We start from the raw sequence: 72,089 nt of genomic DNA, 5'->3' as shown, positions 1-72,089 counted from the left end.
TTCCTTGATATCCATGAAGTCCTTCCTCCTAACCAGCATAGGTTCCGAGCACATTTTAGCACGGTTACCCAGCTGATTGAGTATATAGAACAGGTTATTGAGGGACTGGAGAGCCATGAATCAGTCGATGTAGTTTATCTCGACTTTGCCAAGGCCTTTGACAAGGTAGATCATGGCCTTTAAGTTAACAGGCTCCATGAGATTGGGATCCAAGCCAAGGTTCTCAATTGGCTAAGAAGTTTCAATTGTGGTAGGAAGCAATTGGTTAAGGTTGAGGGATCCCTTAGTGACATGCATGATGTCAAGTCGGGTGTCCCTCAGGGCTTCATTTTGGGTCCTCTCCTTTTCATTATCTTCATTGCTCCGCTTCAGAAGCTTGGTAGTAGTAATGTCAGTATCTCTTCTTATGCTGATGATACAAAATAGGTAGTTGGTAGGAATGGTCAGGATTCCGGTTGTCTGGCAAAGGTCCTAAACCAAATCTACTCCTGGGTTGCTGCGAGTAACATGGCACTGAATGGAATGAAATTCCGCTCAATGACCTTTGGGCCGACGCCATTAGACACTCCACTATTAGATGATGAAGGTAAGGACATTGAGCAGGTCTCATCCATGAAGGATTTAGGTGTAGTCCTCCAAGATAATGGAAAGTTTGATGAGCATATCCAGTTGAAAGTTGGTAAGGCTATACAAACATGTGGGTGGATATATCGCACATTTAAGTCCAAAGATAGTGTCATGATGCTAACTCTGTACAAGTCGATTGTTCAGCCGCATCTTGAATATGCCTCTCCCATTTGGGCTCCAATTAGTTCAGCAGGTTTGCAAAAGCTCAAGCAGGTCCAAAAATTTTAACTAAGAACATTGAGGATAGGAGAGAGCTCTCGTATTGGGAGAGGTTAGAAAGGTTGGGATTGTGCAGTACTCAGAGAAGGTACGAAAGGTATCTAATATTGAACGTTTTCAAAAGCATTCATAAGCTTTGCCTCAACCCAGGATTTAGGGTCAATTGTAGTGACCGTAGAGGCTTAACGTGCGTTTTGCACCTTCAAGCCCTCAAGAATCCAGGCTAGTTTAAACAAGTCCAACTCTCTTCTTTCTCGGGCTCCTTCATTGTTCAATTTGCTGCCCTCAAATATTCGTACGGTTTATGTAGGCGTTGATCCAGTCACAGGATTTAAGTCAGACTTGGACAAGATTTTGGCTAAAATTCCGGATCAACCTTATATTCAAGCATTAGCCAGATCAGCCAACTCCAATTCGTCTGGCGATCAAATAATATACATAAATAAAAGTAAAAAAATGAATAATCTTCTCGTCTTGAACTGCTGGGATTCCAATCCCGGTAGCGGTAAGGAAGTCCGCAAAAAACCAGTGTCTCGACAAAAAAAACTCGCAATTAATAATTGTCAAACATGACCAGTAGGCATCTTATGTCTGACGTGAAACTCTTAAACACAATGTTGACATTTTAGCTCCCAAATGGGTTCTGTCAAAGTAGAGGGCCAAGAAGTATTTTTCATACTAGGTCCGTTGAAGTAGTCCCCGAGCAAAGTCGGTCTCTTCCACTTCAGACAAGGCTTGCTTTTCTCACAAGAGTGAGTACTTCGATGGTGGAACACGCTTGAGGAGAAAAAGATGTTTGGCCAAAACTGCTTGAAATCGAGATATTCACGTGTGTTTCTTACCTTCTACAGAAATAACATTGCTTCTTCATGGTCTTTTCAAACAATGACATGTATTTGATTACTGATATGTGAGCAATGCAGTCCACACCAACTGGCCTCAAGAACAAGTAAAAGATAGGTCATTGAGGAGCATATGTCGGGGGAAACATATAATATTCCATGCTATCAATGGACCTCAATGTTCATCTTCAACACTGCGGCAATATCAACGAACACTTCAACTTTTTGAGGCCCTCCGCACGATATGTTCAACCTGATGGAAAGTGCCATTAAAAGAAAATTTCACTTTGATTTCATACGCATAACAGGTAGAAGTATGACTTACCGATTTGTAACTTCTATTGATTTATCATTCAGAAGGGTTTGAGCACGCTGCCTGCGTTTTAAGGTCAGAGAATGTAAAGACCGGATGGTGCCCCAGGTTTTCAAATCTGTCTTGTTCAAAATTGTTCCATGAAAACAGCTGCCGTCACTGAGGAAACAACGCAATATTCCTTGAAACGCAAATCCTTGAAGTCAAACTGAACATTGAATTCCCAAGGACACATTTGAAAATCTCCAGCCCCTGCTTCTTGATTGATTTGCTCAAGGGACAGGATCTTGACCCTAAGCTCCACTCCCTGGATCAATGCTCGCATTCAGTACAAAGGGACCCATGACATATTGTTTGAATTTGACTTTTGTTTGGATTTTGCCTATGTTATTTGTTCCAAAATTAGGTTAGGTTAGGTTAGGTTAGGTTAGGTTGGGTTAGGCTAACCTAACCTAACCTAACCTAACCTAACCTCCCATCGAGTAGTCCCATTTTTAGAACAATTTACATAGGTAAAATACTAACCGAAGTCAAATTCGCACCATATGTCATAAAGAACTAAGTACTGAGTGCAAGCATTGATGCAGCAAATTTCGTTAATTTTTCTCGACCCTTTCTTTTTAGGTTACAGGCCTCATCTGTGAATACAGACTTGTCAAGACATTAAAATTAATGGTTCCATCGAGTAATCCCATTTTTGGAACAAATAACAAAGGCAAAATACGAACCAAAGTAAAATTCGGACAATATGTCATGGGGCCCTTTGAACTGAGTGCGAGCATTGATGCAGCAGTTTTCGTAAATTGTTCTCGACCCTTTCTTATTAGGTTAGAGGCCTCATCTGCGAATACAGACTTGTCAAGACATTGAAATTAATTTTTCCGGGTAACCTTCTACGTTCGGTTCTTCGCTCTCGGACGGGGAATTTGACGAATCATCTTATACTTCTTTTTTGAGGTTGGCTATCTGCCGTGCTTGGCTGCGGGTGATAGCGTTGACCTGCACCTTGCGAAAGGCGCCAGTAGTGGGAGGTCTGACTCCTAATTCTTGGTACATTTGGCGATCCTCTGGGGTGATCTCGATCTCGAATGCTGGGTTTTCCTCTGACGTGAGTCGGCGAGAAAGGGCGTCAACATTCCCATGCGCGGCTCCTGGGCGATATTCAATTTCAAAATCATAATCTTGGAGTTCTTCTCTCCATCTGAGGAGTTGTCCTCTTAATGACATCGAAGTCACTAACCATTTCAATGCCATGTGATCTGTGCGTATCAGGAACTTTCTTCCCAATAGAAAGTATCTGAAATGTTTGACAGCTTGTAGAATAGCTAATCATTCTTTTCGGGTGACGCTGTAATTCTTTTCAGCGTGTGTGAGAGATTTGGATGTATAAGCAACTGGTCTTACAGTACCGTCATCATGCTTCTGAGAGAGTACCGCGCCTGTAGCGAATCCGGAAGCATCAGTGTCAACAATGAACGGTTTGGAGCTGTGGAAGTCTGGATGGGCGAGGACTGGTTTCTCGCACAACTTCTGTTTCAGGGCCTCGAAAGCTCGTTGCTGAGTTCCGGTCCATACGAATTCAGTGTCCTTGCTTAATAGCTTCTTCATAGGTTCTGCAATATGACTGAATTTCGGAATGAACTTACGATAGTACGAACATTTTCCTAAGAACGTTCGCAACTCGCTGAGATTCGTCGGTACGGGCCATTCGCGTACGGCTTCTGTGAGGCGTTCGGCCGGGGTGAGACCACCAGGCTTGACCAGGTGTCCGAGCCATACGGCTTCCTCAGTGAATAGCTCCGTCTTGGATGGACCCACTCTTAGGTTGGCTCTCTCTACTGCGTGAAGGAATTCTGCAAATCTGAACAGAGCTTGTAGAAACGTCTTGGCAGGGATTAGGTGATCGTCGAAGTATGAGAGACATTTGTTTTGCCCGACTAATTCTCCTACGACAATCTTCATTAATCTGGCATATGTGTTGCCTGAATTCATAGCTCCGAAGGGCATTCTATTGAACTCGAATAATCCTTCAGGTGTGGCCATGGCTAACTTCTCTTTGTCTTCCTGTCTGACGGGCATGGCCAAATATGCTCCAGCTAGATCGACACTTATAAACATGCTGGCTTTAGATAAGTGCTCGTTAGCTAATTGTTCGAGATTGTGAGCTACCGGGAAACAGTCTCGTTTGGTGACTTTGTTGAGTGACCGGTAGTCGACGGCGTATCTCCATGATCCATCTTTCTTCTTAACTGGGACCAGTGCGGAGGACCATGCTGACATGCTGGGCGATATGATTCCATTGTTGAGCCATTCATCCAAAGTTTTTCGAAGATCGGCTCTCATCAGTGGGTTGAGCGGTCGGACTAAATCCTTGACTGGTTTGGCTTCTCCAGTGTCAACCTGGAACTCAATGAGATCGGTTTTACCGACAACATATTTGGATTGAGAAAGTACATGATAGAACCGATAGAGCAGATCCTCTGTCAGCCTTTTTTGCGTTGCTGTGAGCTTGGGGTGTTGGCGTATCTGGTCTTTGAACAACTTGTGAGTGTTCTCTCTCTTTTGGGCCTCGTTCTTGTCAGCTTCAGGTGGCGCTCCAATGAAGTCCCACAACATCTGGCGGATGGTGGCTTCGTCTTTCTCGGTATCCAAGTGTTCATACTTGGGCTCGGGACCTTTGGTGGGAGAACAAAGTTTCGATTGTTCATTGGAGTGGATAGTATATACTGTACCGAGTCGGGTGCCGGCTTTAACTGTGACTGGCCGTTCGGTAGGATTCAATACGGGTATCTCTGTGGTTCCTTCCTTGGTAGATACTATGACCACGAAGGCATTGGCTTGTTTTCGATCGAGCTTGGTTTGAGCATGTGGAATGAAAATTCCATCAGTATCGATTGCTTCTTGGACTCTCTGAGTGTTTAGTTCAGCGTTCTTGGCGTTTCTAGTGGCGGGTTTGGTCTGGACCGCTTTCATTGCAAAAGGGAGACAAATCGTGTCCCTGATCAGACAAACGTCAATAGCGTTGCAGCTGGCATCTTCATTGTGTTGATTGGCAAATTGGGTTACTTCGTAGCGGCTATACAGCGGGATACGTTGGCCTTTAGGCCCAATATAAGCAACAGCTCGCTGTAGATCCGCCATCAGTGGCATCTTCTTCATTGTAGGGGCTCCTAAGATGGCATTAGTACCCTATTGCTTCACAATCAGACATCGTGCAATCCATTCGTCTCAAACGGATTCAATCTTGAGGGGAATGTTGGACATTCCCACTACTTGCAGTGGCTGGAGTCCGGCGGCAGTGACCGGGGCGGTTTGCGGCTTGATACTAGGGCGCTTAGCGGGATCTGGGTATGCTCGCTGGAACAATTCGTGATCAATTTAATTGTATGTCAGTTTACCAGTATCCACTAGCATATGTGTGATACTCTTCCCAATCTTCACTTTGATGAAGGCGGGTACTTGGTTCGCTGGGTTCCGATTGACGAGATTGACATGGGAATCGACAAAGAAATTGTGTGGTTCCGAAGCTTCTTGTTCGTTCCATTGTTCAAAGGAGGGTGCGGGCGGCTGCTCATCCTCTCCTTGCTTGGTCATGTGCCCGTGACTCTGGAGTTGAGAAAAGTGTTTAGTTTTGGGGATTTCTTCCTTAATCGGTAGTTTACTGGGGCATTGACGAGCCCAGTGTCCCTTACCGTCACAACGTTTACAAGTGTTACCGTACTTAGCCGTGTCAGGTTTGTCTTTGGCTTCTCTCTTGGGTGTATACTTGCCTTTGGGTGGCCGTCGCTGCTGGGCGAGGGACTCTTCGTCGTTGTGAGACTTCCTCTTGTGGTAGCGACACCATTTTGGGGCGGCTGAAGACTGAGTTTGGATAATCCCTACTTCCATTGGTTCCGTTCGATCACGGGGTTGGAAGTACTCTGGTTTGCGCTGTGTGAATGATGGACCATGATCAGCCATTAATCGTCTTTTTTCCATGCGAGTTTGTTCCTTATTAGCGGAAAATTCAAGTGCTCGCGTGAGGGCGTCTGGGTATGTAGTGATACTGTGCCCAAGGCTGGCTGCATCCTTGATGCTCTTGCGGACCTCGTCGTCCGTCAAGCCTGTGAGAAACTGATTAATAAGCTTAACTGATCGGTACCCTGTTGGGTCGGCTCGTGCTCCTGTGTAAGGTTCTGGCATCTGTAAGTTAGATCTCCAAGGCTCATCTCCTTCTAAATAGGCATCTTCCCATAGTTGATGGAGTTGAGTGTGGAAGGTACTGATGTCCTCCCGTGGTCTCTGATGTCTCCTTTGATACTCTGTGCGGGCTATCTGTTGATGGGCAGGAGAGACAAATTGCTTACGAACACGATTCCAAAAGTCGTTGATGGTTCTAAAGACCGATGGATCACGGATTGCAGGTCGAAGCAAATCTAGTGCTTCCTCTCTCACGCTGACAATCACGGCTTTGATCGTTTGATGATCAGTCCATCCATTGGCTGAAGCAACGGCTTTGGCTGTGGTTTCAAAGCGGTAATAGTCTCTGTCTGTAGTTTTGTTTAGAATGGGTAGGCTAATTCGCAATTGGTCATTAGGTTGGGCATGGCCTCTGGCCTGACCAAGTTGGACATTCTCAAATTCGTGTTTCAGATTACGGTTCTGTTGTCTGAGTGCGTTAATTTCGCCTTCCATTTCTCGTATTTTCTGAATAACTACGTCCTGCTCGTCTACGTGTGCCATGTTGATGATTGAAGTGAACCTGTACTTGTAGTCGGGTGGCTGGGGCTAGGATCGACGAACTATTTCGTGGACGATACACAATTTTGGAATGTGTGTACTACCTGGGCATGATGATGTCCGTTCGGTGGGGTCAATTCTTCGATTTCCACAAACTCGGGGTCTTGAGAAATGGCTGAGTCGGTATCCTACCAACTGCGCCAATTTTGTGATGAAACGGGATAACGACTCCGAATTGACCGATGACGAAAGTAATCAAGGCTGGAGTGTTCCAAAAGCAGAGGTTAATATATTTACGATAATGGACCTTACTGTACAGTGGAGGCTTATTGATTGAGCCGGAGTTGATGACAAGGCGGGTTGTAGATATCAACTTGACTGGTTACAAATATCAACTGAACTCTTCCTTTGTTCCGAGCTTTCCTCGTTACTACTTTCTCTCGTATTTTAGGTGGAGGGGGAATTCTTAACATAGGTTACATGACTTTGGGTTAGTAGGGGCGCCACTTTGTTAAGGGGGTACATCTCTTAAACAACAACTCTATTGCTGTTATATATTTGGGAATCCTGATTGCAGGTGTCTGATTCTTGGCTTGCACACAACACTCTTTTCAGGCCTTTAAATCTAGGCTTGGCCATTTGTTGATTTTGCGTCTTGGGACTCATTGGCGCCTTTGTCTGTCGCCATCATTGTTCTGTCTGTCAATGTTCTGTCTGTCGCCATGGTCATTCGATGATAACTTCATCAAAGGGTGTTTCACTATAGCAGTTTTAGCTATGCTAACACCATTTTTGAACAGAAGGTCATGAATCACCTATTCTAGTAGATTGATTGCACTACAACCTGGTCTCAAAAGGTAGAAGTAACAAAACCAAATACTTTCCTTGCCAGAGAATGCAGTTAATGATGATGCTGTGTCTGTTTCATTTCTTTTTATCAGTACAAAATTTGCAAAAACTAACTACTAATCAAAACATACAAATTTATTGAAATATTTCAATTTATTTGATACATGACATGTATAATAATTCTGGAATGAAAAAAATCATGAGAAATGCAGACATCTTCATCGACGCCTTTGTCGTTGCCCAGCCATGTAGTTTTTTATTGTGGCACTAGGTGCTTCTTGTTTAATGACTTTTAGGGAAAGAAGGATATTGAGTACGAGACACACCAGTCCTCGAAGAATCTCGAGCCTTGAAGAATCTCAATTTCTTCTGACAAACCAAAATTTCGAACAATAAGATTGAGCCTCCTGGACTTTATGGCTTCAGAGAGAAGGTGCTTGGGGGTGCGGGAATTGTTCTTGTGGCCCAAATCGTCGTGATTTGCGCTCTTAATAGTCTTCAGGTCCGCCTCAAGCTCAGCAATCATCCATCGCATTGGCCTTTTCTGATCCACAATGATCTTGGCCTTGACTTTGTCTAACAAGGCCACAGTCCTTCTCACGTTTTGGCCACCTCTGTCAAGACATTTGGAGGTCCTACTCAAGTCTTTGGTTGGTTATCTTACATTATAACGGACCCAAAATTGAGCTCCCACAGCTACGTCCACTTGGCATGTATATTTCTCAGACGTTTTAGTTCCTTTCCCCCGATCGTAGCTTGAGATAAGCCATTTGAGAGGAGAGTATCATGGGTTCGTTGCTTTGTTTTCACTGGGTTTTGATTAATTAAAAGATAGGCCTGTCATTGTGAATTGGAATAGATTCCAAATTTAGGTTACCCAATTTGTATATTTATTAGAAAGACAGTAGTAAGGCACTCTTATTATCCCCATGAAAAAATAGTTGGCCATAACACATACCTGACTCCTGAATACAATTTCCCCACATACAAGGAATGTGAACTTCACCAAATGATTATTAGTTCCGTGTTTGTAGAAATGAAGCTAACTTTATAAGCCAAGAAAGTTTTATGACAACCAAAGTTCCATTTTAAGTACGATCAAACGATGGATTTAGGCTTTATGATTATAGCTCACAAATTCAAATTCATGAGGTCGCCGAACAATTTGTGATTGACGCTACAAAATAACGAATTCAATGTCACCAATCATTGCCTAGTACACATTGAATCATTGAATGGTTTTGTCAAGACTATTCTTCCCCCTAAAAATAATAGGCCGTCAAAGCTGGGTACCCTGAGAATAAGGTTTCGTTTATTTTTGGGAAAAAGTCTCATTTATGAATTATTACCCAATATGCTCTCCTCAGATCCTAGAGTTCCTTCTGACACTCGAGCAATCCCTAAAACCACATTTCGATTATAATTTTATGGTGCTAAAATTAATGGCTACCCAGACGTGTTCAGCAAACACCAGTTGTCTGGGCGTATTGATGAATTGGAAAGACGACGCGACGATACCTTGCACTATGTGGATGCCGCAATTAGGCAACTGAGCGCCAACAGCCAGAAGCTCGCCCATCTGAACGCCGCCCTAGCCCAGTTGGACACGTATGACGTGTGGTTCCATCAACAAGTCGACGAGCAACAGCAGGAACTGAGATTCATCCTCCAAAAAGAGGCTCTGATTTCTTTAGCCCAATATGCCGTCACATAAGCCACTCATAGCATTTACTCTGTTCTAGATACTTGGACCCAAGCCCTACACGATCAAGTCACAGTGGACCTTTTTCACCCCGATATGGTCCAGGACGCCCTAAACCGCATATCCAGTCAAGCCAACGGACCTCTCAGGCTCGTGTTTGAACCTACCGACTTGGAAACATTCTATAAGTTGCCCTGTCACACCGACATTAACAATGGGACCATACGTGTAGTGGTCCCCGTCCCAGTAAATACTCGTATCATCAAAGAAACATTCACTACAAACCGTCATCTGTCAATGCCAATCATGACTAACCAAGGCCGTGAACTGAGGATCATCCATTCAAACCAATACCTAATGATGAATGAGCAATGCCCCCTCTACCAAGAGAGTGCTCAATCAGCCCGACCTAAATGCGTGCGTCAAGTTGAGACAGCTCCATTTATGTCCCCACGTGAGAGTGCTAACCAAAACCTTAACTACCAACTGTCTATACGCTCTGTACCAAGGCGATACGGATCAAATACAACGACATTATCCTTTTAAACTCCAACTCAAGAGTCAACAAATGAAACTCCGTCAAATCGGTTATGGTTATGATTGGTGAAGTATCAAAATTATTGTCAAAATCAAAAGATTGAAAAACTAAATGATCAAGTTCGCAGCTCAACAAGCTGATACCCAGTTGTTGTTGACGGTCCGGACATCTTTAACTTCCTTAAAATTCAAGGAGATAGAAGTGCAACCCGGCCTGAGTCTACTGTGCGACGTGTCCCAAAATAGCCCTCATCCTTGGGTGCCCCAATCCCTTTGCCAGACTGTTTTCCAGTCCATACAATTGTGAGCGAGCCAGTGGTGAACACGCCAGCTGTTTCCTTGTGATTTTGCCTACCCGTTTTCCTTGTGTGTTGGATACCCTTTTCTCTACCAAAAAGTTGCGTTGAAGGCAAAAGGGCGCCAAGATCAAGTTGAGGTCATCTAACGTCCCAAGGGGTCCTTGGGACCACTGGGACAACTATCATGGATTTGCCGACGCCGGTGTTGAATGACGGCGAAACAAGTAACGGAAGAGTGACCAGGTTACCTGAACAATCCTACGCCAAAGTCTTGAAAAAGACTTATCCAAACATCATATTGGATTTTGAGTCCTTCAGAAACGATGAGGAGGCTTTATCTCAATCTATCCTCGCCGATTTTCTGTTCCAAGACCTGAGATTTCTCAAGACTGAGATAAAAGGACTAGTGATATTTAACAAGGGGAACAGGACAGTCAAGATAGAAACCAAGGAATCTGTGAATGTGCCCGAGCGGTTTGGTAATCAATTCGAGTTTGTGAGAAGTTATGGTGAGAAATCTTGGCGCTGTGTTGTCCGAGGAGCACAAAAGTCTTCAGTACTTCGAATTCTCGGAGTTCCTTGCGAAACTTCAAACGAGGATTTGATTGCGCAGGTCGAACAATTTGCCAAAACTACATCTAAAGTGGACGCGGAAAGGTTTGGCGAAAGAGACGATCCGAGGTTGAGAGGATGGACGAATGGAAATCGTCGAGTGATGATTGTGGCTGACAAAGAGATACCTGACTTTATAACTGTTGAATCGAAAAGGTTCCGCGTTTTACATCGGGACCAAATAAGACGTTGCTACAGTTGTCGGGAAGAAGGCCATTTCAAGGCTGAATGCCCTTCGAGGGGCCTTGTGGATGGTTCTGCCAAGCTTGATGCACGAACGAAGGATGTCCTCAGACATGCTGACTCAAATGTCCAGTCAGTTGGGGAAAAGTCTCAAGAAACCGTAACTCTGGAGGAGACATCACGTGAAACCTCTAATCAAGGCTTTAATGTGGATAGCTCGATTGTGAGTTCTCCAACGGAAGAGGGACTTGTACCGGAAAAAGAAGATATTTCAAAAACACATGTTAAAGGGGGTTCTAAAGGGGACGCTGGATCTGTGAAATCCGATTTCGACGCTTCCAAGAGGAAACTGATTGAAACTGACATTACTCCAACTCATGGAAAAATCCCATCCAAACGTAACAAGGCCGTGAACATGGAGAAGGCTAGCATACCTATTCAAACAAGAAGTAGGAGTGCGTCAGACTGTTCGATACAACACAGTTAATAAGAACTAAGCCTGATTTTGCACTTTGCCACCGGAACGTTTGGATCAACATTTTCCATTACCATGTCAGAATTAAGAGCCCTTTATCTTAACGCGAGAAGTTTGGTCAACAAGTTTACTGATCTACAGGCTCTACTTGGAATGGATCTATATGACATCATTTTTATCACAGAGACTTGGCTGCATCCGGAGATCTCCTCTTCAGAAGTGGAATTTTGCGACTACCTTGTGATTAGTCGACATGACCGAGGTGACACTTTGCGGGGGCGTGGAGGAGGCACCATCATTATGGCTCGGGACCATATTCGATGCAGGGATATTCCAGTTCAATTACCAAACACCTGTGCTGCCAATATTGAGGGTTTAGATGTATATTGCACATATCTGTCACCAAATGCCGACATCGATGCTCGGAATGATCTGAATACGTTTATTGCCGCTTTAACGTCAAAGTGCCTCCTTGTAGGAGATTTCAACTATCCGGGAGTGAACTGGGGAAATCTCTCTGGTTTATCCTCCACAGATTCTCAATTTCTGGACCACGTCGTGCTAAGTGGGTTCTCTCAATTAGTCCAAGAGCCTACGCATGAAAAAGGAAGCATTTTGGATCTGGTTCTTGAGAATGAACCTGGAATGTGTTACAATGTCACGGCAAGGCCAGACTTGACATTAAGTGATCATATCCCGCTGACTTTTGGCATCCCCACTCTTGCTATCCCAAAGAAAATGGAAACCCTGTTAGACTTTTCGAAAGGAAATTATGAAGCCTTCCGACGAATTATGGATCAAAGTGACTGGTTGTCTATATTGGAAAACAGATCAGTAAATGAAGCATGGAATATCATGAAGGATACAATATTGTTTGGAATCAGCCTTTTTGTACCAAGGAAAATCCATCGCAAAGAAAACAGACCTTTGTGGATGACGAGTGCGCTTTTGCGAATGATCAGAAAAAAGGAGAGGATTTGGCGACGTAAAAAAGTGTACCCCAACGATAAAAACTTGAAGGTTTTCAAGGAGCACAAGATCAAGGTAAAGAGGGCGATTGCTTTGGCGAAAGAGTCCTTTGAGGGGGGTCTTCTCCGAAGTAAAAATCAGAAAGCATTCTACAGTTACCTTCAATCAAGCCAAAAAACCAGACGGATTGGACCACTTATTGGCCAAGATGCCAAGGAGGTGTCTGATGTTGCCCTCATTGGCGAGCTCCTAGGCGAGCAGTTTCAATCAGTATATCACCCTGCCAGTGCCCCGCCATCTAAGCCTTCATCTACCAGGAGATGCGAAATTGCTACAATCAGTTTTACAACGAGCATGGTAATTCAGGCAATCCAGAGACTGAAAACTTTCTCCGCGCCGGGCCATGACGGTATACCGCCCAAATTATATAAGGAACTCGGTCTCAGCATAGCCCGCCCTTTGACGATTGTCTTCAACTTATCCATGCAACACGGGAAAATTCCCTTTGACTGGGGCTTGGCCAATATATTCCCTCTGTTCAAAGGAGGAAAGAGAAACAATGCTTGTAACTATAGACCGATATCATTGACGTGTGTGGCCTCCAAAATGATGGAGTCAATTATAAAAGAGGTGATTGTGAGATCTTTGGAAAGCCGTGGGTGGCTTGGTGAATCCCAACACGGTTTCCGAGCCCAAAGATCTTGCACCACGAACCATCTGGTCTTCCAGAATTATCTGGTTGAGGCTCTTGACGCAGGTTTCTCGGTTGATACAATTTTCCTTGACCTGTCGAGGGCCTTTGATAAGGTTGACCATGCGATTCTGCTGAGGAAGGTGGAGACTGCCGGAATTGGGGGAAACCTTCGTCTCTGGATTCAGTCATGGCTCTTTGGGCGTCAACAGAGAGTGACTCTGGAAGGGACCTCTTCCTCTTGGCGAGCAATCGGATCGGGAGTGCCCCAAGGAAGTGTGTTGGGACCCATTCTTTTCGTAATATTCATTAACGATGTGTTCGTGTTCGGACTCACCTGTGCTGCACTTTGCCGACGACACAAAGATCTATCGATTGATTCGAACTAAACAGGACGAGATGGCTCTTCAAAAGGACCTCGATCGCGTTATGCAGTGGGCCGAAGTGAACATGATGGAATTCAATGTGGGAAAGTGCACTGTAATGCGTTTTGGGAAGAAAATAGGTGAACCCACGTATTCGATGGGCACCAAAAAACTGGCGACCGTGGCCGTTTTTAAGGATCTGGGTGTACATTTAGATACCTCACTCCGCTTCGGGACGCATTGTGCTAAGATATCTAGTCAAGCAGGACAAGTGGCTGGTATGATTCGTCGTAAATTCTCATCTCGTGATCCTAGGCTCCTCACTCGAGCGTTTGTCATGTATGTGCGACCTGCACTGGAGTATGCTTCTCAAGTGTGGAATCCTGGTCTTAAGAAGAGTATCGAGTTGGTTGAACGAGTCCAACGTCGTTTTTCAAAGGGCCTGAAAGGCTTGTGGAATTGTCCTTACCATGAAAGGCTCCAACTCATGGGCATCGATACCCATCAGATCCGACGCGACCGAGCAGATCTCCGCATTTTTCACAAAAGTTTCCACCTGGGGAACTTACCAAAATCAATCTTGGACTTACGGTGTGAGAGAGCGGGATCTCAAGCCATCATCCAAACTAGAGGGGCCAAGAATGATCTTCTCAGAAGTGTGATGGCAAAGACCTTAGCCAAGGCAAATTCATTTCACGCTCGTACAATTCCTATTTGGAACTCTATTCCTCTGAATAAACGAAATTCCCCCAGTCCAACAACTTTTCACCGCTTTTTAATTTCCGACCGCTTCTCTGCTTTTTTAAAATTGTACTTTTATGAGTTTATTGCCGGGGCGACAGGCAACGTGACGCTATGATTTACTCCATGTTTTGATCTATTTTGTTTACCCATTTCCTTCCCTTTTCTTCTTCTACTTTACATTTGATTTCCTTAGGCCATTACTCTTACATACATGAGGCAACCGTGTTCAGAGTGGCAACAAACAATAAACAATAAACAAGTTAATGCGTTAATTTACGCCCTTCTAGTGCCGCCGAGCGAGCCCAGTGCTGTGCGAAGTTAGCAAGCCAAATAGTGGGGTGATAAAGGTTTATGATATAGGGAGGCAAGTATCTTTCTTGCACGCCGAATATCCGCTAGATGTCAGGAATGTGACAAAAGGCATAGAAAACTAGATACATCTATAGACCACATGTGGCACATAAAACTTGTCTTATGTTATTGATAATCTACTAAGAGAAGAACATGTCAAATTTGGGTGTGATCTACCCACCCAAGTGGCTGAAAAAGTAATAACAAAGTTGACACATTCGCAGGCATTTCTCATTTTGTTTATATTTCATCACTTTTGTCACCTTCACACTTCCTGGTGGCGATTCATGAACTAAAATACTCGCTTCCCTATTGAATAAAATTAGTTCTGTTTTGGAGTTCCAACAGTGTGGCCAGATTAATTTCTTCTAAATGCGCCGCAACAAAAAAATGCAGTTTAATTGGGGTGTTGCCACTTTTTATTGCATTTTTATGTGACAATATTTTTTGGATATTGGAAAAATGAAAATATCCGATGTTTTACTTATAACCGGTCCTAAATCTTCCTCAAGTTCGTTCTGTCTTCGCGTACCGCGACCAGAGACATGCTATTAAAGCTAGATTGGCAACTGCAGGCCGAATTCCTGCCAACCTGCCCTGTTTGCCTTGTTTTGGGAGAGCCAAACTGCAGGTTTGGCAGTTTTAGCTATGCTAACACCATTTTTGAACATAAGGTCATGAATCACCTACTGATTGCACTACAACCTGGTCTCAAAAGGTAGAAGTAACAAAACCAAATACTTTCCTTGCCAGAGAATGCAGTTAATGATGATGCTGTGTCTGTTCCATTTCTTTTTATCAGTACAAAATTTGCAAAAACTAACTACTAATCAAAACATACAAATTTATTGAAATATTTCAATTTATTTGATACATGACATGTATAATAATTCTGGAATGAAAAAAATCATGAGAAATGCAGACATCTTCATCGACGCCTTTGTCGTTGCCCAGCCATGTAGTTTTTTATTGTGGCACTAGGTGCTTCTTGTTTAATGACTTTTAGGGAAAGAAGGATATTGAGTACGAGACACACCTGTCCTCGAAGAATCTCGAGCCTTGAAGAATCTCAATTTCTTCTGACAAACCAAAATTTCGAACAATAAGATTGAGCCTCCTGGACTTTATGGCTTCAGAGAGAAGGTGCTTGGGGGTGCGGGAATTGTTCTTGTGGCCCAAATCGTCGTGATTTGCGCTCTCAATAGTCTTCAGGTCCGCCTCAAGCTCAGCAGTCATCCAACGCATTGGCTTTTTCTAACAAGGCCACAGTCCTTCTCACGTTGTGGCCACGTCTGTCAAGACATCTGGAGGTCCTATTCGAGTCCTTGGTGGGTTATCTTACAATATCACGGACCCAAAATTGCGCTCCCACAGCTACGTCCACTTGGCACGTATATTTATCAGACGTTTTAGTTCCTTTGGCCGACGGTTTGGCCAAACATAGTCCAGCTTTTTAATCAAGCGCATTCATACGTGAATTGCAGATTTCTTTGAGTTTCTGCTCGACAAAAAAGTCAAATGAAAACTTCAGCCACAATGATCGCAATTCAAAAAATTGGAGTACATATTTCACTGGGATTCACACCACGTCCTGCATCACCAGGTACTAAACAGGTGGCTTTTACAACTATCAACTTATTCCATAGTCGCATATTTTTCAAACTTGTTCGTTAATGAGATCAGATGTATGATATCTTCCTAAGAAGTCTACTCAAGATTGGCACCACCAGAGTTTGCAAGTGATTTGAAGTGCTTTCTTATTGTTTTTCTTTTATATTGAGTATACATTCAGTACATATTTTATCAAATATAAAGGGCTAGAATCGGATACATTTGCAATAGACTTGCCATCAAGAATCTTCCCCTTCCAATAGTTCTTCAACTCTTCCGAATCTACATCACTCCAATTTTCCTCTACGGCCTTCACCTTTGGCTCCCAAACTCCACCCAATCCGCCCTCAAATCTGTCGATGCCACCTTCACCAAGTTCTTCAAACGACACCTGTGCCCGCCCCAATATGCCAACAATGCATGGACGCATTTTCTATGAGAAACCGAGCCCGTGTCCAACAGTGTTGGGAACATGACCTTTCCGGAGGAGATGTCAGGACACAAATTGTCCTTCCTGGCCAAGGACTTGCTAACGCCTTATTGTCCTTGGATGTCTGGCTCCCGGCCAAATGCCATCAACGACATGAGCTGACAAAAGATATGTTCAATCTGGCCCACCCACTTGACTGCCATAACCAAGAATTTCATCACTTGCCTTTGCGTAACTGTGTCTGAACGGTATTCTATCACCCTCTTCACTTTTTTCGTGAGCTCTGAAACAATTCTAGTCAAATTCACTGTGGTATCTCTCTCCAGTCAACTTATTTATTGCCTTTACCATTTTTGACGTGTTTCCTTTATACTTATTACAGTCTGTATAATGTTGATACACCTTCTTTCCTTTATAATTCTACGCCATGACATGACTAAGAGTCGCAAGAAAGATATTATGACTATTATTCACATTGTTTTCATGCTTCAGATTAAACAAGTTATGACATTTCCTAGATTTCTTTTGTTTGAAAAAGAATAGCATGTGCTAGACCACGGATTTAAAATATCGATTTTCTCCACTGAGATGAGAGATTCCGTTGTGGAACTCATCTTATTCCGTACTTTTCTGTTGTCCTGCAAACGTACCCATACTGCGAATAAACTTGGTTGCGAAATGCCAAATCAGCCTATACAACCAAATTCGTGCAGCCTAAGAAGCTGATATGAGGATGCTCTAGTTTCCGGCATTATTCGTTAACTATACCAAGGAGTAGGACGTGCCTTTGCGAAATGGAGAAGCAAGTTTCCTTGCCCAGTGATTCCCTTCCAAACGTCTCCAACGACCCTCCATTCTCCCCTCCCCCTGGGTCCCTGGCTGTTCCTCCCACATCGTTGGAACTCTCCAAACGGTCATTGGTCAGACTCTCAGCCAAAAAAGGCAAAACCCCGGCCACGTTTAAAGGGAAACTCCTGCCAAGAAAAAGGTTCGGCTTGAGTTTTTCCGCTCTTCCGATAATGAGAGTGCCAACGAAAACAGCGATGAGGACGATGCTGGTGACCAATTGACCCCGTCTCAACTCCGTGCCATTGGAGCGATGGTGGCCTGCCATGGAAATAAGTGTGGTGGTCCTGGCACTTTGCAGAACAACCCGGTTGATTCTCACTTTGTCTCCTCTGCCCAACGAAGGGCGATTGAGAAAATCATTGCGGCCAATAATCCGCCATTGCCCGTCTTGAAGTTCCGGAACCCCGCACTTCCGGTGGGAACCCACTCGCCAAAATTTAGAAGGGGCTGGCTGCCCTCCGAGCTATCATCCGCCGTCGGTTCATACTTGAATGAGATTGATGATCAGGTCTGGTCAATTAAGGAATCCGCAGACTCAGATGAAGAAGAAATGAATTGGTCCAAGAAAGACAAATCTAAAGAAACACCCCCACCATCAGGTTTCTGGATTGGAAACGGTCGGATACCTTCAAAAGCAGGCAAGATTGCGGGGTTGCGACAAAAATTCGCTGGTGAGTTAAATGTGATTCTTCCATTCCAATAACACTATCTTATAGGGGGATTGTCATCGGCACTTGCGGCCATTTTCACCACTTTTCCCTCATTTTGACTAAGCTCAATCTCAAAACTCGGTAAGAGCTGATGCTCAATTTAGAGTTAGTTGGAGAGGGGAGTCAAGTTAATACCAAGCTCAGGGCACCCACGGGGTCGCCGGAGAGGTTGAGTTGGAGCCAAGGCTGCTTTCTGGTGGAATAACGGGATTCGTCATTAATACCTCTGGCAAATGTCCCCTTGTTTTTTCTTCTAATTCACAGTTGGCTGGGAAAGAAAATCTAGTTCATACCCACTTCAGGGCACCCACGGAGTCGCCGGAGGGGTTCAATAGACTAAGGAATTTGGATATTCCTCACCGTTGAGGTGATGGTCCGATTAACGTGTGTCATTATTGTTCTTTTTGGATGGATTCTCCAACCACCAGAGAGGTAGTTGGGATTGCTCGTGAAATTTCGGTTCCAAGATTGAACAATTAGGAAAGAGTTCTGAACCAATAATCTTTGTTGGACTCGTTGATATCTTCCTTTTGGCAAACCATCAGGATCGGGCACCCTTTGGGTTGCTAATGTAATGATTCGGACCTCGACTCCACTTGTCAAGACAAACCAAATTTCGGTACGTGGGAAGTTCCTGGGTATGTAGTGTGCACTAAAACACTGGAACACTGAAGCACTGGTTTCGAAAGAGCAATCTATTCAAGTTAAGGAGGAGTATTGTACACTATGAAGTCTGAATTAGAACTTAAACTTTGGGGGTATGGAAATAGGGTTTATATACAAGTTATAGGGTCACATATGGTGAGACGCCAGGCTAGTGCCACCAACGCACTTTTCCAAAAAAGCCGGTGGTCGGACATCAATCTTAATGGCCCTTACAGCTTTGCTGATTGGCCATTTTTGCAAGCTGGATCTCCCACCGTATGTATAATCACATGCTCTGTTTCTTTGTTGTTTGTTATTGTCAGTTGTCATTGCGAAGTCGAGAATTTTATTCTAGGATATTTTCGGGAACTGATATCCGGGACTTTCAGACATGGCCGTTTTACTACAGTTGCCCCATAGGAGTGGTCATAGCTAGTTTCTCTTTGTCTTCCTCTCGTACCGGAATAGTGAGATAAGCTCTTGCCAATTCAATGCTGATGAACATTTTGGCTCTGATCAGCTGGTCGTTGGCCAATTGCTCTAAATTGTGGGCTACAGGAAAACAGTCGCAATTACTATCCTTGTTCTATTGTTGGTAGTCGATTGCGTATCTCCATGACCCGTCCTTCTTCTTGACTAGGACTAAGTCTGATGCCAAAGCGGACATGCTAGGGGATATGATTCCGTGAGCCTGCCATTCTTCGAGTGTTTTCCTCAAGTCGGCTTTCATTTGGGGGTTGAGTGGTCTCATGGGGTCCTTAACAGGTGTTGCGTTGCCTGTGTTGACCTGGAATTCAATGAGAAGATCTTCAGTGAGTTTCTTCTGTGCTACTGAGAGCTTAGGATGTTGCTTCATTTTGTCCTTAAATAAAACGTGTATTGTTGCTCTTTTCTGGGATTCTTTGGGATTGTTCTTAGGCGGGGCGCCGATGAATTGCCAAATGAGCTGACGGATGGTCTGCTTTCGATGGATGAACTTGCTTTGGTGTTGGTTGTCCTTCATGTATGGCGTACTATTTTCGTGCCTGCTTTGAGGTTAATAGGTTGGTTAGTGGTATTGACCACGGGTACTTGCGAGGTCCCATCAGTCGTGGTGACTATGGCAATGAGTGCTACGGCTTTCTTGCGATCTGGCTTGCTCCGGGCATTTGGGATGAATATTTCACTTCCCTTCAACTGAGGGCTTGGTTGAGGGATGGTGGCTGGCTCGGTCCTTGGCTCAGCTTGCTGCACTGTCTGGGTTGGAACAGCTTGGACTGTTTGCGGAGGGCATTTGGTGTCCCTAATGAGATAAACATCGATGGCCTGGCATTGGGCATCTCCATCATGTTTGTTTGTGAGCTTGGTCAATTCACTGCGGCTGTAGACCAATATGTGCTACTGCTTGTTGCACGTTGGGTACCAAAGGCATTCTCTTCATGGTGGGGGCTGCCAGTATGGCACTGGTGCCTAGCTTCTTGATGATTAAACATCGTGCAATCCATGCGTTATGGATGGTTTCAATCTTGATAGGGATGTTGGCTAATCCGACTACCTGTATTGGTTGGAAACCAGCGGCTGTGACCGGATTTGCTCGAGGTATGACCTTGGGTTGCTTAGATGTGTTTGGATAGGCTCGTAGAAATTTCTCATGGTCAATAAGGTTATAAGTGACATTACCCGAATCAACTAACATGAACGTGGGGTGTGTACCGATTTCTACCTTGATGAATGCCTCTACCTGATTTGTAGTGGTTTGCCTGATGGAGTTTATGTATGAGTCAACTAAGAATGTGGAGGACTTCGTTTCTTCTGGCTCGTCCCATTGCTCTTGGGAGGAGGAATGATTCGACTGGGAGTCTTCGTGCTCTTCTTGGGTCATGTGCGTATGACTCCTGGCAGTCATGTGATGATGACTCTTTGGATTTTTCGTCTCGGGATAAGCGCTTGGATGGGCATTGTTGGGCTCAATGTCCCTTGCCGTTGCACTGTTTGCATGTGTTGCCATATTTGACTGTGACCGATTTCTTGCGGAGTTGTGGAGTCGGCGTTAACTTGTCTCTAGGCTGCGTGGCTCTCCTCTGCTGCACAATACAATCTTTGTCATCGTGGCTGCTCGTCTGGTGTAACTGGCACCATTTGCGAGTGGAGGATGTGTGTGCCTGGATGGACCATCGGCTCCGTACATTCTTGTTACTTGAAATACTCTGGCTTTCTGCGCTGTCTGCAGGATCCGTGATTCGCTTGTAGCCTTCTCCTCTCGGTCCGGGTTCTCTCCTTGTTAGCGTAAAATTTCAATGCTCTAGTAAGGACCTCAGGATACGTGTTGATGTTAATTCCCATGCTTACAGCGTCCTTAATTTTCATGTGAATTTCATCACCTAACAAACCGGCGAGAAAGTGGTTAATCAGTTTAACTGATGTGAACCCTGGTGGATCGGTGCGGGCTGCTTGATATGGCTTGGGTAATTGTGGGTTTGATCTCCATGGTTCGTCTTCTTCGAGATAAGCATCCTCCCATACCTGATACAGCGTGTTGTGGAAACTACGGATCTCTTCTTTGGGATGCTGATGTCTTCTCTCATAGTCAGCGCGAGCAATTTGTCCATGGGCTGGTGAGACGAATTATTGCCTAATTCGCATCCAAAAGTCGTCGTCCATAGTGCGAAATGCGGCGGGGTCTCTGACGACAGGCATAAGGACGTCCATTGCTCTTTCGCGAACGTTGGCTATGACGGCTCTGACCAATTGGGTTACGCTCCACCCATTGGCGGCTGCTAATGCCCTGACTGAGGCCTCAAAGCGATAGAAGCCCCTATCCGTGGTCTTGGCCAAGGTGGGCATGCTGAGTCGCATGGTATCGTTCTGTGGGCCTGGGTTCTGTGCTTGCATTTGAAGAAGGTTTTTGTTCTGGTCTTGGAGGGCGTTAATACGGCTTTCCATCTCTCTCATTTGTTGGATCATTCTTTCTTGTACCTCTTGATGAGCCATAGTGAACAGGAGATGTGGTTGGGTTGGGTGGTAATACAAGGATTGGGGTTGGAATTGCTACGTCTAGCTGTGAGTGTTTTAGTCTAAGGTGTGCATACCTTGGTTGGTCGTTTGCCATTGCGAGATGAAGATTCGTCTTGATCAGTTCCTTTTGATGGGCGTGATTGATTCGGTATCTTACCGACTGTGCCAATTTTGTAATGATTCCGATCTTGAATCCACTTGTCAAGAGAAACCAAATGGCGATACTTGGGAAGTTCCTAGGTATGTGGTGTGCACTAAAACACTGGAACACTGAAGCATTGGCTTCGAAAGAGTAATTTATTCAAGTTAAGGAGGAGTACTGTACACTATGAAGTCTGAATTAGAACTTAAACGTAAGGGGTATGGATTTAGGGTTTAGGAATGATGTCAACCGAGAGATGTTAAAAATTGGATTAATTTCATTAGTGGAGGAGAGGTCCTGGTCCGACCAATAACCAAAGTCAAATGACTTCCAGAAAACATTTGGGGAACATATGAGTTGGCATGATGGACAAAGAAGTGTACGGGAAATATTATCAGAAGCTGTATGAAACCTTTTATTTGAAATCACTCCAACTCCTCCTTTGGAAACTTTCAAAATACTGTCGGGTATTGAAAGTCAATATAAATGAAATTTGAGAGAATAGGGAAAAGTAGCATCACAATTAGCTTCAAAGGTAGATTTTGGCACCTCATGTCACTTCTCGGACAACTTGTTGATAACGCCAATATTTTTGACCCTCTCGAGATTTCAGAAGGACCCTACCGGGAAAGCATTTCAGAATTACCGCCTCCCTATCCCAACACTCAGTTTGCGGGTCCTGATGAACAACAAACATTCCATTTGATAGCACGTGTTCGTTTCTTGTCAACGTCGTGCGGTGGACGGATTCCTTGACAAGACATAATGGTGACGAATGAACTTCAAGACCAAAAACGCGTCTAACTGGTGGAATTTCTTGCACTGAAACATCCGCACTAGGATTCAATCCCTTCTTAGCTACAAGTCAAGAAGAATGGATCAAACCAATCCACCAATGATGACGAAACGAACCAACCAACTGTAGATAATAATGCAAAGTAGCTCGAATCCACAAAGGCAAGGAAAAGGTTGATAGCTCCACTATGAACCAAACTGGCTATCCTCGGGCAAAAGAGCAAGCTCAAACCAAGAGAACAAATGCCGATGACCACCAATTGGGAAATCCGGACAGTATTCCACGATATCCCAATGCAAATTGGTTGCTCATCCACAGAACCTTGGGCAACCGACTGCGCCATGGAGTGATGTCAACCAAGAGATATGAAGACTTGGATGTATTTCAGTAGTGGAGGAGGGGTCTTGGTCCGACCAATAACCAAAGTTGAATGACTTCCAGAAAAGATTTTGGGAACATATGAGTTCTGTACAATTTATAGGGTCACATATGGTGAAACGCCAGGCTAATGCCGCCAACGCACTTTTCTAAAAAGGCCAGTGGTCGGATGTCCATCTTAATGGCCCTTCCGGCTTCGCTGATTGGCCAATTTTGCAAGCTGGATCTCCCACCGTATGTTTATTTGCATATTCTGTTTCTTTGTTGTTCGTTACTGTCAGTTGTCATTGCAAATTCGAGAATGTTATTCTAGGATATTCTCGGGAAATGATTTCCGGAACTTCCAGACACGGTCGTTTCACTACACTAGGTTTGTGTTGTCTCATGTTTTACCAAAGTATCTTCGTACATTTGGATACTCCTTACAGATCTTTGCACAAAGGCGCAGGACGAGGCCTCAAAGATTGATCGGCTTTGCCTCGTGAAGTTGCCAACGGCCCGTTAAGCTAAAGTGCGCCGGTTGTGGCGTATATTGGGAAGCCTCTTAGAAGATATGAATACGGATCGCCCGTCCACTTGTGAGAAGAGCTTCTTGCAGAAAGGGCGAGTCTGTTGCATTGGGACCTGGGCATGGTGTTGCAAATAGGTATCGACTCAACCCGGCACGAGATCACTATGGCTCAACTTTATGACGAACTGGGGGCTGTTGTAGTTGAAGGCGTTGAGGGTCGAACTTATCGGGATTCAAGATGTGCTGGCCGCACCGATTTTGTTCTTAAATAAATGCGCAAGGCCAAAGTAGAGGAGGCATTTGTGAAATCCAGAGTCCCCTCACCTTTGTCTGTGCCAGCTGATTCGAATAAAGTGAAGTGTTTCAAACCAAAAAATCACAGTTTCATAGAGGGAATAGGGGGCAAACGAAAAAAACATATTTGTCTGCAACCATTTGGAGAGATCCTCCTCGAAGTTTTATTTGTAATACACCAATGTTGCATTTAGTAAACAATTGTTCGAGAATGAAAGAGGACAAAAAATAAATGAAAAGTATTTTATTGTTTTGTGAGTAGTTTTGATTCCTCAATCACAACCTTTGCTTAGAGGAACATTTGTTTCCCCTTTTAGGTACCAAGAGCGACATAGGCAATCAAGGTTGTGAATTGCCCAATGTACCGAGCCACATTCATGGGAAACAATACGTTTGGTTTTGAAAGGAGACATTTTCGCCGCCACGTAAAATCGTTCAAATTTTGGATAACGGCTACGCGCCCTCAGCTTGGCCCCCGCCAAGTGAATTGCCTGCTAACAAAAGTGCCAGAAATCTCGAATTCAGGGAAGTGATTAAACTTCAATTACAAGAACTCGACACGAAGGTGCTATCCCAATGGCTTTTGCCAAGCCCTGGTGTGTCCTGCCGCTTCAATTGGTCCATCGTGAGGGTAAATAACCTCGTTTGGTTGTCGATGCCAGTAAGCAAATCAATCCGTATATTGCATGCCGGAAAATTCGCCTTAGCACACTTACAGAAGTGAACACTGGTGTGGCTCGTGACTCATGGTGAAGTAATCTGGTTTCTAAATCGGGATATTACAATATCATGATCAATGAAAAGTTTCGCCAATTATTTGGCATCAAATAGATTGCTTTGGACGGCTCAGTGGCTTACTTTGTCTGGCACGTGTGTTTCCTAGGAATCAATGATATGATGAGGGCCTATACAAAAATAATGAGACCTCTGATGGCTTATTTTCATGATCAAGGAATTAGAGCCGATATTTATATCGACGAATTGCAGTGCACAGCCGATTCTGAAGAAACTTGCGCCCGCCATATGCGTTTCATTCGAGCCACATTGAGACGTGCAGGTTTCGTCGAATCTGTCCAGAAAGCGGTTCCCCCAACCCAGCGTGGTATCTTTTCGGGTTTAATTAATGATACCAAGCTCCTCTGATACTCGTTCCCTGAAGCTAAACTGAGTCTAATCGAAAACCTTCAGGGGCTCCACCTTTCGCCGTACCCGTGACATTGCCTCCTTATACGGGAAATAAGCCTCCTGCCGTTTGGCAACTGGCCCAATTATTCGTTTGTTGACGCGCGATGGACATCATCTTGTTTCAAAAGTGGCCTGCGGTAACGATGGCTGGAATGGTTGGATGGATGTGTTACCATTGCATGACGAATTGCTTTTATTGTTGAAACAGTTGCGGGAAATTGATGGTTTTCCCTTCCCCGGTCAAGACCAAACACTGCCTGTGGATTTTTTGTTAGCTTCTGATGCTTTGAGCGTAGGTTTTGGTGTGATATAAGTTCGATGTGGTATGGGACCCACACATCTATCCTACACCTCATCATGCGAGAAAGAACTCATTTTGAGACGTAAATTCCTCCCAGATGAGGCCTCAATGTCTTCTACCGCTCGAGAACTTAAGTACTTTTTGGCCAGATTCAAAGGATGCAGGATCGGCCATCTCACGGACAGATCAGCTGCTGCGGCCAGTTTGAAACGCGGTTGTCCAATTGAAAGCCCTTAAACTCTCGCTTTTGGCGTGCACTCGGCATGCCTTGATTACAATATTGACTTGAAAGTGCATTTGTGGTCCAGAGAGGATATGCGTTTGATGCAAGCTGATGCCCGCCCTCGTCATTTCGATAATGACGATTGGTCAATTGAGAATTCGGCTTTTCAGCTTTGAGTGCAGAAGTTTGCGGGCAGATTATTTGATATTGATCTCTTTGCTACCGCGAAGAACACAAAATGTGCTAAGTATGCATCCAAATTTGGGGCGGAAAAACATACAGTGGTGGCAGTCAATACTTTTTCCTTCAACTGGAATGCGATCGGATATTTTTATGCCTGTCCGCCACCCCGACTAGTTGTACCGATTCTAACGCAAGTAGCTTCCCAGAGAGCTCATGGAATTCTGATATGCCCTCGGTGGCAAACGTCACATTATTGGCCTTATTTGTTGCCAGACGGCAAACATTTTTGTAATATGGTCACCCATTTCAAGTTATTTCGACCTTTTTGTACTTCGGGGCCAGACACCACTAATACTACGTTTTTGGGTTATACTCATTTCGATTTCCTGATTTTGGAGTTGGATAGCTCAGTTTGCTATCCCCTAAATTCCTGCATGAGACAAGCCAGTTGCATTGTAAATAATTGTTCCATGTGCAAATAAATTTTCATTCATTTCCAGCGTCTGTCTTATCTTTGGATAACACACGTATGGCTTTGAAAACTGCTTCCAATGCTCCGTCAACTTGGAAGCAACATGAATCCCCTGGGAAACGATTTCGCTTGTTTTGCACTGTTCATGATCTTTGCTACTTCCCCACCACTAATCTGATGGGCAATAGATATTTGGCTTGGTTGGCTTTACGTGGTTTAGCTCCTTCTTCCACCAATGTCGTTATGGCAACTATTGGATCTTCCACCAGCTGGGCGGGTGTCAAATATCCAGTGAACCATCCATCCATTTCTTTATCAATGGCTTGACTTCGACGCCTTTATGGTAGAACTTCAATACAAGCCACACCAATGACGAAGTCAGTCTTAAAGAAATGCCTCAAACATCACATTGGACACTCCTTCGTTGAGAAGAACTTCGTGGTGTGGAGGGCAATGTGGTTTGAGATGTAGCCTTCTTCACGCATTCTCGCCTTTCTGATGTTTAGAGGCTGACTCTTAACAAGCTTGTCCTCTTCGACGACAGAGTTCATATATGTTTTGCCTTGATCAAGTGCAAAGAGGACACTCTGCAATTTTACTGGCAACAGGAGGATTTTTGTGTCCTGACTATTTTTGTATTTGTATTTCCCGCGTGTGATTGAGATGGACGTGGCCTTCAAGAAGATGAAGAGCAAAGCCCCCTCAACATCTGGGGTCTCTCCTTTCCAACTTTCACATCTCCGGATCTAAACCCAGCCACTCCTCCAAGATCTATTCAGCCTCGCCCTCCATTCTTCCTTCTTCCCCCCAGCGTGGATGGAGTCAGCCATCATCTTCATCCATAAGCAGGGGCCCAGGGACATTCCAAACAACCATAGGACCATCGCCCTGGAGAACCCCTTCTTGAAGATGATGTCCACCCTACTAGCTGCCCGCTTCTCCGGATTGGCCGAGGATAGGGACCTCCTTCCCCAATTCCAATTCGGTTTCCGGAGAAGTCGCTCAACCACCACGGCAGCTACTCTCCTCTATGAAATTGTGCATTCCAACATCAGCAATAAGAGGAGAGTGTACGGATGCTTTGTGGATTTCTCCAAAGCATTCGACAGGGTGGACTGAACGCGGTTATTCCTCAAACTCCAACTGTGGGGAGTTCCGCGTTCAATCTGTGTCCTACTGTCCAACATCTATGCGGGACTCAGATGCTCCATTCGTTCTGGTGAGGACCTATCCCCCTGCTACTTCACTTCCGTTGGCCTTCCGCAGGGGATCCTCTATCGCCAATTCTTTTCAATCTTTATGTATCGACCTGCCCGAAGCCCTCACCCACCAAGGCCCACCATCAACCATTGTATGGTACAATATCTTCAATATGCAGACGACCTGGTTCTCTTGGCTGATTCAGCCGTGGAATTGCAAAATGCCATCAATGCACTCCACGGGTTATTGCCAAGAGAACGGCCTTCAAGTCAATAATATCAAGACGAAGGCCATGGTTTTCCATAAAGGTCGTCTGCCTCCCACCTCCTTCAATTCACCATAGTCCGATTGAAATCGTCAATAATTTTATTATGTCGGTTTCACATTCTCCACTCAACTCTCCTTTACCAACCATCTTAAATCATCAATAGTAAAAGCCAAGGCCAGGATCGGATACATGTACAATAGACTTCCTATCAAGAATCTCCCCTTCCAATAGTTCTTCAACTCTTCCGGACCTACATCTCTCCAATTTTTCTTTATGGCCTTCACCTTTGGCTTCCCAACTCCGCCCAATCCGCCCTCAAATCCGCCGATGCCACCTACACCAAGTTCCTCAAGCGATACCTCTGCGTGCCCCATTATGCCAAACATGCATGGACACATTTTCTATGTGATACCGAGCCCCTCACCATCGGGCTGGCAAGGTTAGTGTCCAACAGTTTGGGAACCTGACCTTTCCGGAGGTGATGTCCGGACACAAGTTATCATTTCCGTTCAAGGACTTGCTAGCACCTTATTGTCCTTGGCCCGACATCCCTTCGGAGTATTGGCAGTCACGTACCTTTGTCCGGCTCCCGGCCAAATGCCATCAGCGACGGGAGTTGACAAAGGATCTCTTCAATCTGGCCCATCCACTCTACTGCAATAACCAAGATTTTCATCACTTACCTCTACCTACCTGTCTTTGTACTATCTGCAACTCACCTCTTACCTTTTTTCATGTGCATTGAACCAATTCTGGTCATACTCATTGTGATATCACTTTCTAGTCAACTATTTTATTGCTTTTACCTTATTGACATTTTTCTTGTTTTATCAACAAACTTTTGTATAATGTTTATACATCAGATTTTATTTTATAGTTACTTTTACGCCATGACATGACCAAGAGTCGCAATAAAGATTATTATTATTAATACAGCCTGTGCTCGCTCAAAGCCTCCCTTGTACTGGCCAACCGATCTCTTCACGCTCGATATCTTCTCGGATGTGGACATGGTGATGAGTGGTTGAAAGCATACAGTGAAGTCCAGTTCCAACACATGGATGCATCACCAAGTGGGGTGATCCGACCTCCTGGTCGCAGACGGCGGGCCACCACCGGAAACCTTGGACGGACTTACTGGTTCTTAACCGTTGGACACAGTTATTCCGACTGCACCATGTTACGTCGACATGGCAAAGTGGGAGGCTGGAGGCGGAAGGCGGAGCGGAATGAATAACACGAATAAGAACGAAGGGATCTTTATATCTGGTAGCTGCCTCCGAGATGGCAGGTTCCGATAGGAGAGGTTGCATGCATCAAGAAATATAACAGCCGGCAACTTCATGTTTTATCTCTTTTAAAACAGTGTTTGACATTCCATCTAAGCCCGAGGTATTTTTACGTGCCATTTTCTCAATGATTTTACGGACCTCGCCAGAAGAAATTACTTTGAAATAGTATTTCCGTCCATTGGGGAAGATACGAAATACGATATCCGTGATCTCAGGCCATAGAAAGCTGACACCCGACTGAAATAGAGGCAGAAGGATAAGCGCAGACCCAATATATCCACCTTGACCCGTTCAATGTTACTGCTTGGGAACCAGATTTCTCGTGAGAGTGCTAAAATGGAAAGAAACAATCACCTGTCTCTAAAATCCAGTTTAGAAGCAGGTCCCACAATCTTTCATTCAGTCGTCAGGATTAGAGGGCGACCACGAATAAGGGGGACAACTTTAAGTTTATATATCATCAAAACTAAGAATATTACAGCATTGTTTAAACATCAAATTTGATAAACAAACGCAGACGTGAAAAAAGCTTTTAATACACTCTCAATTACCTGCCATGACTCACAAGTCTTCCATTAACTAAGTGGCAAGATGGGGGTGGTGGTGGCGATGTCAGGATCGAGGTCGGCCCAATGAGCCTCATTAACTTGTTTCGGGAGACTGGTACAAGAGAACGTTTTGACCTCTACCTTCCTCTCAAGAATGGGCTCCATGAAAAAGTCCATGACGTTGAAATCTAAAACGCAAGGGTGACAAAAATGTTTCTCGTTAGTTGTGTGCCTTCGAGTCCTTTTGGCTATCTTTAGACCTGCACACCCTCGGGTATGAAGATGAGGGGCGGTTTGAGGCAATTGGATGTAACATCAGTGTTATGTCTTCCTGGTTCTCCCTAGTCCATTCAATTCAATATATATATTTCCTTGCGTTTGCTCAATAAGTCAACTAGTAAGAGAACGGCTCACTGCCATCAAACATGGCACAGTCGATTTGAGCCGACCTACGTGGCGAAAAGACGGGAAGACGCCCTTCAGACGGGAAGAATCGCACACCGGATAGAAGAATAATTTGCTTTCTCGTCATTATCTTTTTTCAGCCGTCATTGTAAATATCTGAAATTTTTGACATTTTGATTTTAGTAAAAGAAACTGTGCCGCCATCACCATTACAAAAATGTGTTCCCTTTATGGAGGAGCAACTAATGCCCTGACGATTTGCTAATACCTATTTTATGCATCCAAATATAGTTGTCTTGGATCATCGCTCCATATGTCTGTATTTCATGGCAATGTCGACCAAGTGTCGAATGACACTTGTCATTCTGCTCTCTCACCTCCTGGATTGTTCAATTCTTTTGCCGCATTTCCACTTCGTCCGCTTCCATCCTTACGCCAAGGTAATGAAACGTTTGCTTCCTTGTGGCGTATCTCACTCAATAGCCATTAAATTTGCAGGTAATAGATTATTGAACCAATTGACGTACTTGTTCAGCTTTATGAGATTAATTATTATCTACACCTAACCTCTTCCTGATCACTATCATTGGATGGTGTTCTGTTCACAATGAGTATATCATCCTGATATGATATGGAAAAGTGAAGTGCAAGATCACGGAATTGTATTCATTGAAATCCCCTAAGAAAATTTATAATAACAACGTCTTGTTGAAACCATGAAATTGATGGACATCCTAACGTGCAGCCTCTTTGGAGATCAGTCATAGTAATGCATGAAAATTAGCTCCTCATCCTCTACTTGGAGATGGACGATGCCACATAGAACCAGGTTGATTGTTTATTGTGGTGTAGCGATGCTCTTGCTCCTATATAACAAGTTTGCTCCCGCTCATTCCAAGTTAACTTGGAATGATATTTACGAAATAAAATCATTCTAACACAAATACTTGACTATGTGCTTTATTGGTGACCCCGACGTTAGTTCTCACGCGTTACGTGATTACATCCTTGCCATCATGGCCGAATCCAAGGATAGTTTGGACCTGGACCCTGTCATTTCGGCTCTACCATCTCAGTCTTCGCACTCTGCAGTCTTGGTCAAACTGCCTCCCTTTTGGACACCGGAACCCAAGGTGTGGTTTGCCCAAGCCGAGGCGCAATTCGTGCTGCAAGGCATAGTGACGGTGGTTGGCGTCTAGTAGGTGATTACCGCCGGCTGAATGATGCTACAATGCCAGATCGATATCCCGTGCCTTACATTCAGGATTTCACCAACAAGTTGGCAGGTTGCACTATTGGATTTGGTACATGGGTATAACCAAATTCCCATGCATCCAGACGATGTGGGGAAAACGGCGGTAACCACCCCATTTGGACTCTTTGAGTTTTTACGAATGCCGTTCGGCTTGAAGAATGCTGCCCAAACCTTTCAACGTCTTATGGATTCAGTGTTGGGCGATTTGCCTTTTGCCTATGTTTATTTGGACGATATTCTTGCGGCCAGTGTGTCCGCCAATATGCATCCCATCCATTTGCGCCAACTTTTCGAGCGTCTCTCGGCTATTGGTTTGGTATTAAATCTAAAAAAATGTCTGTTCGGGCAATGTATACTCGAATTTTTGGGGCATCTCATCTCTGCCACCAGTATCCAGCCTTTGCGCACCAAGATTGAAGCCATCAAGCTTCTCCCCACTCCCCGTACTCCTCAAGTTCGTGAATTTATTGGAATGATCACGTTCTACCACTGTTTTCTTCCCGGCCTGTTGCATGTGATTGCCCCACTCCTTGAGGCCCTCAAGGGTCAGCAGGGCAAGAAAGACCTACCGCTGGCCTGGTCTACAGAGGAAGATCAGGCATTTCTGCAGTACAAGCGCAAGTTGACTGAGGCCACTCTCCTCTCTTTTCCCGTCACTTCGGCTCCCCTCCGCCTGGTCACAGACGCCTTGGATCTAGCGGTGGGCGCGGCGCTTGAACAATCGATTCAAGGTGACTGGAAACCATTGGCCTTCTTTTCTAGAAAACTTCGCGACGCCGAAAAACGATACTCTGCCTACGACTTGGAATTGTTGGCAATTTATCTGTCAATCCGCCATTTTCGACATTTTGTCGAGGGTCAAAACCTGACGATCTTGACCGACCACATACCGTTAGTTTTTGAATTTTCCAAAACTTTGGATCCCTGGAGTAGTCGACAGCTGTGCCAGCTTTTGTTTATTTCTGAATTTACTACCAACATTCAACACATCGCCGGCTCGTCCAATTTAGTGGCAGATGCCCTGTCTCGCATTCATGCTATCTCGTCGGGTATCTTGCCTGAAACAATACAAAACGCTCAACTGGTGGATCCGGAGTTACTGGCTGTGCGTACTTCTTTGACGAGTCCGGCATGGTCAGACGTGACCTTGAGCCCGGGAGTTGTTGTACTCTGCGATGTCTCACGCCAAGTCCCACGCCCGTGGGTCCCCACTGTTCTGGGCCGAAAATTGTTTGACCAATTTCATGCTGCGGCCCATCCTGGTGCCCGAGCAGGACGTTGTTTGATTGCCAAGCATTTTGTGTGGCATGGCCTTAATAGAAACATTACGCTGGGGACCCGGGAGTGCCAGGTATGTCAAAGCTCTAAAGTGACCCGACACACACGTACACCCATCGAACATATCCATGTTCCTTCCAGCCGCTTCCAGGTGCTCCATCTGAACCTTGTCGGACCTTAGAAATCTCCGACGGGGCTCGTTACATCCTGACGGTGGTGGATCGATTTTCCAGATGGCCAGAGGCATTCCCTTTAGGCAATGTGAGTGCTGAGTCATGTGCCAAAGTGTTGTTGGATGGTTGGGTGTCAAGGTTCGGCATCCCAGACACCATCGTTTCGGACCGGGGTGCTCAGTTCACCTCCCACTTATGGGGCAAACTTTCAAAACTCCTGGGTTTCGAGCTTTCCCACACAACGGCGCATCACCTACAGTCCAATGTTATGGTCAAACGGTTACACCGACGACTAAAAGAGGCTTTAAGAGCTCGAGGTGCGGCTGTCATTGGCAAGCTCAGCTGCCATTGGTTTTGTTGGGCCTCCGAACCATACCAAAGGACGATTCGGGTCTTTCACCAGCGGTGTTGGTGTATGGGTGCTGCTTGAGAGTTCCGGGTGTTCTATGTGATACCACCCACAATACATCGTAGCAATCCCACGTCCTTAAAGAGTTGCAGGAGTAGGTTCAATCATTCATGCCGGCCCCCACAAGGTTTCATGGACAAATCCGTGGCTATGTACCTCCTTCCCTTTGTTCATGTTCCCACGTCTGGCTCCTGGTGGATCGAATGCAAAGCTTGCTAGTCCCTGCTTATGAGGGGCCTTTCAAGGTTTCGGATGGTTGTGACAAGACTTATGTGATACTTCAACACGGCGTCCAAAAAACTGTGAGTCTGGACCGATTGAAACCCACTGTCTTGGGTGACGAGCCCGTGGAAATTTGGTCAGGACGTGTGGTGAAACCGGTGTTTTGTTATGAGGCCCCGGGGTAAAGACAGGTATGGCCCGTTCTTGGCAGGGTGGTGGTGTAGCGATGCTCTTGCTCCTACATAACAAGTTTGCTCTCGCTCATTCCAAGTTAACTTCGCATGATATTTACGAAATAAAATCATTCTGACACAAATATTTGACTACGTGCCTTAGTGGTAACCTCTCCAACACCACATAATGGCTGTGAGCTTTGCTAGAATGGGTGTGGATAAGTTAAAATAAAGGTAAGCGTGAGAGGAGGAGGTACTTGTACGTCTTCAATTCCTTAAAAGAATTAGCTCCCTCACGAATGACTAGAGTTGAGCTTGGAGTGAAATGCTTTCAAGGCAGTCTCTGCTCATACACTTTGTGTAACTTCATTCCACCTTGGAATGGCCCAAATTTGGAAAAAGTATGCCTCGCAGCACAGTACACAACTGGGGTCCAACAATGTTAAGCCAACTACGATCTTGTTTCACAATGATTTTATCCTTCATGTAATAAAATGCTCCTTCTTCCTCATTTCGCACCAACACTTTGACATGACCCTTGAGTAATTTGAAAGTCCAAAACTTTTCACTCTTCACTTGGTTAGATTTTAAAGATTCACTGCAAACTTTCAAAAGGCGCTCAATATATCCAAGCCCATTTGTTCCAGGTATTCTCAATTCGAATCGGTTTTACGCCGCTTTACAAAGAATGACATATTTTCTGAACGTCTGAATCTAGGTTGGTGTAGCATCTGGCAGTTCTGCTCATTGGATATATGCTCGTGTACAACTCATGTATTCTGCTGTCGAAATACATTCCGTTCTTGGCGTTCCACTGAAAGACTTCCCCTCATCCTTTGTTCTTCTTCCAGTAGCCTTACACAAACACAACATGGCGCAGCAATAGTTTCCGTACCACGCCCCTAGCTATTCACACTTCTGCCCTGCAACCCGCCGACGTCACGATTCGTGAAAATGGTCCTCAAGGAGTAAATCGCCAACCGCAAGGCGCAGATTTCGAAGAGGGTTGCAACTCGTCCGCGACCTCAACAAACCAGAGGCCGACGTGGACAGGTTATGGAGTCTTCTTGCGGACGCTGAAATAAAAATGGACAAGATGATGTATTTATACAACGATGTCGCATTCTAACAAGTAATCGGAGCAGCCAAGGTGGACAAGGACAAGGCCAAGGTCCCTAACAAATGGGCGGAAAAAATCAGCAAGGAACTACTAATGTCCCACACCATTCCGAACCATGATCCCCAATTGCCCCAGTGTCGTTGGTGCCTTCATGGGCGCAGTTCAAGCCTGTTTTGGACTTTAAACCCCCCATGTTATCACCCGAGTCCGAACCTTTTGAGATAAGAGTGTGGCTGGAAAAAATTCAAGCCCATTATAAGGCCTCGCACATCGAAGTTTTGGACATGGATGGACAAAAAGCAATGTTGAAGAACTTCCTCCACAGTGACCTATGGGCTGCTATCAACATTGACATTGATGATGCCGCGTCACTTGAGGCATGTTATCTTGTCATTATAAACCGCTATTCACACGCCAGTTAGCTTTGTTCAAAATAAGGAAGGATGGCCGTACCTTCATTGATACAATGGCCAATCTCCGACGTCAAGCTCGAGAAGCGGAGCTGTCCTTGATTAGTGCAGCCCAAATGATCGTCTTTCTGGCATTGGCTGGCTGCCGCAACCACCCTCCTCCAATCGCGAAGGTGCGGGAGATGAAGGATCCCGATTTGAATGACCTCGCGAGCAAGGTGGCACTCCACAAGGGAATGTTGAAGGACATTGGTAACCCATCCCCGGTGGGTACTTTGATGAAGGTGGAGGCCATCCCATCCGCGGATGCCATTTTGGCCACAATTGCGGCCAATTGCAAAGGATGTGGCCAACCTCACGCCAGGGAGTACTGCCCATTTTGGGACAAACCATGTCGTGCATGCGGCAAGGCGGGCCACATCAAGAGTCTGTGCCGCCAGCGTAGCCCCTCGGTCAGCCCGAGTCCATCACTGGGACGACCTTGAGAGCGGGGCCGCCAAGGATCGCCCGGTGTCCGTTATAATGCCGAGTCAAGTCGATCTCCGTCAATCACTTGATTGAACACGGTCCAATTGAGATCTACGGGCGAAGTGACTCTCATCAGTATTATGTGTAAAGACAAACGGGGGAAATTTATCATTAAAGGTTTACCTGACTCTGGTGCAGCTAGGACCCCAGTGCCGATGTCTGTATGCCCGGAGGGCACAACCCTGGCGTCATCTTGCACGTTGCTGTTTGTGGCAAACGGGACGCCGCTAAAGAATATGGGTAAATTCAAATTCATCGGCAATGCTGAAGGCGGCCCACAAGCTTTGGTGTCCGCAATTGTGTCTCCTGATGTCGGAAATNATCATTAAAGGTTTACCTGACTCTGGTGCAGCTAGGACCGCAGTGTCGATGTCTATATGCCCGGAGGTCACAACCCTGGCGTCATCTCGCACGTTGCTGTTTGCGGCAAACGGGACGCCGCTAAAGAATATGGGTAAATTCAAATTCATCGACAATGCTGAAGGAGGCCCACAAGCTATGGTGTCCGCAATTGTGTCTCCTGATGTCGGAAATTACGCACTCTTTGGCAAGAAGGATCTTCAAGCCTTTGATATCTTACCTGGTGATTTCCCTGCCGTGCATCGGTGTCGGACTGAAGTGAACAACACAGCCACCATTGTAGGCTTACTGACCAAGACCACTGGAAAACACGAGTTCCCCATCAAGCCAGAAAGGATCTTCGAATTGTTCACAGAGCAGCATGAGGACATGGAGCAGACCATAAGACGGCTCAAAACCAATGGCATCCAAGAGCACATCATCAGGGATTTTTTTACTCAATCTGTTGACGTTATGGTTTCATCCCTTGGAGATGCTGCTGGGTCCATGACTGATGGCCTGATGAAAATTGAGCTTGTTACTAATAAAGACTTTAACCCATACCATGTGACAAGTGCTCAATCGGTGCCCATCCATCCATCCATTATGAGAAACCAGCCAATGACCTCTGCCAAGAACTTATTAAGGCCTGTATGATAAATAGATGCACTCAGAATACCACTTGGTGCGCCCCTGCACATTTTGTGCCGAAACCTGGTGGGAAGGTTAGATCAGTTGTTGGCTACCAAAAGCTGAACCAGGCCATGAGAAGACCAGTGCATCCGCTCTCGTCCGTGACCAATCTAATGCGTCAAATTTTACCTGAGAGTCAGTGGTTTGCTAAGTTGGATGCCGTCTATGGATTTTTTGGTTTGCCGTGCAAAAATGCAATTATTACCTACAAGGCATGCCGAGGTTTGAGGTCATCACTGATCTTCAAACGTTACTTGGCATTTTCGAAAAATTATTGGCAGCCTGGAATAATGCACAATTACAGAGGCTACGGGAAAATTTTGATCAATACGCAATAATATGGTTGGCAGGGAAGAATCGCCTGATAGCTGATGCCCTAAACCGCTTGCTCATGTGTCCCCTCCTGATCCCTCTCTCGACGAGACCCTTTGTGCCGCCATTGGTGGAGTTGATCCCGCATTCCAGACCATCCTCTCAAATATTGTCAAAGAGTACATCCGTCTATTTGAATATATCTCCCGGGGCCATCCATTCCAAGATCTCTGTCAACATATGGAGGGATCACACAAGAGGCCAGAATTGGCAAAGGAAGCAACGAGGGCCTTATCCTGGTTGGTGAACGCGTGGTTGTTCAACGGCAAGCACAGCACGCGATCCTGGAGTTACTTCATCTATAACATTCAGGCATCACCAAAACTCTTGTGCTGGCTAAGCAGCTCTATTATTGGCCGGGAATGAGTAATGAGATCCAGCTATGGATCAAGAGATGCAAAAAGTGTGTCAAGAACTTGCCCTCTCAAACCCTTGAGCCCATTTTATTGGGCATTAATATGGTGACTTACCCTATGGAAGCAGTGTCTGTTGACATGTTTGAATTGAAAGGGAAACACTTCTTACTGATGGTGGACCAATTTAGCGGCTTCCCATTCGTGCCAAGAATGGGAGTCACCAAACGGACGCCGTATGGGACAAACTGAAGCATTGGTTCCACGGCTTTGGGCTCCCACGTCGTTTGAAATCGGACGGGGGCCCTCAGTTTCGGGATCAGTTCGCCTAATTGTGCTCCAGCCTCAACATCACATTTGAGACGAGCTCACCATACAATCCATGCAGCAAAGGGCTAGCTGAAGCGGTTGTCAAGTCCATGAAATTGTTGCTCCGGAAATACAATGGAACTGATGGCGACGAATTTCGTGGGGCGTTCCTTGAATGGCGTGCCACCCCGCGACCGGATGGTTATGATCCCGCATTGGGATTCATTGGCCGACACCTTCGGACCCGCCTGCCAGCAACCAGGTCGCTGGGCTTCCAATTAGACCAAACGGCGACCTTCAGAGCAGCCAGACAGGCCACGGACGACCGCCGGGTGCACAATGCCGGAGGGATGCTTCTACCCAAGCTGAGCCTGGACGACCTAGTCCACATCCAACACCCTGTTGCTAAGCGGTGGTCTTTTGGGGCGGGGAAGATTGTCCACAGATCAGAGTCTGGTTGATGTTATGTAGTCGAAACTGACGCCGGACGTTTTAGCCAAGGATGGGTATTGTTGGAGCATTGAAGGAGGGCAAAACCTAGGCCATTCAAATTGGAGGCATCAGTGAGTAGTGTGGTTTCGGCGTTTGGATCAAACATTGCCAAAATAGGCTTGGCCTGCTGCCGTCGAAACAGATGATGAAAAGCTGCCAAGCTGATTCACCGGACAAAGAAAGATTCCCAAATCAGTGATATTCGTGGGGATGGGCAAGTTGTTCCGTCCCCAATCGAGTACATCATCCTAATATGATATGGATAAATGATGTACAGGAGGAATGATTGCTCCCGGAACGGTTTTTATCAAAATGTGTAAGAAATGTATATTATGAGCTTTTGAAAATCCCAATGGCATGGGATTGCCCATCGTGTAGCCAGTTTGTCGGTCAGGTGTCGACCAAATGCCCCCCTAATGCTCGTAAAAACGTCGTGATCCATCACAAGTAGCTCCTCCAGCCCTTGATCATAGATGTACAATCTCACCAGAACCGGTTGTATTAAAGAGCTTTGTAATTCAGGGTGAATCAATCTCTACGTCGTTCCTATCACCAAAGAAAAGCTCCAGTACCCAAGGGGCTGGTCAGCCCAGTTACAACCATGGGTGAGGAATGTCGGATACATGTTTGAAGGGAGGAGAAACAGGAAATCCTCGTTTACCAAAAACGATATTCTCGTGAGCATTGTGAGAGGGGGAAGAGAATCGAAATAAGCAATCTCACCCTCATAGATCGAACAATGATGAAAAAATGTTGGCACCCTGACAGAAAATGACGACCAATCCTCCCTGAATGTTCCGTTGGGACGTAGTTTCGGCCCAATGTCAACCCTTTGCCGTTCAGACACAGTGGTGGTCAGATGTGGACCACATTTACAGAAGAGGCAGACATAGACATTATCCATTGTCGGCAATCCGAGAAGCCCCTTGAGGGCCAATGTGGCTAGCCTGACGAAAGGAGGTCAACCCTGGACATTGGTATGTGAAAATCCCTGTTGCGGTCAGATGTCATTCAGGTGCAACAGTTCTGCAGACGAAACCGTCGCCGTCCACCAGGGCCCTTGAATAACCCGTTTAGCCTCCATGTGGAGGAGGCAGAAACCAACATTGTACAGGAAAGTGAATCAACAGACAGTCAAAATTTTGCGCTTGAGGAGAGCAGAGTCACATTTTGGTTCTCAAGGAGAGAAGTCTGTTTTGAACCTCTCCGAGAAGTGACCATTGAACATTGAAATTGAAAGCAACTCCCATCTTGAAGTTCTTGCTGGTATTTGAATCGACCCATTTTGAATAAGGACAGTGAAAGTCATCGCTTGGAGTCGGGACCCAGGAAGCCGTGCAGAGTCAAGAGGACCTGGGGAAGTGCATAGCATACATCAGTGAGCCAGCATAGACGAGTTGAAAAGTCTCTGGAGCTGAGTACAAGTGCAACTTCTGAGTTATACTACGTCAATTCGATTCTGGACCTTCAATCCCATCGAACCGACGTCATTGCCGTGAATATCCGTTGGACAAGAATCACCCTCATCAAAAAGTAGGATCAAACCATTTTCTGTCCATGTATGTTTTCCCTCTTCCATGGCCAAGCAATTAACCCCTCTTTCATTACCCGAGCAAGACAGCTGATTGGTAGAGTGTCATGTTCGTGTTTGTGATGAATAAAGTAGATGGAACTATACAGTTTGCCTTGAAGAGTAGCCTAGATTTCCCAGACGACCGATATTGTGCTTGCAACGTAGGGAGTAGAGGTAGCAAGTGATTTGTATGCAACTGTATCTAAAGTTCATCACTCTTGTAGCAGAAATCAGTAGTTAGACTCAAGAGTAGAGGTCGACTTTGATAGACGCATTTAGACTAGGATAGTGACCACATTTTGCAGGATAGTTAGCCTTGAAGATTGGCCCAGGTATGCCAGACAATCGAGATTGATCTGGGACCAATGGGGAGTAGAGGTAGCTAACGATTTGTATCCTTAGTCAATTGATGATTGTTTGAGGCCCTGATAAAGGAAGCTCGAACTATTGATTGTATGCCCTGATTAGGGTTATAACCGGAGGCCTTAAGATAGGTCTAAGAAATTTAAGCCTTGTAACTAGGTGCTCTCCAATCTTTGAGAGCTATCAAGGTATTTTTTTACTTAGTGCTTAGTGGTCAGGAGTTCCATGCTTCCGTTCACCACGGGAATTCAATAAGTCAGGACCTTTCACCCCTGGCTGGTGGACGGAACATAGAATCTCTTTTTGGTGCCGCGACCTGGAGTTTTGATTCCCGTGATTTTTATACCTTGACCTATACCTTGATCTACCTTGTCAAATGCCTTGGCAAAGTAGAGATTAACTACATCAACTGATTCATGGCTCTCTAGTCCCTCAATAACTTGCTCATATATGTTCAATCAGTTGGGTAACCGTGCTAAAATGTGCTCGGAACCCATGCTGGCTAGGAGGAAAGACTTCATGAATATCAAGAAATTCAACAAGTTTGAACTTCATGATCTTCTCAAACACCTTCGCAATATTCGACGTGAGAGAAAACGGCCCATAGTTACTGGGGAGCGACTAATCTCCCCCTTTAAGAGTTGGAACAACATGAGCTACCTTCAGAGAAGAGGGGAACTTGCCCTGGTCCAAGATGCAACGCATCAAGTACGAGAAGACAGGAGCGAGAACCAGTGAGCATCTCATCAGAGACGGAGATGTCTCGCCAACAGGACCAGGAGAGCTCGAAAGCCTCAAGTCCCTGATGACCTCTAAAGCATCTTGATCTGTGAATACAAGATCATCTAAACGCTCAACTTGACGAGCCTTTTCAATCTCAACAGACTCATCTTCAGAGCAATGTGCTGTTGCTTCTGAACTCAGGGGGGTTGAAAACACACTGGAGAACTGATCTCCAAACATGTTAGCCATAGTCACTACTTTGCTTATGGCTTCCCCATCTACCTCAAAAGGCCAAACAGAGTGTTTCGTTTTTCTCTTAGAGTTCGCATAAGAGAAAAATGCCTTTGGATTCAACCTGACCTCCTGAACCACCTTCCTCTCAGTTTGTAAGTGGTCATATTCAATGGAGGCCTTAATCTTGTCTCTGAATCCCTGAACAACGTCCAACTTTTTTTGGAGACTACCCACAATCACTGGATTCGAAGTGCTCTTCAGCCTTTTTGCTAGCTTGTAACTCTTTTTGAACAAGGTTTTCCTATATTTTGGAATTTTTGTCCGTGTCCCACCTTTCGGAACACATCCAGAGATTGCTAGACTGGAGCAAACTTCCTTAAAAACTGAAACTAATTTATCAATGGCTGCATCTACTGACGATTCCTGTTTCAGAATTGAAATCAAGTCAAGTTCTTCTAATCTTTCCATAATCAACGGCCAATGTTCATCTTTGAACTTGAACTTAGCCAACCCGACCTTTTTGGCTGGGCTTACTCTAGAGCACGCCGGCTTTTGAAGAATGGTCGACCCTATCTCAAGAACGTGATGATCTGACAGATTACTAGGTGACACATGGACATACTGGATCAGATCAGGGTCATTGGAAAAGACCAAGTCAAGAACGCTATTCTCTCTTGTGGCTACGCCAACATGCTGGGAGAAATTGCGCAAGATCGCGAATTCTTCCAGCTTTTCGAACGGCTGAGATGTCGATTTTGAAATGGAAATATACCCATCAAGACCAGCCTCCCACTCTACAACGCCAACCGGAAAATTAAAACCCCTCCAAAGATTAGGTTTAGGAATACGGTCAGCTTTAAAACTACGAAACTGAGCTATCCTATTTCTTTGCGTCCCTTCTACGTGGACAGACGTACACTGTACATTAAAGCAAGTCTGAAGTCTCATGGGCTGACGGCACATGTACGGGTGAAAAAAAGGACAATCTACCTTTGTACATAGTTTCTTCCTATTGTACTTCTCAAGGCCGAACTTGAGAAGATTTTGACACCATTTAGGGTGGTCAAACTGACAGCCTTTTCCTACTTCATGACAAGGCTGCCTCCGGTAAACAGGACAGACTATTTTCTCCAAAACTATCTTATCCTGCTCTACTATAAGTGGAAACACCGCTTCAACCTCTTCAATGGTCAAATCAGTGCGATTCTTTGCCATAGTTTGATCCATAGTGATTGTGACCATTAACAAACTCAATTGGCGGAGTTCACTTCCATCCACCGCAGCAATCTTGTTATTGATTGGGGCCATGAGGACTAAGGGTAGTTGGGAAGAATTGGATATTTCGGATCCCATCACAGATATTTCCACTCCAGTGTCTGAGATAGCCTCAATTGTAAATCCTGGTTGATCATTGATAGTAACAGAGACGGGCAAGAGTGAACGGAAATTGCAAATAGAACATACGTCAATAGGAGTGATTTGGACTGAGAACTTCTGCAAACAGATGGAAAATGGCCTTGCCTCCCGCAAGATGTGCATTCAGCGTCCCTGGCAGGACATTCTGTCTTGGAATGTCTGGGGCCTCCACAAGCATAACACGAGGCCCCAAATCGTTTCTTTGATTTGTTTCCAGCAAATTTGGAAAATTGTGGAGGAGCGTGTTACATGTTACCACACTTACGATTGGAGTAACTTGACGTTTTATTCCCTTGAAGTGCAAGGTTATGATGGCCCATGAACGATGAAGACGGCGATCCCATTTGCTTGGCTCCATGCCCAGAGGTTTCCATTGACAAAATACAGCGCCTTGCATCCTCGAAAGTCTTCGGGTTTTCCTCAAGAAGCTTGGCGAGGTCTCTTTCATTCATCATCGCTTGAATGAGAATTCCGACGTGAAGTTGATCCTCAGAGATATTCGAGGTATCCGCATATTCACCCAATTCTCTTATGTCCTTGTTGAGGTTGGAATAATCTAGTCCATCCTTCTGTCGGATCGACAAGAAGTCTTTCATATCAGCGTGTCTATTCCGGAGGCTGCAAAGATGGGTGATGATTGATTGAATGACTTCGTCTGTGGATAGTCCTATATCCGCTCTAATACCAATTGAATGCTCAATAATCCGAAAAAATCCAGGCGAGCAACACTGCCAAAATACTAATACTTGGGTAGATTGGGAGGAATTGGGAGGGAGGATTGACAGAGAGGTTTGGCAAACCATGACCAGTTTGGTTTTGGCCATCGCCGGATCCAGGTATGGTTGATGGGGATTGAATTGGTTCTTGAGACTTGTCGAAATCATGTCTGAATCCGATCACCTTGGTTTGAAAGGTTAAGAATTGGCCCTCCTGGTCTCCAAGGTCCAAGCATCCGAATCCCTTTCATCCTCCATTGGATCGGACATAACATCTTCCTCTGCCTGGGTGTATTTGGCAATTGCACAATCCCATTTCCTTAAGATTAACTCCAGATGGGTAAGATCGTCCCCTCTTTTATAAAGAGTGAACAAACCCATTGCCTTAGATTTATGTCGGGTGACTGTACCTTTGAAGGCACGTCAGGATCGGATCAGTTTACTGATATCCTTGCGGGGGGGGAGGGGGGGGATCGAATAATTCCTCCATCAGCATTGTTTATTGTTTATTGTGGATACCACTCAAATCACCATGGGTGAGTATAAAGAGTATTGGTTATTATCAATATTGTAAAAAATGTATAAAAGTATAAATGATACAAGAAAATGCACGGAGCCTCGATGCAATCGTGAAGGAAAGGAGGAGCTATCCTCATCCAAGTGGTCCAATCTTGTCTCACAGACCGGCGGTTGGAAATCCACAAAGATGGGCGTTCATCAGTTCTGCTGCGCCGTGGAATGTTCTGACGTATGGTTTAAATAATGAGGTGGTTCCATTTCATCATGACTGGTTTATACAGAGGTTCTGCAGAGTGCCAATCGTATCGGGAAATCAGATTATCGTACGAAAATTTGGATCAGGTGTAGGCATCGATATTGTGACTATGGTAGAGTCGAGTCGAAATGAAGATATGTTAACCCAGTTCTTGAACTGAACGGACGTCTTTTGTTACTCCTCTCGATCTCATTGGTATCTCCTAGCATGGATTCTAGGCTTTTCGAACGACTGAGATGTCGATTTCAAAATGGGAATACACCCATCGGGACTAGCCTCCCACTCTACAACGCTTGCCGGAAAATTAAAGTCCCCTACAAAGAAAACCTTCGAGCAAACTGCCTTATCCAATTCATTTCCAGTGAATTTGAGAGCTGACATAAAAGAGCTTACTGAACGAGAAGGGGGTCTATACATTGTTACAATAGACAAATCAAGACCTTGAAGATGACAAATGGCTAAATGGGTTAAGGAAGGGGGGTGGGGTGGGATTAGGTTTAGGAATAGGGTCAGCTCTAAAACTACGAAAGTGAGCTATCCTATTTCTCGGCTTTCCTTGCGTCCCTTCTACATGGACGGAGATACACCGTACATTAAAGCACGTCTTAAGGGGAGACCTAGGATTGAACCTATGAACCCAAGCATAGCTTGGTAGCGCGTTAACAAACTGCGCTACGACCATCTCCCTCACACCCACACACACAAACACCACGAACACTACACGTGCAGGTTTTAAAGTAATTACGTCTTACCAAAGAGTCGTGAAAAGCCAAACCTAATTGAGTGAAAGAATTGCAATTCCCATTCATTCACCCACACACAAACACCACGAACACTACAGGTGCACAGCAACCAAGGCGCAACAGAGGAAGTCACACCTTGGTTCGAAATTCCTGGGAATTGGCTTGACTAGATGATGGAAACCAGAAACTGGCCGGAAAGCAGGTAAAAGTTGGACTCTACTTTTGCCGGAAGTCGTTTTTCAATAACAAAATTAATGATAGATGGAGATACGCACTTTCTCATTCAAAAAGAAAGCGCAAAAACACGAATCCCTGAAATGATCCCTCGTAACGGCATTCATTCATCCCCAACAGGAAGACAATAATTTTCACATTCGTCAATTAATACGTTACCCGATATGTTTTTGTTCCGTGCAATTGGGCAGACCAACCTGGCTGTTTGGGAAGGAATAGTTCAATCCAGGTGTTCGAAGTCCATCAAAGGATATCAAAGAGCCTGAAAAGGGCGATTTGATGGTGATCCTCGTCAACTATTTTGTGGTACACACCATCAAATTGTTTGAACCGCACAGTTGAGCACCAGAGGGGAGAGAAGAGTTGAAGGCATCATTTCAACAAGGAACATCAATGTCGAATTGGAGCCACTTTTCCACATGGAACATCATTGTTGGGTGGAAGCCACTTTTCCACATGGAACATCATTGTTGGGAAGAAGCCACTTTTCCACAAGGAACATCATTGTCGCATTGGAGCCACTTTTCCACAAGGAACATCATTGTTGGGTAGGAGCCTCGTTTCCACAAGGAACATCATTGTTGGGTAGGAGCCTCGTTTCCACAAGGAACATCATTGTCGCATTGGAGCCACTTTTCCACAAGGAACATCATTGTTGGGTAGGAGCCAATTTTACACAAGGAACATCATTGTCGCATTAGAGCCACTTTTCCACAAGGAACATCATTGTTGGGTAGGAGCCAATTTTCCACAAGGAACATCATTGTTGCATTGGAGCAACTTTTCCTCAAGGAACATCATTGTTGGGTGGGGCCACTATTGGAACGGATTCCAGATGGGACCTCAAACCCAAGAAGAGTTATCTCCACAATAGTTGCTGTCCTCCAGAGTCGTCCAAGACTTTACTTGGAGATCTTTGATGGAGTCAGAATGGCCTCTGCTGATGAACCTCCAGCAGGATCATGATGGAGTACTTCGAAAGTATTGGCCAGTAGCCCAACACTCGGAGAAAATGGATTAAGAAATAGACAATTGATACTACCTGAATGAATTGTAGGTAAGGAATGTCACGGTTGCCATCTATTGCTCGAATCAAGTTCAACGAGACCAAGACACGAGAGTTAGTGAAACTAAAGACTAGCTAAGAAAATGAATAGACTTGACTTGGAGAGAGTAAGTGGTAGACTGCTGTGTATTCAGGAGGAGCATTTTATGTACAGAGAAGAGGATGGTTGCGCTTAGTGAGCCCATCCCATGTCTGTTGCAACTTGTCGTGACTTTCAGAGTCCTTTTTGTTGCATCATGCTTTTACATGGCTTTCTAATGACGATATTTTAGTTCGTTTACAAGTCTACCAATCGTTGGTTCCCGAAGAAACCTTAGTAGACTCGGTAGGTCCATGGGGATGTTAAAACCTGTGGTGTGGAGTGCCCTTTGCCTCTGCGAAGAGAGCGCTGGACACACCGCGACAATATGATGAGATTCTTCATTTGCCGCCTTGCAAAACCTACAGAGTTCGGTTGATGTTCTACCTGTCTTATACTGGTGATAATTCAGGTAGCTGTGGCTGCTAATGGCTTGAATTAATTTACTTAAAATAGCTTGATCGAGTTTTAAGAAATCTTTCGAATATTTGTTATCTACATTTTCAAACCAAAGCCTAGTTTGGCGGAAAAGCAGTTTGTTAAGTGTTTTGTCTGGTTTCAACCAGAGTTCTTGCCACTTGTCCATGAGAATGTCCCAGAAGGCAATGGCATGAACAGTAGTGAGGCGTGATAGTTGTTTGTAAGGTCCTTCTGTAGTGCCCAGCTTAGCTAGAGGATCTACTTTTTCATTCAAGTCATGTCCCACATGGGCCTTAATCCAGTGGAGCCTGACCATATTGTTGGCACCTAATGAGTTCAGAGTGTTGATGCACTCCTCAAATACTTTGGATATTGAGCTAATTTTACCGATGGCCTTGATTGCAGCCTGACTGTCAATGTCATTCGACACTTGGTCGACATGGCCATGAAATACAGACATATGGAGCGATGATCCAAGAAAACTATATTTGGATGCATAAAATAGGTATTAGCAAATCGTCAGGGCATTAGTTGCTCCTCAATATAGGGAACATATTTTTGTAATGGTGATGGCGGCACAGTTTCTTTTACTAAAATCAAAATGTCAAAAATTTCAGATATTTACAATGACGGCTGAAAAGAGATAATGACGAGAAAGCAAATTGTTCTTCTATCCGGTGGGTGATTCTTCCCGTCTGATGGGCGTCTTCCGTCTTTTCGCCACGTAGGTCGGCTCAAACCGACTGTGCCATGTTTCATGGCAGTGAGCCGGTCTCTTACTAGTTGACTTATTGAGCAAACGCAAGGAAATATATATGTTGAATTGGATGGACTAGGGAGAACCAGGAGGACATAACACTGATGTTACATCCAATTGCCTCAAACCGCCCCTCATCTTCATACCCAAGGGTGTGCAGGTCTAAAGATAGCCAAAAGGACTCGAAGGCACACAGGAAACATTTTTGTCACCCCTTCTCTTTAGATTTCAGCGTCATGGACTTTTCCATGGAGCCCATTCTTGAAAGGAAGGTCGAGGTCAAAACGTTCTCTTGTACCAGTCTCCCGAAACAAGTTAATGAGGCTCATTGGGCCGACCTCGATCCTGACATCACCACCACCACCCCCATCTTGCCACTTAGTTAATGGAAGACTTGAAGCTGTTGTGAGTCATGGCACTTATCATTCTGCTCTCTCACCTCCTGGATTTTTCTATTCTTTCGCCGCATTTCCGCTTCTTCCGCTTCCATCCTTACTCCAAGGTAGTGAAACGTTTGCTTCCTTGTGGCGTATCTCACTCAATAGCCATTAAATTTGCAGGTAATAGATTATTGAACCAATTGACGTACTTGTTCAGCTTTATAAGATTAATTATTATCTACATCTAACCTCTTTCTGATCACTATCATTGGATGGTGTTCTGTTCACAATGAGTATATCATCCTGATATGATATGGAAAAGAGAAGTGCAAGATCACGGAATTGTGTTCATTGAAATGCCCTAAGAAGATTTATAATAACAACGTCTTGTTGAAACCATGAAATTGATGGACATCCCAACGTGCAGCCTCTTTGGCGATCAGTCATAGTAATGCATGAAAATTAGCTCCTCATCCTCTACCTGGAGATGGACGATGCCACATAGAACCAGGTTGATTGTTTATTGCGGTGTAGCGATGCTCTTGCTCCTATATAACAAGTTTGCTCCCGCTCATTCCAAGTTAACTTGGAATGATATTTACGAAATAAAATCATTCTAACACAAATACTTGACTATGTGCTTTATTGGTGACCCCGACGTTAGTTCTCACGCGTTACGTGATTACATCCTTGCCATCATGGCCGAATCCAAGGATAGTTTGGACATGGACGCTGTCATTTCAGCTCTACCATCTCAGTCTTCGCACTCTGCAGTCTCGGTCAAACTGCCTCCCTTCTGGGCAGCGCAACCCAAGGTGTGGTTTGCCCAAGCCGAGGCGCAATTCGTGCTGCGAGGCATAGTGACGGTGGTTGGCGTCTAGTAGGTGATTACCGCCGGCTGAATGATGCTACAATGCCAGATCGATATCCCGTGCGTTACATTCAGGATTTTACCAACAAGTTGGCAGGTAGCACTATTTCTTCAAAAGTGGTTTTGGTACATGGGTATAACCAAATTTCCATGCATCCCATCCATTTGCGCCAACTTTTCGAGCGTCTCTCGGCTATTGGTTTGGTATTAAATCTAAAAAAGTGTCTGTTCGGGCAATGTATACTCGAATTTTTTGGGGCATGTCATCTCTGCCACCGGAATCCAACCTTTGCGCACCAAGATTGAAGCCATCAAGCTTCTCCCCACTCCCCATACTCCTTCTCAAGTTCGTGAATTTATTGGAATGATCACGTTCTACCACCGTTTTCTTCCCGGCCTGTTGCATGTGATTGCCCCACTCCTTGAGGCCCTCAAGGGTCAGCAGGGCAAGAAAGACCTACTGCTGGCCTGGTCTACAGAGGAAGATCAGGCATTTCTGCAGTACAAGCGCAAGGTGACTGAGGCCACGCTCGTCTCTTTTCCCGTCACTTCGGCTCCCCTCCGCCTGGTCACAGACGCATCGGAACTGGCGGTGGGCGCGGTGCTTGAACAATCGATTCAAGGTGACTGGAAACCGTTGGCCTTCTTTTCTAGAAAACTTTGCTACGCCGAAAAACAATACTCTGCCTACGACTTGGAATTGTTGGCAATTTATCTGTCAATCCGCCATTTTCGACATTTTGTCGAGGGTCAAAACCTGACGATCTTGACCGACCACAAACCGTTAGTTTTTGAATTTTCCAAAACTTTGGATCCCTGGAGTAGTCGACAGCTGCACCAGCTTTTGTTTATTTCTGAAATTACCACCAACATTCAACACATTGCCGGCTCGTCCAATTTAGTGGCAGATGCCCTGTCTTGCATTCATGCTATCTTGTTGGGTATCTCGCCGGAAACAATACAAAATGCTCAACTAGTGGATCTGGAGTTACCGGCGGTGCGTACTTCTTTGACGAGTTTGGCATGGTCAGACGTGAATTTGAGCCCCGGAGTTGTCGCAACCTGCGATGTCTCACGCCAAGTCCCACGCCCGTGGGTCCCATTGTTCTGCGCCGAAAATTGTTTGACCAATTTCATGCTGCGGCCCATCCCGGTGCCTGAGCAGGACGCCGATTGATTGCCAAGCATTTTGTGTCGCATGGCCTGAACAGAGACATTACGCTGTGGACCCCGGGAGTGGCAGGCATGTCAAAGCTCTAAAATGACCCGACACACACGTTCACCCATTCCCAGACACCATAGTTTCGGACCGGGGTGCTCAGTTCACCTCCCACTAATGGGGCGAACTTTCAAAACTCCTGGGTTTCGAGCTTTCCCACACAACGGCGCATCACCCANGACCCCGGGAGTGGCAGGCATGTCAAAGCTCTAAAATGACCCGACACACACGTTCACCCATTGAACATATCCATGTTCCTTCCAGCCCTTTCCGGGTGCTCCATTTGGACATTGTCGGACCTTTAAAAATCTCCAACGGGGCTTGTTACATCCTGACGGTGGTGGATTGATTTTCTAGATGGCCAGAGGCGTTCCCTTTGGACATTGTGAGTGCTGAGTCATGTGCCAAAGTGTTGTTGGATGGTTGGGTGTCAAGGTTCGGCATCCCAGACACCATAGTTTCGGACCGGGGTGCTCAGTTCACCTCCCACTAATGGGGCGAACTTTCAAAACTCCTGGGTTTCAAGCTTTCCCACACAACGGCGCATCACCCACAGTCCAATGGTATGGTCAAACGGTTACACCAACGACTAAAAGAGGCCTTAAGAGCTCGAGGTGCGGCTGTCATTGGCAAGCTCAGCTGCCATGGGTTTTGTTGGGCCTCCAAACCATACCAAAGGACGATTCGGGTATTTCACCAGCGGAGTTGGTGTATGGGTGCTGCTTGAGAGTTCCGGGTGTTCTATGTGATACCACCCACAATACCTCGTTGCAATCCCACGTCCTTAAAGAGTTGCAGGTGTTGGTTCAATCATTCATGCCGGCCCCCACAAGGTTTCATGGACAAATCCGTGGCTATGTACCTCCTTCCCTTTGTTCATGTTCCCACGTCTTGTTCCGGGTGGATCGAATGCAAAGCTTGCTAGTCCCTGCTTATGAGGGGTCTTTCAAGGTTTCGGATCGTTGTGACAAGACTTAACAGGGAGCTTTGCTAGAATGGGTGTGGATAAGTTAAAATAAAGATAAGCGTGAGAGGAGGAGGTACTCGTACGTCTTCAATTCCTTAAAAGAATTAGCTCCCTCACGAATGACTAGAGTTGAGCTTGGAGTGAAATACTTTCAAGGCAGTCTCTGATCATACACTTTGTGTAATTTCATTCCACCTTGGAATGGCCCGAATCTGGAAAAAAAGTTTACCTCGTAGCACAAAACACAACCGGGGTCCAACAATGTTAAGCCAACTACGATCTTGTTTCACGATGATTTTATCCTTCATGTGATAAGATGCTCCTTCTTCCTCATTTCCCACCAACACTTTGACATGACCCTTGAGTAATTTGAAAGGCCAAAACTTTTTGAAACCCCCATGTTATCAGCCGAGTCCAAACCTTTTGAGATGAGAGTGTGACTGGAAAAATTTCAAGCCTATTATAAGGCCCTGCACATCCAAGTTTTGGACATGGATGGACCAAAAGCAATGTTGAAGAACTTCCTCCACAGTGACCTATGTGCTGCTATCAACATTGACATTGATGATGCCGCGTCACTTGAGGCATGTTATCTTGTCATTATAAACCGCTATTCACACGCCAGTTAGCTTTGTTCAAAATAAGGAAGGATGGCCGTACCTTCATTGATACAATGGCCAATCTCCGACGTCAAGCTCGAGAAGCGGAGCTGTCCTTGATTAGTGCAGCCCAAATGATCGTCTTTCTGGCATTGGCTGGCTGCCGCAACCACCCTCCTCCAATCGCGAAGGTGCGGGAGATGAAGGATCCCGATTTGAATGACCTCGCGAGCAAGGTGGCACTCCACAAGGGAATGTTGAAGGACATTGGTAACCCATCCCCGGTGGGTACTTTGATGAAGGTGGAGGCCATCCCATCCGCGGATGCCATTTTGGCCACAATTGCGGCCAATTGCAAAGGATGTGGCCAACCTCACGCCAGGGAGTACTGCCCATTTTGGGACAAACCATGTCGTGCATGCGGCAAGGCGGGCCACATCAAGAGTCTGTGCCGCCAGCGTAGCCCCTCGGTCAGCCCGAGTCCATCACTGGGACGACCTTGAGAGCGGGGCCGCCAAGGATCGCCCGGTGTCCGTTATAATGCCGAGTCAAGTCGATCTCCGTCAATCACTTGATTGAACACGGTCCAATTGAGATCTACGGGCGAAGTGACTCTCATCAGTATTATGTGTAAAGACAAACGGGGGAAATTTATCATTAAAGGTTTACCTGACTCTGGTGCAGCTAGGACCCCAGTGCCGATGTCTGTATGCCCGGAGGGCACAACCCTGGCGTCATCTTGCACGTTGCTGTTTGTGGCAAACGGGACGCCGCTAAAGAATATGGGTAAATTCAAATTCATCGGCAATGCTGAAGGCGGCCCACAAGCTTTGGTGTCCGCAATTGTGTCTCCTGATGTCGGAAATTACGCACTCTTTGGCAAGAAGGATCTTCAAGCCTTTGATATCTTACCTGGTGATTTTCCTGCCGTGAGTTGGTGTTGGACTGAGGTGAACAACACAGCCACCATTGTAGGCTTACTGACCAAGACCACAGGAAAACAAGAGTTCCCCATCAAGCCAGAAAGGAACTTCGAATTGTCCACAGAGCAACACGAGGACATCGAACGGACCATAAGACGGCTCAAAACCAATGGCATCCGAGAGCACATCATCAGGGATTTTTTTACTCGATCTGCTGACGTTATGGTTTCATCCCTTGGAGATGCTGCTGGGTCCATGACTGGTGGCCTGATGAAAATTGAGCTTGTTACTAATAAAGACTTTAACCCATACCATGTGACAAGTGCTTGATTGGTGCCCATCCATTCATCCATTATGAGAAACCAGCCAATGACCTCTGCCAAGAATTTATTAAGGCCGGTATGATAAATAGATGCACTCAGAATACCACTTGGTGCGCCCCTGCACATTTTGTGCCGAAACCTGGTGGGAAGGTTAGATCAGTTGTTGACTACCAAAAGCTGAACCAGGCCATGAGAAGAATAGTGCATCCACTCTCGTCCGTGACCGATCTAATGCGTCAAATTTTACCTGAGAGTCGGTGGTTTGCTAAGTTGGATGCCGTCTATGGATTTTTCCAGGTTCCATTGGACGAGGAGTCGTCCTATCTATGTGCGTTTCTTCTACCGGATGGCAAATATCGCCCCTTGGTTGCACTCATAGGTTGGAAGGGCTCCGAAGACGTGTTCAACCTCCGTACCGATCTGGCCTTAGAAGAACTAAAATGAAAAAAATGGATAGCAAAAATCGTGGATGATATTTGCGTCCAAGCTGTAAATCTACCAGAGTTATTGGAACAACTTGACCTTGTCGTTCAAAAGTACCGTGAAAATGGGATTAGACTCTCCATCAACAAGTTTGAAGTCGGAAAGACCGTCAAGTTTGCTGGTTTTGTTGTGTCTGATGGCGGGCTAAAACCGCACCCAGCCAAACTGGAAGCGCTGAAGGCCTTCCCAAGTCCTAAATCAGTAACAGACCTCCAATCATTCCTTGGGCTAGCCAACCAGCTGGGTGCATTTGTGCCAGATTTGCAACACGCTACCGTTAAAATCCGAGAGATATTGAAGAAATCGTCGGCATGGTTGTGGTTGCCCAAGCAAAAGGTCGAATTTTGCAAAGCAAAAGAAATTTTGACTTCACCAGCGGTCGTCATACCATTTTATCCTAATTTACAGACCCAACTACTTACTGATGCGTCCAAACTCCACGGCCTTGGATTTGCCCTCATCCAACGGGAATTGGCAACCAATGGCAACTGGAAAATTCGGTTGGTCCACTGTGCATCTTGTGCACTCTCACCGCTGCAGAAAAATTATTTAATGGTGAAACTGGAGATGAGCGCAATTTGGTTTGCCGTGCAAAAATGCAATTATTACCTACAAGGCATGCCGAGGTTTGAGGTCATCACTGATTATCAACCGTTACTCGGCATATTCGAAAAATTATTGGCAGCCTGGAATAATGCACAATTACAGAGGCTACGGGCAAATTTTGATCAATACGCACTCCCAATAATATGGTCGGCGGGGAAGAATCACCTGATAGCTGATGCCCGAAACCACTTCCTCATGTGTCCCCTCCTGATCCCTCTCTCGAAGTGACCCTTTGTGCCGCCATTGGTGGAGTTGATCCCGCATTCCAGACCATCCTCTCAAATATTGACAAAGAGTACATCCGTCTACGTGAATATATCTCCCGGGGCCATCCATTCCTGAGATCTCTTTAAACATATGGAGGGATCACACAAGAGGCCAGAATTGGCAAAGGAAGCAACGAGGGCCTTATCCTGGTTGGTGAACGCGTGGTTGTTCCACGGGAAGCACAGCACGCGATCCTGGAGTTACTTCATCCATTACATTCAGGCATCACCAAAACTCTTGTGCTGGCTAGGCAGCTCTATTATTGGCCGGGAATGAGTAATGAGATCCAGCTGTGGATCAAGAGATGCAAAAAGTGTGTCAAGAACTTGCCCTCTCAAACCCTTGAGCCCATTTTATTGGGCATTAATATGGTGACTTACCCTATGGAAGCAGTGTCTGTTGACATGTTTGAATTGCAAGGGAAACACTTCTTAGTGATGGTGGACAGATTTAGCGGCTTCCAATTTGTGTCAAGAATGGGAGTCACCATGCCGGACGCCGTATGGGACAAACTGAAGCATTGGTTCCACGACTTTGGGCTCCCACGTCGTTTGAAATCGGACAGGGGCCCTCAGTTTCGGGATCAGTTCGCCTTATTGTGCTCCAGCCTCAACAACACATTTGAGACGAGCTCACCATACAATCCACGCAGCAACGGGCTAGCTGAAGCGGTTGTCAAGTCCATGAAATTGTTGCTCCGGAAGTACAATGGAACTGATGGCGACGAATTTCGTGGGGTGTTCCTTGAATGGCGTGCCACCCCGTGACCGGATGGCTATGATCCCGCATTGGGATTCATTGGCCGACACCTTCGGACCCGCCTGCCCACAACCAGGTTGCTGGGCTTCCAATTAGACCAAACGGCGACCTTCAGAGCAGCCAGACAGGCCACGGACGACTGCCGGGTGCACGATGCCGGAGGGATGCTTCTACCCAAGCTGAGCCTGGGCGACCTAGTCCACATCCAACACCCTGTTGAAAAGCGGTGGTCTTTAGGGGCGGGGAAGATTGTCCGCAGATCAGAGTCTGGTCAATGTTATGTAGTCGAAACTGACGCCGGACGTTTTATACAGAATGGGCGATTTCTGCGACCGGCTACTAATCCACCATCCAATGAAGAGGTCACAACACCCGCGATGGAACCACCATCTCCACCACTATTGGTCCGGGAGGCTAGTCCAATCCGTCTCCGTCGTAGTCATTGGAGCAGACGCCAAACAGTTCATTGGACACCGGCTTGCACAATGCTTGCAAAAAAATTGCTTCTGCAATGAAAACAAGTTTTGACAACCATCTGGAACATACTCTCGGCGGCAAAACAAGTTATTTTTCCGACCTCTAGAAATTATCAACCCATTGATTTCATATGTGCATGTCCCCTTTTTCATGGGCCCAACAATTCCCCCATTTTCTTACCTGAGCAACACAGGTGATAGGCGGCGTGTTCATTGATGAATAGAGTAGATAAAACTGTACAGTTTGCCTTGAAAGTAGAAATAGACAACTGAAAATTATGGACGTACCTCAACCAAGACTAGTCATGGCAAAAAGCCAATTCAGCCGCAATTACCTCTAAGCTGCCTTTAAAATCTTTGGTCCGATTTGTTAGTCAAGATTTCAGGGCTGCCAGGCATAAGTTGAAAATTTCGTTTCCTTGAGCTTCAAGAAAGCTATGAACAGGACGAACCTTACTCATGTCAAGACTAATGGTCTTGGTCATCAAGATACGTCCATAATTTTCCGTGATTTATGAAGCAGCTTAGATTTCCCAGGCGGCTGAGATCGTTCTGGCATTGTATGGAGTAGAGGCAGAAAGTGTATCTAAAGTTCGTCTTCGATTTGGCAAGAATCAGGTGTTTGGATGTTAGACTCTTGAGTAGAGATCAGCTCCACGTGATAGATGCTTACTACGGTAGGCTAGACTAGTGACCTTATTTGGTTTGCCTGGATGGTTAGCTTTGCATATTGGCCCAGGTGTATGCCAGACAAAAGAGATTGATCTGTATCCGTGGGGTAGCTAGCAATTTGTATCCTTAGTTGATTGATAATTGCATGCTCTATTTGGAGTAAAAGCCGAAGGCCTTAAGATAGGTGTAAGAAATTGAAACCCTATTCTAGGTGTTCTCCATTACAGAGAGTGATCAAAGTATTTTTAACTGGTGCATGGGTTAAGAGCTCCATGGTTCCGTTGACTAAGGGAATTCAAAACGTCTGGATCTTTCACTCCTGACTGACCACCTTGTGAAAGCGCCTCTTTAAGGTACAAGTGCACAGTAAATAAATAAAAAAAACAAGTAGCTTTCGTCTCCACATCACCATATGAAGTGTCACATAATTAGAAAACAAATACACATAAGGCGGGAGTGGCTCAGAGGAGCGCGAGGAGAAGACGGCACAACGTCCAAAATGAGGGGTTCGGGCACGGTACTGGGTAGGTAATATTGAGAGGGCCCACACAATTTGATGGTGGTGGTAATATCGTTGGAGAGTTCTGGCCAAAGCACAATTTGACGGGCCTGTCGCTTTGTTTTTACGACGCCTTGGTGCAACGCACGTAGGCGCCGAAGAACGTCCTTGACAACTGACAGAGGCACCACGATCCGACATCCACCAAGAAACACTCAGTCGACGTCCACGGAGATTTTGTCCCGAAGTTTAGAAAACAAATTACATAAGGCAGAGTGGCTCAGAGGAGCGCGAGGAGAAGACGAGGAACAAGACAAGAAAGACGTCGGAAACCGGTTAAAAGGCACCGCCTAACGCAAACTCAAATACTATGGGTCAGCTTGGGCTTGTGCACGAAAGTTCTCAATAACCAAATCTTCTGCCACGTTTTTCTTTGGTGGGAGCCGTCCAATATGGATCCGATGGTCAAATTGCATAAATCCGAATCCCCCGGATTGGACACAGGTGCACAGGATAAGGCATTGGGGATGCAGTGGTCCTTTCCACGTTTCCAATCAATGGTGAATGAATAGGGTAAGAGATTGGTCCGGTAATTTTGTACTCGTGGATTCTCAATTGCATTGATGGTTAATTTGTTGAATAGAGGAACCAGAGGTTTTTGATCGGTAAATACAAGGAGATGAGGTAAACCCAAGAGAAAAACTCGACATTTGGTAATGGCCCACCAAATAGCTAGGGCCTCTAATTCCACAATCGCATATCTCGTTTCTGGATCCTTGAGAAATTGACTCCGGCATTGGATGAGTTGCCAAGGATGGGTATCGTTGGAGCATTGAAGAAGAGCAAAACCTACGCCATTCCAATTGGAGGCATCAGTGAGTAGTGTGGTTTCGGCTTTTGGATCAAACATTGCCAAAAAGGCTTAGCCTGCTGCCGTCGAAACAGATGATGAAAAGCTGCCAAGCTGATTCACTGGACAAAGAAAGGATCGCAGATCAGTGATATTCGTGGGGATGGGCAAGTTGTTCCGTCCACAATCGAGTACATCATCCTAATATGATATGGACAATTTGATGTACAGGATGAATGATTGCTCCCGGAACGGTTTTTATCAAAATGTGTAAGAAATGTATATTATGAGCTTGTGAAAATCACAAAGGCATGGGATTGCCCATCGTGTAGCCAGTTTGTTGGTCAGGTGTCGACCAAATGCCACCCTAATGCTTGTAAAGACGTCGTGATCCATCACAAGTAGCTCCTCCAGCCCTTAATCATAGATGTACAATCTCACCGGAACCGGTTGTATTAAAGAGCTTTGTGACTCAGTGTGAATCAATCTCTACGTCGTTCCTATCAGCAAGAAAAAGCTCCAGTATCGTTATTTGATGCCTCAAAACGATTCCTCATGGCCTTTTTGGGGGAACGGAGCGAAACTATTTTTCTTCCTTTTGGCACATTGTTGCCCCGTAGGAGGCAGGTCTTGATACCTCGTGCTGTCGCGCTCTGAACTATGGGAGTGTTTTAAAGCCGTGAGGAATCATGGCTGTGAGGCATCATTTTGTGAGGAATCACATTTACTACAATGGGGGTATCGTCAACAATGCAAATTTCCTCATTTTTGTGGATGATTCCTCAAATTTTCCGCCCTCAGGGATGTGGACGACTTAGATCCCTTCTGCTTAGTTGTTCACGTTCAAATCATGTTGGCACATTGCTTGGACCATGAAACAGTGATCCAACGGCAATAATAATAATAATAATAATAATAATAATAATAATATGTGTATTTCATGAGCCATTGTATGTGTTGTTGATACATATATTGATGGATTTGTACTTAGAGAGCCATTTCCCTCTATTTGCATCCATGGCCCGCATTGATATGCTCTTAAATGGTGCATGACAAAGTTCTTTATCAAAATTCTCGCCTTTCTCAGGGTCATTTCACATCGGATTTCGTCAGGGAGTCTGTTCCATGCTGCCCTTGCTTTCACACTAACCATTTTCCCCTTCCATCCAGTCGTCTTCCACTCGCTCACATTCCCTCTGGCTTTGGCTCTTGTCATCGGGCCTTCATGTTGGTCATTATTTCCTGGTCTGAGTTTCCAGCCCTCGAGCAGGATTGCCATCTCACAAAGTTCTTCCACCGACTCAATTCCCAAGGATTGTCTCATTTCTGTTAGCGGTAGTTTGCCATGTCTTGGTACTTGTTTGACTGCCCTTATAGCAGCATTACAGGCTGTCTGGATCTTCCCTCTCTGTACTTCATTAAACAGGGGTAGATAGACGGGGCCATTTGACATTAGTTTTCCTTTTATCCAGGAGTTGTACAATATGGTTCTCTCTTTCACTCTTAAATTTTGACCCTCAAATCTAATTCGGCCAGCCGACATTCTGATTTGTTTGCAGATTTCTTCCGTTTGCTGGTCCCATTTTAAATCATTTTGGATTATACACCCAAGAAACCTGATGGAACTCGTTGGATGCACAAGGCTTCCCTTCACTATTATAGGAGAGGGCGAAAACCCAAACCCAATGAGCTCAGATTTCTCGATGTTGAGGCAAAGCCCAACAGCATCAAACCATTCACAAATCTTATTCGCCACCTTCTGCGCTTTGTCCTCACATTCTTCAATGGTTTCACCAACAACAATACTGACGCTATCATCAGCATATTGAATGATTGTTGCTAACACCACCCAGAGCTGCAGTGATATTGTTCCAATGTTGTAGTACGTGGGGCTTGATGGACCTCCTTGTATCACCCCAGTGTCTGACCCCACTCTTTCTGATTGTTCGGTGCCAACTTGCACATACGACTCTCTGCCACTCATGTAGCATTTTGTCCATTTTAGAAACTTCGGACCCGCCCCAATCACTTTCATAGACTGAACGATAAAGTTTCTGTCTATGAGATCGAAAGCTGCACTTGCGTCCAGTGCCACTATCATGACCTTCATCTTTTCTGAGAGCGCCTGCTTCACCCGCTCATTCACCTCCATTAGAGCAGTGCTTGTTCCCCTTCCGGTTCGGAAGCCATGGTGTCCATCTGGAATAATGCCTCTCCTTTCAATGTTATCCTGAAGTTGTTTGCATGCTGCTGTCTCGACAATCTTCCCAAGGCAGCTTGTTAGTCCAATGGGGCGATACGAGCCAGGGATCTCCTTACTTCCTTTTTTCTTCCATACAGGTACTGTCTTCGCAAGCTTCCAGTCCGAGGGGAACTCGCCAATTTCAAGTGACTCATTCAATATTTGAGTAAGGCTGATGAGTATTTCAAACTTAAACGTTTTTATAAATCTGTAGCTTATTTTGTCGGGTCCACTGCTTGTTTTGCTTGGGAGAGAATCGATTAGACGGGACACCTCTATTTCTGTCAATTCTTGCAGATCCCATTCTTCTCTTCCTTTGTACTCTTGTTTCAGTAGTTTTATCACACTTGATGGTTCAGAATGCTTCCTCAATGTATTCACCTTATCTTGAAAATGCTGTGCCAGAACATTGGCGCTTTCTTTGTCACTTGTCGTAATTCCTCCATCTTGCTTGGTCAATCTGATATTGTCTTGGTACGATGTGTCTTTTCTGTTTATGATGTTCCACACTCCTTTACTAGGGCTTTTACACCTCATATTTGATTCCGCTTTTCTTTTGGCCTTATCCAATTCCCTGACATATATATTACGCAATTTCTTGTTCTTGTGCTCGGAGAGAAATAGCTCCGTTTGTAGATTCTTAAGATGTGGGGTGAACCATTCAGCTCTGGGGCTAATGTTCACAATTTTCTCTCTTGTGGCTTCCTTTATTAGTATTTGACACCAACTTGTCGTGGCTGCTACAGCGTTTGCCAGCCCCATCCTCTTCACATCCAGTTTTGGTTGTGTTTGTCGGGCAGTCTTCACTGAGTCTGGTGTGAACTTAGTCACGTATATCTTTTTCTTGAGGGAGCACTTCTTTGATCTAGAGATTGACGTCACTATGATGTGGTGGTCGGATATTTTTGGATCAATGACTCTGCACTGATAGCTATGCCCTCGGATGAAGCATAGATCTATCTGTGTGCTATGTTTCCCTCTTCTGTCATTTACAACACGGGTGGGTTTCGTCACTGTTTGGTAGAAGTCATTGTCAAGTGCCCATGCTAACAATTTCCTCCGGTTTGACTCCCTTTCAGCCAGCCAGTCCACATTGAAATCTCCAAGAAGGGTCGATTTTTTCTTGCTGATTTTTGAAAACCAGTCAAGAAACTCAAAGAGTCTGGTGGCTCTCTCACTCTCCGATAGTTTTGATCCATCAACGGTAAAGTCATTGTAGATCGATGCAATAGTTGATTGTGTCGTGTTCAGAACAATGCACGGTAGGTCACCCGGATAATGAATCTGATTTATCACAATATTGTTCTTCACATATGCTAATACTCTGTGCTTTTTTCTTTCATCAGTGAGTTTGGAATAACCAACGCATCTTGGAATGAATTCGTTTTCAAGTATATCTACCTCACTGAGAAAAAGTATGTCCATCTCTTCTCTTCCAGCCAAGGCTTCAATTTCATGAAATTTCGTATAGAAACCTCTCTGAATATTTAACGCTGCAATCTTCATTTTGTGCTTGATCGGAGTACTGGTTTGTCTGAGAGATCATTTACACTCTCTGGGATAGGTTTTACAATTTTCTTCGTTCGTGCCTCCTCCAGTGACGGGTAAATGTCTTTGGGAGGACTGTAGTGTTCATGTCGAAGAACATGCCCACCAGAGTGCTCGCCAACTTCTTCTTCATTATCTATTTGGTTTCCATCATCATGTTCGTTTACAAAGGTCTCCTCATCAATGTTATCATCATCCCCATCCCTAGGGGTTGGAATGGACAGTTTACAGTTTTTTGCGATGTGACCCTCCTCCTTGCATTTGTAACATTTGCTGCCCTTCTCTCGTAGAACGACTCTGATCCGCTTACCCTTGATAGAAAGATGGGTGGGTAACCCTTCTCTCACCTTCTTGACCTTGATTAAGACATTCCCATTTGGGATTCCAGCCAGTAGGGGGCTATGATGTTCCTTGTAGGTTTCCTTAATTACACCTGATACTGGCTCAGCAACACTATATGCAGCGGCTATTATATCCCTGTCAGTGACTTCATCCGGTACATTGATTAGCCTGAGCTGGTGGATTTCCACCTTCTCTGCACCCTTGAGCGAGAAACACCACATGACTCCAAGCTCCTCTTTCTCAAAGTACGTATGACTGAATCTCTCCTTGATTATGATGTCTGCCACGGTCTTGACCTTGATGCCACACGACCTCCCTGACGGTTCCCTGAAGAATCTGATGTCAGAAATCTCCTCCACTCCCAAGCCTAAATCTTGAATGATGACCTGCCCTGCTGCTATGGTGGGCAGCCTGGTACTTCTCTCAATTGCTCCTTGGTCTTTCCTCCTGACTTCAATTTTCAAGCTGGGGAATTTTCTCTTTTCTTGGGCTACATTAGCATAGCTGACTACCGAGGTAGTCGGGGCCACCACTGAGACAACAGTCGAAGCAATAGGGGTCGCTGAGGTCATTGAGGCCGCTGTGGACATCGGAGTCGTCGAGGTGACAAAAGGCCCCGGGGCCGTCGGGGTCATTGAGGTCACGGTGGCCATCGGGGCCGAGTTTTCCGCCTTTTTTGCCATCGAATTAAGTGGCGAATTTGCGCCCCTCTTCTTGGTTTTAGTCATTTCACAAATGTTATCACTGCATTGACCACAGGGCACTCTAAGAACGGAATGCCACGTTTTGTCACGACGCTTTTCATACGCAGGACACAAAAATTTCACAAGTCGTATGTTAAGACAGGTTCTGGGAGCGAAAAAAGACGTCTGTCTCTGTTCACTATCGAACGCGAAAATTCAGGAGTCATTGACCTTTCCTGGCCCAGGAGCCCCTAAAGTTGTCGCTATGCCGAAACCAAAGTCCGGATGGTGATTCCTCAATTTGCAATGCAGTTGCACAAAATTTCCTTTGAGGAATCACACTTTTTGGAAATATTTTTAATTTCTTGAGCTTGATAGATGGAATTGTGATACAAATTATGGACTCGTTGGTGTAATAGTTTATTAATGCCATCATCATCAACTGACTTACGACTGTAAAAATTAATTTTTGGTTGGTTAGGAGATATTTTTTTGAAAAAACTGAATTATTGAACATGTGAAAGACGTTTTTGACTCAATGTCAATTCTCCTGGATTCCTGGAGCCATACTAAAAGTGGATACTATGATAGTAATTATGTTGACGCTAATCTTCCTATTGTTATAGTATAACATGAAACAGGGTGCGTGAGGAAAATCTGAACACTCCAGCACCGCGGTCAGTAAAAATGACATTGGACGACAGAGGAGATCTTAAGAGAGCTCGGAAGAGAGCTTCTTTGTCAGCTCAAAGTGCAAATTGTCAAGCACCCCAGAGTCAGCATTAGGGGCCTCTTCTCCAATAAGCTGAAGGTGTCTGTAGCCACTTAACGGTATTTGAAAACTTGATCAAAGTAGTGCAGAAACCACGTGATTCCTCAAATCTCTGAGAACTCATTTCTCAGTCTTGGGCCTTTTTTCAGATCATTCACAGGCTTAGTGGGCTGGGTCATGTCGGCCCTGTCTAATTCTGCAATAGTTTGCCTCTAGAACTTTCAGTATCCCAATGAGAAGTGTTTCACAATGTATGCAACATTGCGCTACAATTTAAAATTTTCGAAATCCAAGGCTAGACACCGCATCGTAATGACTTTTGATTTGCGGCTCCCAAAGGACGTTGCAAGCGATGACGAACCCAAAATGATGCCTCAAATGTTCCAATCGCAGTTAAAGGCAAAGACAGCAAGCGGTCAATCCACCAATAAAACAGCATTTTTTAGTGATTGTGTGTGACTTCAAAACCATTCAGAAATTTATTACAACTCAAAGGACGGTATTTGGATACTAGATCAAAGTAGTGCAGAAACCGCGTGATTCCTCAAATCTCTGTAGACCCATTTCTCAGCCTTTTGCCATTTTTTCATACCATTCACAGGCTTAGTGGGCTGGGTCATGCAGGTCCAAGTCTAACTCTGCCATAGTTTGTCTCTAGAATTTTCAGTTTGCCCATAAGAAGTATTTTACAGTGCATGCAATATAAAATTTCCTCAACCTAAAGCTAGACACCCTGTTTGAAATCTTTTTTGATTTAACGGCTCCCAAAGGACGAGTTGCAAGCAATGAAGCAACCAAATGATGACTCAAACGTTCCAATCGCAATTAAAGTAGAGGACAGCACGTGGTTTATCTACCATGAAAAACAGCATTTGTTTAAGATTTCCAAAAATCAAGGCTTGTCACCCTATATGTAGTACTTCTTGATTCACCGGCCTCCCAAAGGATGAGTTGCACGCGTTGCCGAAACCATATGATGCCTCAAACGTTCCAATTGCAATTAAAGTTAAAGATAGCACGCGATCAATCCACAGTACAACATGATTTGGTTAAAAATTCCTAAACTTAAGGCCAGCCACCCCATTTGTAGTACTTCTTGATTCAACGGCTCCCAAAGCCGTTGAAACCAAAATGATGCCTCAAACGTTCCAATCGCAATTGAAGTCCAAGACAGCACGTGGTCAATCCACCATAAAAACAGCATTTGTTTAAATTCCCGAACCCAAGGCCAGACACCCATTTGTACCTTTTTTGGCCTAACGGCTCCAAAGGATGAGTTCCAAGCTGTGCCGAAACCAATATGATGCCTCAAACGTTCCAATCCACCAATCGACCAATCCACCATAAAACCAGCATTTATTTAAGACATCCAAAATCAAGGCCAGACACCCCATTTGTACCTTTTTGTGACTTAACGGCTCCCAAAGGATGATTTGCAAACTGTGCCGAAACCAATATGATGCCTCAAACGTTCCAATCGCAATTAAAGTCCAAGACAGCACGTGATCAATCCACCATAAAAACACACATTTGATAAAACAATCCAAATTCAAGGCCAGACTCCCCATTGGTTCTCCCCCTGATTTAACGGCTCCCAAAGGATGAGTTGCGCGCGTTGCTGAAACCAAAATGATGCCTCAAATGTTCCAATCGCAATTAAAGTCATTGGCAGCACGTGGTCAATCCGCCATGAAAAACAGCATTTGATAAAAACATCCAAATTCAAGGCCAGACTCCCCATTGGTTCTCTCCCTGATTTAACGGCTCCCAAAGGATGAGTTGCACGCGTTGCTGAAACCAAAATGATGCCTCAAATGTTCCAATCGCAATTAAAAGTCATGGGCAGCACCGTGGTCAATCCGCCATAAAAACAGCATTTGATAAAAACATCCAAATTCAAGGCCAACTCCCCATTGGTTCTCCCCCTGATTTAACGGCTCCCAAAGGATGAGTTGCACGCGTTGCTGAAACCAAAATGATGCCTCAAATGTTCCAATCGCAATTAAAGTCATTGGCAAGCACGTGGTCAATCCACCATAAAAACAGCATTTGTTTAAAATCCCGAAACCCAAGGCTAGACACCCCATTTGTACCTTTTTTGTGGCCTAACGGCTCCCAAAGGATGAGTTCCAAGCTGTGCCGAAACCAATATGATGCCTCAAACGTTCCAATCCACCAATCCACCATAAAACCAGCATTTATTCAAGACATCCAAAATCAAGGTCAGACACCCCATTTGTACCTTTTTTTGTGACTTAACGGCTCCCAAAGGATGATTTGCAAACTGTGCCGAACCAATATGATGCCTCAAACGTTCCAATCGCAATTAAAGTCCAAGACAGCACGTGATCAATCCACCATAAAAACACCATTTGATAAAAACATCCAAATTCAAGGCCAGACTCCCATTGGTTCTCCCCCTGATTTTAACGGCTCCAAAGGATGAGTTGCGCGCGTTGCTGAAACCAAAATGATGCTCAAATGTTCCAATCGCAATTAAAGTCCAAGACAGCACGTGGTCAATCGCCATAAAAACAGCATTTGATAAAAACATCCAAATTCAAGGCAGACTCCCATTGGTTCTCCCCTGATTTAACGGCTCCCAAAGGATGAGTTGCGCGCGTTGCTGAAACCAAAATGATGCCTCAAATGTTCCAATCGCAATTAAGTCATTGGCAGCACGTGGTCAATCCGCCATAAAAATAGAATTGTTTATAAAACATCCAAATTCAAGGGCTTGTTCACCCTTTTTGACCCCCCTTGATTTAAGGCGCCACAAAGGATGATTTGCAAGCTGTGCTGAAACCAATATGATGCCTCAAACGTTCCAATCGCAATTAAAGTCAAAGACAGCAACCGGTCAATCCACACAATAAAACAGGATTTTTGTTAAGAATTGCTGAAATGCTAACCATTCAGAATTTCTTCAACTCAAAGGACAGTATTTTGAGATTTGATCAAAGTAGTCCAAAACCGCGATTCTCAAACTCTGAGAACCCATTTCTCAGCCTTGGGCCTTTACTTTTCAGATCGTTCACAGGCTTAGTGGGTGGGCATGTCGGCCCAAGTCTAATTCTGCAATAGTTTGTCTCTAGAATTTTCAGTATGCCCAATGAGAAGTATTTTACAGTGCATGCAATATAAAATTTCCTCAACCTAAAGCTAGACACCCTGTTTGAAATCTTTTTGATTTAACAGCTCCCAAGGACGAGTTGCAAGCAATGAAGCAACCAAATGATGACTCAAACGTTCCAATCGCAATTAAAGTAGAGGACAGCACGTGTTATCTACCATGAAAAACAGCATTTGTTTAAGATTTCCAAATCAGGGCTTGTCACCCTATATTGTAGTACTTCTTGATTCACCGGCTCCAAAGGATGAGTTGCACGCGTTGCCGAAACCAATATGATGCCTCAAACGTTCCAATTGCAATTAAAGTTAAAGATAGCACGCGATCAATCCACCAGTACAACATGATTTGTTAAAAATTCCTAAACTTAAGGCCAGCCACCCATTTTAGTACTCTTGATTCAACGGCTCCCAAAGCCGTTGAACCAAAATGATGCCTCAAACGTTCCAATCGCAATTGAAGTCAAGACAGCACGTGGTCAATCCACCATAAAAACAGCATTTGTTTAAATTCCCGAAACCCAGGCCAGACACCCCATTTGTACCTTTTTGTGCCTAACGGCTCCCAAAGGATGAGTTCCAAGCTGTGCCGAAACCAATATGATGCCTCAAACGTTCCAATCCACCAATCGACCAATCCACCATAAAACCAGCATTTATTTAAGACATCCAAAATCAAGGCCAGACACCCCATTTGTACCTTTTTGTGACTTAACGGCTCCCAAAGGATGATTTGCAAACTGTGCCGAAACCAATATGATGCCTCAAACGTTCCAATCGCAATTAAAGTCCAGACAGCACGTGATCAATCCACCATAAAAACACCATTTGATAAAACAATCCAAATTCAAGGCCAGACTCCATTGGTTCTCCCCTGATTTAACGGCTCCCAAGGATGAGTTGCGCGCGTTGCTGAAACCAAATGATGCCTAAATGTTCCAAATCGCAATTAAAGTCATTGGCAGCACGTGGTCAATCCGCCATAAAAACAGCCATTTGATAAAAACATCCAAATTCAAGGCCAGACTCCCATTGGTTCTCCCCCTGATTTAACGCTCCAAAGGATGAGTTGCGCGCGTTGCTGAAACCAAAATGATGCCTCAAATGTTCCAATGCGCAATTAAAGTCATTGGCAGCACGTGGTCAATCCACCATAAAACACCATTTGATAAAAACATCCAATTCAAGGCCAGACTCCCATTGTTTTCCCCTGATTTAACGGCTCCCAAAGGATGAGTTCGCGCGTTGCTGAACCAAAATGATGCCTCAAATGTTCCAATCGCAATTAAAGTTAAAGATAGCACGCGATCAATCCACCAGTACAACATGATTTGGTTAAAAATTCCTAAACCCAAGGCCAGCCACCCCAATCTCTCTGTGAAAATCCCTGTTGCCGTCAGATGTTTCATTGAGCGTGCAAACCAGTGTTAGCAAAGAAACGCATTCGCCGTCCTACAGGGTTGGATTTGCAAGGGCAGGGACAACCCGTTTGCCCCACGAGGAAGAGGCGGAAAACCAACATTGTACGGGAAGTTAAATCAACGAACATCACATTTTCGTGCTCGAGGAGAGCAGAGTCCACATTTCGCGCTCGAGGAGAGCAGAGCCATAACTTGAACCTCTCGGACAGAGACCATTGAACTTTTGAAAGTGAGAACAACTCCCATCTTGAAGCTCTTGCTGGTATTTGAATCGAAAACATTTTGATAGACGTGCTGGAGGTTTAGTGCGATCCAATTTTTGAATAAGGACAGTGAATCAACGCTTGGAGTCGGGACCTAGGAAGCCGTGCAGAGTCAAGAGGACGTGGGAAGTGCATAGCATACATCAGTGAGCAGCATAAACGAGTTGAAAAGTCTCTGGAGCTGAGTACAGGTGCAACTTCTGAGTTATACTCGTCAATTTGATTCTGGACCTTCAATCCCATCGAACCGACGTCATCGCCGTGGATCTCCGTTGGACAAGAATCACCCTCATCAAAAGTAGGATCAAACCATTTTCTGTCCATGCATGTTTTCCCTCTTCCATGGCCAAGCAATTACCCCCTCTTTCATTACCCGAGCAAGACAGCTGATTGGTAGAGTGTCATTTTCATGTAGAGCAATTGAATAAAGTAGTATGGAACTGTAACCGAAGTTCATCTTTGATTTGGCAAAGAATCCGGTGCTAGACTCTAAGTGTAGAGAGCAGCATCGTTTGATAGATGCACAGTAGACTAGGATAGTGACCACATTTTGCAGGATAGTTAGCCTTGAAGATTGGCCCAGGTATGCCAGACAAGCGAGATTGATCTGGGACCAGTGGGGAGTAGAGGTAACTAACGATCTGTAACCTTAGTTATTTGATGATGTTGGAGGCCTGATAAAGGAAACTCGAATTATTGCTCGTGATGCCCTGATTAGGGTTATAACCGGAGGCCTTAAGATAGGTCTAAGAAATTGAAGCCCTTGTAATAGGTGCTCTCCATCTTTGAGAGCTATCAAGGTACTTTTACCTAGTGCTTGGGTTCCATGTTTCCGTTCACCACGGGAATTCAATAAGTCAGGACCTTTCACCCCTGGCTGGTGGACAAAACAGTATGCTCTGTTTTTCATTATTGTGTATCTTTGGCATGTTGTCCTAAATGTTAAAACTGTTGATCTCTTGAATGCTATTACTTTAATTCTTTTTTGTCACAGGGTCTAATGGACTAAAATATGGCAGGAAACCTACAACTAATGAATCTGAAATTCTAAATATGTTACTTTAGACACTTCAAATAATGCAACCTTCACTAATCGATCAAAATAAAAATGAAAAATACTAAATATACCCACGCCCTCCACTTGATTTGTGCAGTCGACCGACGACTGAGTTAATATTGCTTACTCTCCGATAACTGGTGTGAATCCAGTGATTGCAGACAAAGCCAAAAGAGTTGCATATTCACTCATTTTATTGCCCAATCTTCCACCATCACTCGTTGTCATCACAAACTTATGTGACGGACAACCATTTTTTCCGTTTTCCGTTACTTTGATATTGAAGAAACGTCGTTGTGACACCAACTGCGTCTGGATTTCCGATAAAGAATTGTTCAAACTCTGGATATAATTCATTAAATTCTGAAAGACCATTATAGTTTTCGTTGGGACTTTGACTTTGATTTGACTGAATCGTCGAAATGCCATAGTTATCGCCAACAATTTGAGGTGAGCGCCAAAAAGGACTTCTTGTGGTTAAAATACAAAATTGTGGAACCCAAGAATAATAGAAAAATGAACATAGCGAGAGAGCGACTAGCGCATTTCATTATGCTCGAAACACTGCTGACGTCAAAGGAAATTATTTCTAATGGTGCATTTCGACGACACTTGTTTTTACACATATTGAGGTCACATACGGCTTTCACTTGACATTATTCTCGAACACATGGCCACATATTTGATTTGGAACCTGCTCCAATTTTCTCGCGATATGCGAAACAATTCTCAGGCAAGGTCAGCGCATTCACCCAATGCAAGATTAAGCGTGACCCTAGGGATGCAATTGCAATCGGTATTTTTTCACGATCCTTAATCCTGTTTGGGATGGAATCATTTAATGATTAAAACTCAAGTTTTGAATGTATTCCAACTAACGGCATTTTGCGAGATATGTTGGAAATTTGAAGAAAAAACAAATGCATTTTACATAACTTGAGTTGGTCAGATACTGGTCTCACCTTTGAGTTTAACGGATTGAGGCACACAGAGCTCCCATTTGAACACAGCATGGACGACCGATAAAATAAATCAGATTGCGTTGGTTACCAACAAGTTATTTTGAGGACAAAAAATGAAACAATTGTACCCTCTTGATTTTCTGAATAGTCATTCAGCAGTGTTATGACGTGAGGAAAAGTTGTCATGACTGACTCATAGTGGAAACCAATTGGAACTATTCATGATTTTTGTTCAAGTTTCATTTCGGTAAGCTAATACTCCTACTTGTGTCCACTTGATCGCACACCACCATTGAAACCAGTAATCTTCGTTAGGGCCAGCTCTTTTCAAGAAAAAGTCTTTTTATCGTCATTCAGTCATTTAATCGGAGTGTGACAAAGACACAATGGGAAGAGAAAAAAAGAGGCCCTGAACAGTTGGCTAAAAGAAAGACGCAGCTATTTGGGATAAGTCTGCCAAGGAGTATTCAAATTAGGACATCTGTTAGCTCAAACTGGAATGTCCATCCAAAGGTATTTGACTGAGATGTTCTCGGACGAACGAGGAGACAACTGTCCAGGATGCAAGAAAATTTGCAAGGCCTCCGGACCCAATACAGAGACAGGATAAGGGAATTTCAAGGGAAAGCCTCAAGAGTGGAATGGGTGCCGGGTGAATTTGCTCCTCCAATTGGAGTTTGCCTTTAAACAACTTGCCTTTGCATACATGGTGCTATGGCCAATGTCGAAAACTATTCAGCTTCTTTGCCCAATGACCCTGATCCCCTCAAAACAAGACCATTGAAAATGATCCCAATCATGATCAAATGATCTGGCAACCACGTGCTCCCTGCGTTGACGAAGAGGATGATAACGAGAACAGTTTAGAAATGCCAATCAAACAAAGACTGATTCCGAGACTCTAGTATCATTCCTGGTTGGATGCTCGCTGGCAGAAACAGGACGCTATTTAGTTTGCTCTCGTTCCTTATCTCCCAGGAATTTCGAACCAGGTGTAACTTCCTCTCTGTTGCGCCTTGTTGCGTCGTGCACGTGTTAGTGTTCGTGGTGCTTGTGTGTGGGTGAAATGAATGGGAATTGCCATTCATTCACTCAAATAGGAGATAAATTATCAAAATTGGCACTCAAAAAACTCAAATTCACTCTAAAAACTGAATTCATACGATCTAAGTTTATTACTCCGCAAACATTTCGAAACGCGACTCTGGCCTGTTACGATCTAGAGTTGGCCTGTTATGGTTTGAAAACTGTCCTCACTCCCTGATTCGAGAATGCGATGCTGATTAATTTGATAAATTGGAATTTGAAAATAGGAGTTTTGAGAGACCAAGTTTCGGTTATACTTATGGTCCTTACGTAGCTAACCTTTTGCTTCAGCTGTTGTTCTGGAAGTTTGAACAAGATGGCTAAAGATAAGAAAAAACTAACCTAACCTAACCAAAGCTAACCTAACCTAACCTAACCTAACCCCTAACCTTAATCTAACCTAGCCTAACCTAACCTAACCTAGTTATAAAAAACTAAGCTTCTGAAGCGGAGCAATGAAGATGATAAAAAGGAGTGGACCTATATGGAGCCTGAGGAACACCCGACTTGACATCATGTATGTCACTAAGGGATCCCTCGACCTGAACTATTTGTTCCTACCACAAATGAAACTATTAATTAATGAGAACCTTGCCTTGGATCTCCATCACATGAAGGCGTTTCATAAAAAGCATTATCTAATTTTTCAAGGGCCTTAACAAAATCAAGGTAGACATGTCAACTGACTCGTGACTCTCTATTCTCTCAACGACCTGATCTACATATATGCTCCATGTTTAATTATGAAAATTTGCATAATCGACATACCATAGAAAACAGAAGTATGTAGTTACGTATGGTTCCTACTCAAGCCACTTGCATTCCGATTTTGTTCCTCACTTCTACCTCCTCAAGTCTAGACTTGACTTTTATGCATTTGTTTGAGCGTCAATTAATGACAAAAATAAGAGATCAATGAAAATAAACATGATATGATTGATTACTTGACATTCCGACCTCACTCTTTTGGCAATGATGATAATAATGTTTTTTTTTTCTTTCTGGTCAGCTTTGTATTCAGATGAAAGGTAGAAGTGCGAATATCCAAAAACAATTTCATTGAGAGGCTGTTTGGCGTACGATTTGTAGAATTTGCCACTCACGTTTGCCTTATCATCTTTGAATAATTCATGACGGCAAGGGTTAGTGAGGGCGTTACGACTTTCCATGAGCTTCAATGAAGTGCCAATTTGGCAGTTCAGCTTGCCTGACGTTCTCCACTTCGGGATTCTTGCCAGTGCCAATGTTGATGGGCCAGTATCGTATGACCTCCGGCCAAATAGGCCCCCAAAATCCAAATGTCCCATAGTCGAAGATGGAGTGGTTGCATTTTGGACATGATGGCCATATCTAAATACTTCCTGTCAAATCCCAAATTGTCTTTGAAGGCTTCGTTGGCAAATATGACGGTCTTATTGGGCATTGTTCCGAATTGTGTCTTGCACCATTGAGGGTCATCTGAAGCTACCACAAATACCATCTACGGAAGAATAACATTAGAGAGTCATAATTCACTTGCTATTGTTGTGCA

At 44.8% G+C, this 72,089-nt stretch overlaps 1 protein-coding gene and 1 long non-coding RNA gene across 2 annotated transcripts; one reads left to right on the top strand and one right to left on the bottom strand.

Annotated features, from left to right (window-relative positions):
- Window positions 1–5,257: 5,257 nt before the first annotated feature.
- Window positions 5,258–7,119, bottom strand: LOC131891489 (uncharacterized). The gene is made up of 2 exons (XM_059241083.1): window positions 5,772–7,119; window positions 5,258–5,607 (listed from the first exon to the last, which is right to left on the bottom strand). Exons 1-2 carry the CDS (start codon window positions 6,721–6,723, stop codon window positions 5,573–5,575), a joined length of 987 nt encoding a protein of 328 aa, XP_059097066.1. The 5' UTR covers window positions 6,724–7,119; the 3' UTR covers window positions 5,258–5,572.
- A 23,225-nt stretch (window positions 7,120–30,344) lies between these two features.
- On the top strand, window positions 30,345–48,145 carry LOC131892289 (uncharacterized). The gene is made up of 3 exons (XR_009374544.1): window positions 30,345–30,432; window positions 47,020–47,319; window positions 47,385–48,145. It is a non-coding gene; the product is annotated as an uncharacterized LOC131892289 (long non-coding RNA).
- The last annotated feature ends 23,944 nt before the right edge of the window (window positions 48,146–72,089 follow it).

Source organism: Tigriopus californicus, chromosome 12 (genome assembly GCF_007210705.1).
Source record: "Tigriopus californicus strain San Diego chromosome 12, Tcal_SD_v2.1, whole genome shotgun sequence".
Lineage (NCBI taxonomy): Eukaryota > Metazoa > Arthropoda > Copepoda > Harpacticoida > Harpacticidae > Tigriopus > Tigriopus californicus.
Note: the sequence above shows the minus strand (reverse complement) of the source record. Positions and strands in the feature narration are given on the sequence as shown.

What these genes read in the sequence shown, in the direction of transcription:
- LOC131891489 (XM_059241083.1), bottom strand. Translation starts at nt 6,723, where the DNA reads ATGGCACACGTAGACGAGCAGGACGTAGTTATTCAGAAAATACGAGAA. An exon ending in GCAGCGACGGCCACCCAAAG is followed by an intron (nt 5,608 to 5,771) that starts GCAAGTATACAC and finishes TCTCAACTCCAG; the next exon opens with AGTCACGGGCACATGACCAA.